The 68,526-nt window shown below is 36.9% G+C and overlaps 6 protein-coding genes and 1 pseudogene across 9 annotated transcripts; 2 read left to right on the top strand and 5 right to left on the bottom strand.

Moving 5' to 3' along the window:
• Positions 1-9,431: 9,431 nt before the first annotated feature.
• LOC148691032 (uncharacterized) lies at positions 9,432-11,170 on the bottom strand (annotated as a pseudogene).
• Positions 11,171-12,080: 910 nt separating this feature from the next.
• LOC137744533 (uncharacterized) lies at positions 12,081-14,478 on the top strand. 4 transcript variants are annotated; one of them, XM_088685279.1, is made up of 2 exons: positions 12,081-12,252; positions 12,901-14,478. In XM_088685279.1, exon 2 carries the CDS (start codon positions 12,907-12,909, stop codon positions 14,263-14,265), a length of 1,359 nt encoding a protein of 452 aa, XP_088541405.1. In that variant the 5' UTR covers positions 12,081-12,252; positions 12,901-12,906; the 3' UTR covers positions 14,266-14,478. The 4 variants fall into 4 exon arrangements, with proteins under 4 accessions (XP_088541405.1, XP_088541404.1, XP_088541403.1 ...); XM_088685278.1 differs by having other exon boundaries at positions 12,081-12,267; XM_088685277.1 differs by having other exon boundaries at positions 12,081-12,371.
• A 3,379-nt stretch (positions 14,479-17,857) lies between these two features.
• LOC137718374 (B-box zinc finger protein 21) lies at positions 17,858-19,811 on the bottom strand. The gene is made up of 3 exons (XM_068457915.2): positions 19,335-19,811; positions 18,759-19,208; positions 17,858-18,503 (listed from the first exon to the last, which is right to left on the bottom strand). The coding sequence occupies exons 1-3, from the start codon at positions 19,518-19,520 to the stop codon at positions 18,231-18,233; spliced, it is 909 nt and encodes a 302-aa protein (XP_068314016.1). The 5' UTR covers positions 19,521-19,811; the 3' UTR covers positions 17,858-18,230.
• Positions 19,812-25,161: 5,350 nt separating this feature from the next.
• Positions 25,162-30,321, bottom strand: LOC137745605 (uncharacterized). Its single transcript, XM_068485584.2, has 7 exons — positions 29,813-30,321; positions 27,319-29,268; positions 27,163-27,217; positions 26,623-26,771; positions 26,262-26,348; positions 25,829-25,957; positions 25,162-25,476 (listed from the first exon to the last, which is right to left on the bottom strand). Exons 1-7 carry the CDS (start codon positions 29,879-29,881, stop codon positions 25,402-25,404), a joined length of 2,514 nt encoding a protein of 837 aa, XP_068341685.1. The 5' UTR covers positions 29,882-30,321; the 3' UTR covers positions 25,162-25,401.
• A 12,567-nt stretch (positions 30,322-42,888) lies between these two features.
• LOC137719611 (protein EXPRESSION OF TERPENOIDS 1-like) lies at positions 42,889-45,441 on the bottom strand. Its single transcript, XM_068458648.2, has 2 exons — positions 44,251-45,441; positions 42,889-43,717 (listed from the first exon to the last, which is right to left on the bottom strand). The coding sequence occupies exons 1-2, from the start codon at positions 44,891-44,893 to the stop codon at positions 43,287-43,289; spliced, it is 1,074 nt and encodes a 357-aa protein (XP_068314749.1). The 5' UTR covers positions 44,894-45,441; the 3' UTR covers positions 42,889-43,286.
• Positions 45,442-50,910: 5,469 nt separating this feature from the next.
• On the bottom strand, positions 50,911-53,258 carry LOC137740326 (putative cysteine protease RD19C). Its single transcript, XM_068480188.2, has 4 exons — positions 52,645-53,258; positions 52,438-52,557; positions 51,493-51,736; positions 50,911-51,402 (listed from the first exon to the last, which is right to left on the bottom strand). Exons 1-4 carry the CDS (start codon positions 53,101-53,103, stop codon positions 51,125-51,127), a joined length of 1,101 nt encoding a protein of 366 aa, XP_068336289.1. The 5' UTR covers positions 53,104-53,258; the 3' UTR covers positions 50,911-51,124.
• A 3,232-nt stretch (positions 53,259-56,490) lies between these two features.
• LOC137749189 (transcription initiation factor IIF subunit beta) lies at positions 56,491-58,983 on the top strand. The gene is made up of 6 exons (XM_068489308.2): positions 56,491-56,954; positions 57,255-57,363; positions 57,852-57,982; positions 58,078-58,152; positions 58,234-58,386; positions 58,524-58,983. The coding sequence occupies exons 1-6, from the start codon at positions 56,724-56,726 to the stop codon at positions 58,638-58,640; spliced, it is 816 nt and encodes a 271-aa protein (XP_068345409.1). The 5' UTR covers positions 56,491-56,723; the 3' UTR covers positions 58,641-58,983.
• Positions 58,984-68,526: the final 9,543 nt, after the last annotated feature.

Here is a 68,526-nt window from a genome sequence, read left to right as displayed (position 1 = left end):
AATTTAGTGGTACATTTTCTTTTAAAGGATAGTTTGTATTGGGTAGGTTCAATTTAGCATTGGTATTCGTTTCAAACCGATATATTGGTATGTTTTAAGGTCGAATGGGTACGTTTCAATTTAGCATCAATATGTTACAAGTTGTTATTGAACGTTTCAAGGTGAAATGGGTACGTTTCAATTTAGCATCGGTGCATTTCAAGTTGTTATTGGTACGTTTCAAATTGATTTCAATTTAAAATTCACATTTATATATCAAATGCCGAATAACACTAATCTCAGTCCAAAGACTCCAACCTCATCCTTTTTATCAACAACTTTTATATTTCAATAATAATTTTATGATGTGAACAAGCCAACAAAAGGGGTATAAACCCTGACGCCAAAAAAAAAAATTTCAAAATTCAAAGTTTATTGATAATATTGGTGATTTGTTGCACCGGACTATCTCGGACTGGATTAGCTTCAAGGACTAAGCTGGACTGGCTTAGACTAGACTAAACTGGACTAACTTAGTGAAGCGTTTGGTGCAGTATTGGACTAAGAAGCTGGATAATAACAAATTCTAATATTATATTATTTAATATATAAATTATTAATATTTTATTATGATCTTATCTTTTTCTCCATCTTTTCCTACCATTTCCGTCCCACTCTTTTCCTCTTCTCTCATCGTCCCACCTTCTCCCTCTTTTTTTCCTCTTAGACCTCTCAATTCATGTCTCTTACTCATTCCTGGTCAAACTCCTTATTGATTCAAGTCTCTATTTCTCTGTCCTCCCTCCCTCTCTAGATATGCGTTGTTCGAACGGAACCTCACGGCTTCAATTTTCCCGACGAGTTGCAGGTTTCCCGATGTGTTTTCCGGCCAACTCTCATTAAATTGGATGAAGTTAGCACCGCCAAAAAATTCATCACCATCCCTGGACCGAGATCTTAGCTTTGAATGCTCGAATCTGTCATGGATTTGAAGAAGCCCAAACAGGCCGAGACTTCCAGGCCATTTTCCGGCCACATTCGACCACATTTTAGCCTCGATTCAGGTAAAATCGTAATCTTGTCACTCCTAGCTTCAATTTGGTATATTTTATATGAAAGTTGGTTGTGAAATGGATCTGAAAGAGAGTCGGAAAGTTAATGATTGATCTAGGTGACCGGAGATGACGAGGAGTCTGTCGGAAGTGGTCGTTGAGCATGACGAGGACGAGAAAGAGAGGATAGTCTTAGCTAGTCCCATGGTTATTGGGAGGTCTCGCTAAGACCTCTTAGTGAAGGGTTTTGTCCATGCTAGTCCCCTTTAGTCTCATTAATGTTAGTCCCAGCATGGAACAAACACAGTAGCGGACTAATAGCTAGTCCAGTCCAGTCCAACTTAGTGAGGGCAAACAAACGCCCCCTAACAGGATAAAGTGGGAAATCAACTTATAGCATTTTTATTTTAAAAAATAAACTAATGACATGTAAATAAAATAAATTTACAAATGATTAGGTGGATATTAGTTAAACATCATAATCAAATTTTTAAAAGAAACAAATGTTTAATAAAAATTATGTAAAAAAAGAGTGGGAATTCTAATTTTCTCAAATATTAAATTTGGTAAATTAAATGATATAGAAGTTGATTGAATAATTACTTGAGTATAAACGTGTTCATTTTTATTGATGATATATAATTTAATTTGTAAATTTTATCTCTAAATTTAGTCTCCATTAACATTACATTTTTTTAAAAGACGAAGTTGCACCGTGGAATGGCTTCGGCCCATTTAGGAGTCTATTTTATTTAGGTTTTATGGCCTCCACGGTTCACATTTTTCAGATGAGGATCCTCTTTGTGGGGATCTTAGAGATTCTCACATCCTAACCGTTCATCGTATATCGTGCGATTAGTTTTTGTTAGGTACTATTTGTGTTAATTTTAAATAAAAAATTTAAAATAATTTCTGATCACATGATGTATAATGAACGACTAAAATGTGAAAATTCTTATAATCCTCACAATTTGAGTTCAAATTAGATCCAAATCCATATTTCTTTACCAACCATAGATACTTTCTCTATTTTATTTTTTCTTTTGTCCTAATATTTTCTATTTATCAAACTTTGCGTAAAAACGAGGCATAGATTTTTTTTATATTTTATATTTTTTAGAAAACGAGGCATAAATTTTTTATTTTTTTTATTTTTTAGAAAACGACGCATAGATGGCATAATCTAAATTTTCTCCATTCCTGTTTTATTATGTGTCTAGAGTTCTTTTGTTTTTTCTCCAATTTATTTCTTTTAATTCACAATTTTTTTCATTAAATTTTGAATGCAATACCTGGTCCAACAAAGGTGTGACACGAGAGTGTCAAAAAAGTTATATCGCCCCTTTTTTTTTTCGTTTTTAGCCTTTACAACAGTAACTGCAACGATATTCATTATCAAACTAACTCCTCTGGAACTACAAAATCCATCTTTTTGTTACTATCTAGAGGACTATTTCACTCAAAAACGATATGTGCGACATTGAAACGACAGTAAATTTGACAGACGTCCTCTGATAAATGCCGTCTATGACCGTAATTGGACTAGATCCAATTTCCAAATGCGTCCAACTTATTATTTCACCAAAAAATGATAAAGTAATGCTACGAAAATTAAGTTTGTAAATTAAATGATACGAAAGTTAGATTATTAATTAAATATTGATAAACGTGCTTATTTTTTATTGGTGACACATCATTTAGTTTGTAAATTTAATCTATAAATTTAGTCTTTCTAGCCTTAGATGTGTGAAATTGAAAAGAGACAGACGTCAATGGAGAATTTGAAACCACGAAGGCTATCATGTTGAAAAGTGACAAGGAGGTTGGAACGGACCCTCAACCATCAAAATCAAATCACAAGGAAGAGGAATACACCCAACCCACGGCAAGAGTGGAAACACCTTTGCCGGAGGCACCTATTGCTCCTACGCCATCTAATTCAAGTTCATATGGCTAAGGAAGCAAAAAGATGCATTTTGGAGCATTTTGGAGCAAAATTGGACTTGGAATGGATAGCTTATGTTTGGTGCAAAAGGAATGGACGAAATTGAAGGATTCCTAATCCATTGCAGCCACATGCACCCATAATCATTCACACCTTGCAGCCACATGCATTCACTCTTCATAAATCAGCCACATGCACTCATCATCATAACCTAGCTGTCATGTTTCCCCTTTCATCATTCCCTCACATTCTTTAAATCAGCCAACACATGCATCCACCTTTCTCCCATCAGATTTCCAACATTGCACATGCATTCCCCTTACAATTTCAGCCATCCTAGCTGTTTTGCACATGCATTCACTTAACCTAGCTGTCATGTTCCCTCTCCCATCCATTCATCTCCCTATAAAAACCATACACACTTCACACAACATTCATTCATTCTCATTCACTCTTCCATATTCCAGAAATTCGTCAAAACCTCTCCACACCTTTGCAGCAGCCACCAAAACACTTTTCTCTTCCCTATTAATCCAAACACCATTCCCCAAACCATTCACACCACCAAACCTCATCTTAGACCTTGTGCTACAACAACGAGGAAGAGAAGAGTGCCTAAACGTTCATACAATTCAAGTTTGAGTTGTTGGAATGTTTAGGTGTTTCTTTGATTTCAATGTTTAAATTCAATTCTCTTTGTTTTGTACGTATGAGGAATGGAAGAGAAGAGTGCCTAAACGTTCATACAATTCAAGTTTGAGTTGTTGGAATGTTTAGGTGTTTCTTTGATTTCAAAGTTATGAGGAACTAAACCCCCCTTGGTTAGGGGGTGATTCGAAATATATGTTTATGCTTGCATTTTGATTTGATTACTTCTAATTGCGTTTCATAAGTTGTGATTTCAATTTGTTTAACCGTTTGATTGATAACTTATTTATGTATGTTTATTGAGAGTGCACGCTTAATTTTCATGCATGAATATGACGCTAGAATATAAGTGAGTTTCACCTAATAGTTACGAACTTATATTCACAAGTAGTGGAGGTTGCTTATAAACAATCGCGTTAAACGAATTCTTGGCATAAGTTTCATGCAATCCATAGTAACGAATGCCTCGTCAACACTTATAATTTTCATAGAGCTTAATGATTCTTGCTTGTATCTCTTCTATGCATTCATGTTGAGGACTTGTGGGGAATGTTTTGAATTGTCGCATGCATCATCCAATTCAATAACGTTAGGAAGATTTGAAGGTTAATTAGTGCATCACGGTTAACTTGGGGTGTTGAGAATTCATGGTTTATTGAAACGCAATTGGAAATCATTTTATTATGCAAGTATAACATGTGTGGAGATGAACCCCTTAGCTAGCTTCCCATCCATTAAATTCCATCAATTTCATATTTACATTCTGTTTTAAATTGCAATCTGTGCATTTAGCTTAATTTCGTCCAAAACTCAATCCCCCTTTACTTTATTGTCCAATTTAGTTAGAAAGTGTCTTAGTTTATGTTTATAAGTGTTTTGAATCAATTTATTACCCAATTTCGTCCAAAGTAGTCAAAGTGCTCAAAACTGCCCAGATTGTGTTTTTAAGGCAGTTTTGAGTGTTTTGGTGCTGTTTTGAGTCTTTTGGTTTGTTTTAGTGTTTTAAGTGTTTAGTTTTACATTCTTTGAGTTTAGTTTAGTGTTTTAAACTTTATTTTACGTTTTTGAGTCAGTTTCCAAGTGATTTGCAATCCCTCCTAATCCCCGGTTAAGAACGATCCCTACTTATACTTATACTACAATTGACAAAAAGAGGGTTTAATTTATGCGCGTATAATTCTCGCATCAAATTGCCGTCTATGACTGTAATTCGACTAGATCCATTTTCGAAATGCATCTTAATAACATCTAATAGTTGTAGGGTTAGACAATGAAATTGAAGAATTTTGCAAAGCTAATTTTGCATTTGAATGAGCCACTTAGCATTATGTTTTAGTGATATTCTTCTTAATTGGTAAGTAAGAGGTCTTAGGTTTGATTATCTTCAAAGACGAATTTTGACCACATTATTATTAGACCACTTTGAGGCTTAGTCCAATACCGTCCTCTACCTCTACAGTATAGATAATATCATTAAAAAAAAACTGTGCATTTGAAGGATATAATCAAATTTAATAGGGTCACATAAATTTACCACCTTGAAATGCAACAGCAACTTGTTCTCGGAACACTTATTCATTCAATTCATGCATTCCAAATCAACCATCACAGTTCCTCTTCAAATAAAAAAAAAAAAAAAAAGGAAAAAACACAAGTCAACCATCACAGTTCAAGCAAAGGCAAGAAAAAATAAAGGCAAAACCATCAAAAGACAGAAACATGAAGCATTCTGAGTTACAAGTCCTTCCGGCACGGAGTTACGTGTCTTTACGGCACTGTAATATAAAGAGCTTCACAATCTACAGTCTTACACTACATTTTTATCCAGGATAGAAATACGAAAGCAAGCAAAAGGTGGTTTTACAAAGAAAAAGAAAGACGTCAGAGCCGGTGGAAATGACACTATAACGCAAAAGGGCAAAGACCCTGCAAAAAAAATATATAAATATTGTTAGAGCTAGCAGCTCGAGTCTTTCTCCTTCCAATTCCTTGCGCTTGAGCTAGAGAACGTGCTCCAAATCTTTGACTTTGACTAACTGAGAAGGGTGCCTTTGTCCTTCCCAAGCTGCATTCCGAACATTGTATCGCATAGCCTCCCCAGTTTCTCAAACAAAAAGGCAACAGGCATGTCTAACGTCAGAGCGTCAGAAATCATGTCTTGCCAACAGAGAATTTTTGGTTCAAAGAGCTCTGTGCAAGGCGTGCCTTTCATATCACAAAGAACAATTTCAAGCTCTTCAAGGACCATGCTTTTCATGTAAGGATATAAACGGGAAAGAAGTCTTATTTCATTTTTTTAAGGACGAAGAATCAAGCTCTTCAAGGACCATGCTTTTCATGTATGGATATAAAGGGGAAAGAACTAAAGGAGTCTTGTTTAAAAAAAAAAAAAAAAAAAAAAAAAAACAACTAAAGGAGTCTTATTTCATTTTTTGAAAGGATTAAAATCAATATTCAATCTAACACAAAATTTTTATTAAATTTTAATCTTCTTCAAGAATTAAAATTCAAAACCCTCAACTATTTATACTATCGCTCTTCAATCAATTAGAATATGCACAGCTTCTTAAGAGAGTGAACTAGCACTATAAATTAGAGAAAGCTATCATGATGATGTTGTCAGTTCACACGCGGGAAACAGAAGTCCCATCGAAAGTCATGTTTTAAGTTTTGGGTTAGGTTTTGATTCTTTGGTCCAATCCAGGTTTTTTAAGATTTATATAATCAAGCGGATTAATGTTTTTGAGCTCAAAAATTTGACTGAGAAGTCCAATTATATTCAGAATGTTCAATTATTATATGTTCATCACAAACTAAGCTTAAATTTATGCATAGAGTGCAAAGCGAGGGATATACAAATTTATGATCATGTCACGCCAATAAAAATATATTTCATACTACAAATGTACGGAAAATCACTCTAAACCCATGTGAAACCACGCATGTTGATTATGCCAAGTTATATCGAAACAAACTTATAATATTAATACATTATCATTTTATTTGAATCACGTTAAGCACCCGACACGCTTAAGGAGACCCAAGAACCATAATTTTGGGGGTTGCCGATTGGGTTGTGATGATCCATGGGGTCTACGTGGAATTAAAATTTGTATAGATTTTGGACTGCTTGGGAGTGCCCAAATTCAAGTCCACAATTCTAATCTTATGTTGGAAGATTGTGAGAAATAATTTCTTACTTTTTTTTCTTTACAAACAAAATGAGGGCAGTTGATACTAGAAGAGAAAGAAACAATTGTATTTCTTTCTTAGTGAATAAAAAACCACAGAACAACATATGTATACTCGTCAAAATAAAGCTCAGTAACTAATGAAACCTAATAAACTCACTGGCCACAGGCCACAAACCCACCTTCTGACACCTTCCAATCCTAATATCTCCAAATATCAGGGTAGGCACGTGCTTGCTGACATCCGAGGATGACGAAGCCATTAAAAACATGCATACCGATAAAATATTTAATTAGAAAGATATAAACCGATGCAAAATCGTGTTCAGAGCATACAACTACTAAGAATAATATGAAATGATTAATAAGAAAAGATATGAACAATGAAATGATACCTATACTGAGAAGACTCGAGGATAACTAAGCCGAAGTACCCTGACACCGGGATCATGTGCCTCGATCCTAACTCCTGAAGGGGACGCAAAACAGAAAAGGTGAGTGGACCAAAGTTTATAATATTAGTACTAGTAACAGGAAAACATTTTCTTTATGAACATACTAATCCCCTGTTTTGAAAACATATATAATACTACATATAGATTTTATAAAAACCCTAGCATGCCATGAAAACATTTATAAAACATCTGTAAATCATAGTCGCGTTGTACTCAACTAGAGGTATCATAGTCGTCCGAAGGCAGTACCTGTCCATCACTCGAAGGTGAAGCTGAATAACCCGTCCATCACTTGAAGTTGAAGCTATATAAAATAGCATCCATCCACACCGACACTAGCCGTGGCTAGTGAAGCTGTCCGACACCTCTTTCGGCAATGAAGATGGGGGTATATAATAAATCATATCTCACTCCTCCATCATCTATGTCATATGGCCATAGACAATAACCGTGGTGTGCAGATGTGCCGTATGATAACCCACTAGGTAAGTACCAAAACATATCTCAAAATCTCGTATCATAAATCCATGGTAAATCATGTTCATAAATCCATAAAATAAATCATATTTGTAAATCCATGATATAAGGCATATTCGAGATCAATAGAAATCCATATATGCAAATCCCATAATTCATAACCGTTCGTAAATGTAATTTCAATATAATCATGAATATTCCGTAAAAGCAATTAAACCATGAAGCCTATATAAACCATAATTATATAAATCCGGAAAACATAATATAAAATGTATTAAATGCATTGTAGGCAAATATTTTTTAAAAATATTTAGGTTATGAAGGGGTCCACTCACTAGTTTTTCCATTGCCCGAAGCCGCTTGAACTATCGAGGATGTAATCCTTTCCCGCTAACGCACCTAAACACAAATAAGGACCTTTTAGTAAAACTATACTAAAACGTTACAATTTGGGAAAATGGATGGCGGATTTGGGTTGAACCTCGGGTTTTCCTCCACGCGCCGCCGTGTGTAACGGTCAGCCGCCCCGACTCACCGGAAAATCCAACAACTCCAAAAATTCTCAAATTTTACAGGAATGAAGATCTCGATGAGAGGAATAACTTTCATACCTGCGACTAAGGCCAATTTAACCGGGAAAAGCCCTAACTTCACTAGAATCCGTCAGAAACCCTATAAAGGGTGTGTCTTAATTCATCCTCAAATCGACTTCGACGCTCCAACTAATGATTGGGCATTGTTCCTAAGCTTAAGGGAAGTACATTGATGGTGGAAATTAAACAGAATCATTGCAAGAATGGCAGATCGCTGCCATGAGACCCTCGGTGCCATCGTGCGTCTTCTTCACAAAACTAGGACCAAAACCCATCAATAAAGGGTGGAAATTGAATAGGGAAGAACCAGTGAAAATTGCCTGAAAAACGATGGAAAATCGCCAGATATAGCTTCGGATCAACTGGGTCGCCCAGGTTGGCTGAGGGGTAACCGGGTCAAGGGTGATCCAGTGCATCCCCTCTTTCTCCTTTCCCCTCATTTATTCTGTCCCCCATTGGTCACTCCCTTCTCTCTATTCTCCTGATTGGCTTTCACCTCTTCCTCATTTCTCTCATTTATCTACCATCTCCACCGCCTAACTTTTCTTTCCTTTAATTTGGGCCACACACGTGGGTTTTCAGATTTTGCTCAAAAAATCTGGAGCATTCCAGAAACTAATAAATTTACAATTTTGTCCTCGACTTCATTCGTTAATAACTCATTCATTATAACTCCAAATTGTGTTCTGTTTGCGCCCACGCGTTCGTAGCAATGAGTACTACAAGGATACGCCAAGAAAATGGATCTTACGTGACTTGATAAGACGGTCAACAAAAATCAATGCATTTACCTTGAAGGGTATTTTTCAAATTTTACATTTTAAAATTATAAAAACTGTAGTTTTTTTGGGACAGGTCGTTACACCTTCAATTTCAAATCGTTGAAAGATTGAGAGGGGCAGAGAATGAGAAATTGTTGAAAGATGAGAGAGGCAGAGAAGAAGAACAATTGGGTGGGGTTTGGTAACTGGTAGTTGGTTTGTTTTTTAATTGGGAATTGCTAGCCAGACTCATTAGCAAAGCAAGTCTAGCAAGACTCGCTGGACAGCAGTGTTAGACACGTTGCACTTCCATCCTATCTTCAAAACAAGTTAGGACCTGCATCATTAAAAATACAAAAATAATAATAAAAGTGGTCATGAAATGACATAACCTTTCAATTGATGATGAGACTCACTTTTTAAAGAAAACAAAATATAAAAATAAAAATTGACTTGGAGAACTCAAAAGATCAAGATTGAAGATGAGAAATACGGATGAGAATCCGGATTTTTTTTTGTGAAAATTCAAGAGATTTATTAATTGTGTGTAGGGCTGGGCACGGGCCGGGCCGGGCCCAATTTTGAAGGGACCGGACTGGACCTAGGTTCAAAGGGAACGGGGCGGGTCGGGCCGGGGATTACATTTTTTAATATAAGAACCGGACATTACCCGGCCCGGTTGAAACGGGCCGGTTCGGGCCGGGTCCACGGGTCCCTTTTTTTTTTTTTTTTTTTTTGGTTGTTTGAAAGAAAAAAAAAATTGTACAGATTCACAGATTGCAAATAATCAATCAAAAAGCTTATGCAATAAGACAGTGGTTCCACATTGAAACATGTTTACGAGAAGCTGTCAACTCCTGATCTAATTTTTCGAAAAATGTTTCATACCTCACTTTCCTCACTGGTTCCGGATGCAAGTGTTTCAAGTACTCTGATTCTTGACTGGTATTTCTCTTCACGAGCCTTGGGGAGCGCTTACCAGAGTTTCATTTTCGACATGAAAGCAAGCAACTTATACTTGCAGACTGTAACAACATATACAACTATTCTGCTATAATTTCTTAGCCCAATTGTAGTGTTCTGATGAAGACCAACAATTCTTCTCTGAAACAACAGTAATAAGAATATCTTGTCAGCCTAATCCAAGAACGGAAACAAACATCTCACAAACAATATATAACGATTCAGAACAAGACACATAACCTTGATTAACTCCACAATCATTACAGTCTTGTTGATGGCTCTTCCCATGGCCTTGAACACAAATTCATCCGATCCTTTTTCCTGCAAGGATGCAGCACAAGCAGATAAAGAAAACCTAAGGTATTGTAATAACTAATATAGGTCTAAAATAACCTAAATTACATCCGAAGTCTCTTGGATAAGCAAAATCTAAGGTGCTGTATCAAGTAATATAGGTTTATCAAAACCTAACATAAATCCGAAATCTCTATTCAATCTTTATTCATTCATCCCTACGCATTCTCAAACTTCCATACGCATTATATACTACCATATAATCGCATACGAGCAGAAAATCAACAGCAGCACGTAAACACACAAGATTAACATCAGGGTTTGAATTTGTTTCATCATAATACACAACAAAATTTCATTATTTTCAATTTTTTTTTTTCAATTCTATGCATCCGAAAGCAGAAATTAAACACAAAAAATGGAAGAAAAAAAATAGAGGAGAGGGAGAGAGAGACCTGAAGCAGGGTCATGGCGTAGGTGATGTTTGCGCATCCTGCCCTGACTGGTAATCCTAATCTCGTTCTCATCGATAGGCGTTTCCACTCTCGGCTTCTCCACTCTCTGGTAACGATCCATCTCTTCCGCCCTACAATTTTTTAAAAGCACAGAATTAATCATCTCCAAAAAAACCAAAAGAAAATTTAAATTAAACAATCACGCTATACAAATTCCAGGACAAACAAAACAAAACCAGGTCCCAAACGCACAGCTCAACACAAACAACAAAATCAAAAAATTTCTCGGGAAAACAGATTCTCGGAAACCAAACAGAAGCTAAGGAGGCGGAACATGCAGAATCGAGAGGGGAGAGAAGGAAACGGAGGGGATGATCTGGACGGAGTGAGGTCTGACTCTGAGACGATCGAGCGAGGTCTGAGACGAGAGAGGAGACGAGATTTGGGGAGTGGGGTGTCAAGTTGAGTCAGTCGACTGTGGGTGTGGGAGTCTGGCAGGCAGAGACAGAGTGATCAGATTAAATCAACGCAACTTTGGAAGGTGGAAACGGTTCGGGTCGGGGACCCGTTTCCTCAGCAATTAGGACCCGTCCCGCCCCGCAAATGACATGGACCCGACCCGCCCCGCCCCGTTTTAAAATTTTAAAAACAGGACCCGTCCCGTACCCGCCCCGAATCGCTTGGACCCGCCCCGAACCGCGGGTCCAGGCCCCGTTTGCCCAGCCCTAATTGTGTGTACGTTCGTTGTAAATTATGTGATTAATTTTTATCAGGTATTATTTAGATTTAATTTTAAATATAAAATATAAAATAATTTATAACCGTACGACGTATAATAAATAGAGTAATTAGACGATCCGAGATCCTTACCAAAAAAAAAAAAAAAAAAAAGGAGAAGAGCCGATTTCGAGAAATACCGAGACATAGCTAAATGAAGGATATTTTTGCTAACGTGGGGCAGCAAAAGGAATTTGCCTAGTCAACTAGGCCTTTGGAGCTGTTATACTCGACGTTGAAACTTTGCAACCGTCACTTTTGCTTCTCACTTTCTCTCTCCAATCCACGTCAGCAAAAGGAATTTGCCTAGTCAACTAGGCTCTTGAGGCTTTTATACTTGACGTTGGAAGTTTGCAACCGTCCCTTTTGCTTCTCACTTTCTCTCTCCAATCCACGTCAGCAAAAGGAATTTGCCTAGTCAGCTAGGCTCTTGGAGCTCTCATACTCGCGTTGTAACCGTCACAGCGTCACTTTTGCTTCTCACTCTCCCTCTCCAATCTCTCCCCTTCCCTCTTTAAGCAAAGAAGACTGTCTCTCTCATCTCTCCCCTTTCCTCTCGGAGAAAAAAGCTATCAACGCTCAGTGAAAAAGCTCTGAACGCTCGGAGAACTGCCTTCCGGTCCTCTGCCCGCCCTCCGATCCTCTACCTGCCCTTCGACTAGGTTTGCTATTTCTTGGTGCGTTTCATTCGGAAATTGCTCTGAACGATCGGAGAAAAAGCTCTCAACGATCAGAGAACCGCCTTGATCCTCTGCGTCTTAGTTTACTTGAAGCGCTTTCTGTAGATTCCGTCTCTCTTTCGATCTTTGCGTTATATATCTGATCTGGATCGTATATCTGTATTTAGTTTGTGAAATTTCATTTGTTCGACTAGGTTTGCTATTTCTTGGTGCGTTTGATTGTGAAATTTGATTTGTTCAGTTCAATTGTTCGACTAGGTTTGCTATTTCTTGGTGCGTTTTATTCTGTAATTTCATTTGTTCGAGTACGTTTGCTATTTCTTGGGACGTTTCATTTGGAAAATTCATTTGTTCGACCAGGTTTGCTATCTCTTGGTGCGTATGATTTGATTCTGAATTTCATTTGCTCGACTAGGATTTCTATTTCTTGGTGGGTTTCATTCTATATTTTATTTGTTCGACTAGGTTTGCTATTTCTTGGTGCGTTTCATTCTGAAATTTCATTTGTTCGACTAGGTTTGCTATCGCTTGGTGCGTTTGATTCTGAATTCCATTTGTTCGACTAGGTTTGCTATTTCTTAGTGCATTTGATTGTGAAATTTGATTTGTTCAATTCAATTGTTCGACTAGGTTGCAATGTCTCTGCAAACTTCCGGTGAAGACATCTCTCTGCAGGGGCAGGATTTACAGAGAAGTGTATTGTTGAAACTACCTCCTCCACAACACAAGGTGTATCCAAATAATTTGTTTCAGGAGATGGAGGAGGTGTATCCAAATAATTTGTTTCAGGAGATGGAGGTTGGGGCTTACCTCAAGAAGCAGAGCAAACTGAAGCTTGAGGAGCCGGAGGAGTCAGAGGAGTCAGAGGACTCGAAGGAGTCGGAGCTTAGGCAATCATTCCAAAAGTTACCTCCCCCGCTGCGCAAGGTGTATCCCAAATTTGCTTTAAATAAGTACATCTCTCTGCAGAGACAGGATTCGGAGAAGAGTGGCAAACAGGAGCTTGACGAAAGGAAGGTGCTGGAGGACTGGGAATATAATTCACCTCTCTCGGTTTTGCATGGGAAGTTGCCGAGGCGATCCTTTGGGAAATTACTACCTCCCCCGCTGCACAAAGTAGGAACAAACCTGAAGGAAGATGTTAAGGTCGACAAGAATTGCGAGACTATTGAGGATGCTGAGTATAGAAATGACAAGTGGGAACTGCTTAATCACTGCCAAGATGATGAGGAGGTCCAGCCGGCATCTGTTCACCAGAATGCCAAGGAAGATGGTAAGGTCGATGATGAGGAGGTCCAGCCGGCATCTGTTCACCAAATGCAGAATGCCAAGGAAGATGTTCAGGTTGATGATGAGGAGGTCCAGCCGGCATCTGTTCACAAGAATGCCAAGGAAGATGTTAAGGTCGATGATGAGGAGGTCCAGCCGGCATCGGTTCACCAAATGCAGAATGCCAAGGAAGATTTTCAGGTTGATGATGAGGAGGTCCAGCCGGCATCTGTTCACCAGAATGCCAAGGAAAATGTTAAGGTCGATGATGAGGAGGTCCAGCCGGCATCTGTTCACCAAATGCAGAATGCCAAGGAAGATGTTCAGGTTGATGATGAGGAGGTCCAGCCGGCATCTGTTCACAAGAATGCCAAGGAAGATGTTAAGGTCGATGATGAGGAGGTCCAGCCGGCATCGGTTCACCAAATGCAGAATGCCAAGGAAGATTTTCAGGTTGATGATGAGGAGGTCCAGCCGGCATCTGTTCACCAGAATGCCAAGGAAAATGTTAAGGTCGATGATGAGGAGGTCCAGCCGGCATCTGTTCACCAAATGCAGAATGCCAAGGAAGATGTTCAGGTTGATGATGAGGAGGTCCAGCCGGCATCTGTTCACCAGAATGCCAAGGAAGATGTTAAGGTGGATGACGAGAATTGCGAAAATATTGATGCTGAGCATAGAAATGACATCGACCATGAGATGATTATCGAGGTGTGGAAGAATTGAAAGATGCAGCTTTTGGTACTGTGCAGACTTACGATCAATCTTGTCCCCACTTGACCCTAGATCTCAAAGAAAACCCTAATTGCAATCCTCTTCATTCCTACAGAAAGTGTGCCTTCTGTCTCACTTTTGTCCCCACCTGTATAGGACAAGTTTTCTGTAACTTTTGACCGTAGAGGCTGGAAATAATTAGGGTAAATGGCAGTTGCTTTTTCATTTGGATACAACTACAATTTGGTTAATTACCGAACTCATCCTAACTACTGTGCTAACCCCCACAACTACAATTTGGTTAATTTTGCATTTTCATTTGGATTCAATTTTATGCATGCTTATTACCTTGCAGTATTTTTTTTTTTAGGAACATTTGATCTTTAGTTTTATACAATATTGTCTTCGAATTAATGGCAGTATGGGTAGATACCCGAGAACCCAATTTACCTTTAGAAATTCTAACACCACGTAGTATTTATGTGGATCCTCCTTGGTCAGGCAGCACAAAACTAAGTCATTATACATGGCCACCACTAGCTTTTCTTTTGTGCCTTCAAACCGCGGGATCAAGTGAAGAGCGACAATGCTTGTTTTCCAAAGCAGAGCATCGAAGATGATATGACGAAAGGTGAAACCGGCGGGGGAAGGTTTGGCGGTAGTGTTCAAGAACAAGAGAGTACGCAGCAGCGTTATGGGTTTGTTCCTATCAATTTGCATGCATAAAAAGCGGGCAGCAAAATAAGAATTAGAGATGAGAGCCAACCACCGCTTGCACACACGTTTATTCGACGAGCGTATTTGTAAGGAAGTCGGCAAAGGATTTCAACCAATACGCCATCAGGCAGATCATTGATGATATTGATGAGGAATTTTGATGACAACTGCTCATCAGATTCAGAAGATCACATGGCCGCAGGAATCGGACGACCAACTGCAATTCTAATATGCAACCCAACACTGAATCTCTCCTACTTATATGCAGCGAATTTGAAACCTAATAGAAATAGGAAATCTATAAAAGTTATAATAAGAATCCAACAGTGAATATGTCCTACTTATTTATATTCGTTTTAGAAAATTTTCATTAAATCTGACCAAAATATATAAAAGATTGGGGGTGTATTCAATTGCGATTTTAAGAGATTTTAATTCAGTTAATGAATCTAGGGTATTCAATCAAGATTTTAAATGATTCTCTGAAATTCAAGGTGTATTGAATTAGAATTTTAAGATAGTTTATTAAAATCCTTAGAAATTCGGATGTATTCAATTAGGATTTTAAAGAAGTTTATAACATTCAGGTGTATTCAATTAGAAATTGATTTTAAAGAATTTGAGAAAGTTGAGGAATTAGAGGGAATTAGAGAGATTTCGTAGTGTATTATAAGAATCCACAAATCTCACCCTTCCCCCATGAGATTTCGAGGGAATTGAATCAAAATTTTATATAAAATCTCTATAAATCAATTAACCTCCATAAAAATTCATAAATTTATAAATTCATTAAAGTCTCTCAACTTCTCAATTGAATACATCCCCAAAATATATATAAGAAAATACATGTGGCAGAAAATGAGACGTCTTCATTGAGGCCCACAGACAACTGTTTGTATAAAATGGTGCCAACAAGGTGAGACACGAGAGCAACGACATTTATTATTAGGGATGTGATATCTACACACCTTATTTTACTTCTTACATATCTTTTTAATTTTCGGCCGTCGAATTGAATGAATTGAAGAAGATCAATGGACAAAAATTATCAAAGGTATGTGAGAAGTAAAATAAAATGTGTGGATAACACATCCTTATTATTAAACTAACTCCAGCGGAATTACAAAATCCCTCTTTCTTCCGCTTTTGTTAATTTATTTCTTGCCAATATTATCCTCGTTTCCAAAGATTTCCTTATGCATCACATCGTATGTTTGTAATTTTTTAACTAATACATAAAATAATGAAAACGAAAAATGTTATTCCGTTCTTCAGAGTCAAATCCAACATCTTGACAACCCAATTAAATTTTTCTTCAACGGATGTAGATGCTTAACAAGAGTGAAAAATGGGAGTTCGTGGATAGTCGAACTTGATATCTTGATTAAAAAGTGGACCACCGGTTCAAAAAGCTGAGCACCGTCAAATAAGCATGTGATGCAAATAGGGCCATAGTTGTATAAATTGACTGGGAATTTGTACACAATTTAAACACGTACGCCCAATTTTTCAAGATGCGACTGTGCTAGTAGGGTTAGGATTTGGGTGGTGGGTAAAGTTTGAGATTACTAGCTTCGCGATATGAAATCCAAATTATCCTACCCAAAAGGATTTTAAATTTTAATACATGCTTAAAATCTCTGAGACAATTAACTGGACCCCACAGCAAAATTACACCATGTGCTAGGGTTTCTTCCCTCATTTCCGCATTCACACTTCACATCGATGTTAACCACACTAGGTAAAAAGAAGAAATTTTTTATTTTTTTTTAAACCATGTGTTGTGCCGTTGTGGGTCCACCAAGAGTTTTATATTTGGACTACCAGTCAAACGGGATCTTCATGCATGGAATCGGATTCAAATGAATTGAGCTCACTAATCAATGTATTCGGATTATTAAAATTTGATCAAACGGTTAAAATATGGGGTATCTCTAAAATTTATAATAATTGTAACCGTTGGATCAAATTTCAATGATCCAGATTCATTAATTAGTAAGTTCAATTCTCTTGGATCCAGAGGAGATCCAATTCCTTCGTGCATGACTGAACTTCTTGTTCTTTCCTTTGTAACTCGCCATGAAAGGTGGCTGAGATATCAGTTCCCTTGGTATAATGTATACCAAGTCCAAAGGTTTTAATTATACCAAGATGAAACCAAACCAATTTTCTAGTTTTGTAAGTGAAAGGGACGCTGCAGTAGCACTTGCTGCTACGACTAAAAACTAGTGCCTCAAGACAAAACATGACCATCATTTTGTGCCCTTCTGTATTTTTTTGTTTTGGGTCAAATCTGTACTTTTTCTTTGTCAATTGCCTCTCTGTACTTATCTTTCCATGCATATCTGACTGTCAACATCTTCACCATCACAACCATCTACTTAAAATTTCTCTACCTTCCATTCCCATGTCACATACTCTTGGGTGAAAGAAATGAGGACATTTTTTGGTTGAATTGTCATGACATGTCGTTCAAAGTTGATTCATGTCATAAGTCTTTCTACCATGCATGGTACATAAATTCATTTTATGTGATGTTACACCATCTTTGTTAGGTCTTCTTGCTATGCATGGTTTTTTAAAGTCATTGCACGTTATGTTACACCGTCTTAATTAGGTCCACTTAACATACATGATTTTATAAATTCATTTGACGTGATGTTACACACCCCTAACTAGATTGATGACATATCAATTATGTCACTCATTCAAATTATATATAACACATGTATCAATAACATTATATGCTGGTATGATCATCACACACTTCAAATTAATTTTTTCTAAAGTACTCTTGTAGTCGCATTGGCCAATCTTTTCTACTATTTTCCGAAAATCTTTTCACTTTTCCCGATTCCATACATATTTTGGAAACTGAAAGCAAATATAAAGAACAAAGCACGCTGCAGTTGATATTTACATGGATGTTTGCATTCCGCAATAAGTACAAAGGGGAGAAAGAGAGAGAGAAGGGAGCTGAAGCACTCCAACTGGGTTTGTCGAGGTCTTCAAAAGCTCCCTTCATACAAAAGGTGGGACGAAGAGATCGAACTAAACCCACCAAAGAAAATAAACAAACGAAATCCCTGCGTTAAAATTAACTTCAAAATGATCTAAGGATCGGTTCATGTTAAATGAGTGATTTCCACACGACATTTTTCTTTCGTCTGCACACCTTTAGACTTAAACGACAAAAATAAACATAAAGTGTAGAACGAGAAAATGTGTGCGTAAATCGCTTCTCCGCTCTAAATGTTCTGTCAGAAAGGTCTGAAACTCTTGGAGCCAACAGATGGAGGACTAATCTGAGGAACTGTGAAGCCGTCATCCATCCACATTCTGTTGCTGGCTTTCATGTTTGTACCCTGCTTTGTCTCTTCGAAGCCAACGAACCCACCGCCCATATGTGAATATTGATACGGAGGAGCTTGTGATGCCTGTCGGACCCACATCCCCATATTTTCCGACGAGAAAGAGTTCAGATTGCTTTCCGGATAGGCTTCCGAAAACGACAGCATCATATCATTGTCGGCCTGCCATAACCAATAAAACAAACTGCAAAATGTCAGATCCACCAGGCTAAATAACTAATTGATGACAGATTATAACAAAACTCAAAGGAGAAGTGATTTCTGCAAACTCATTCTCTCTTATCGTTGTTGGTGTGAAATAAATCAAACGAGAATCAAGAGACTTGAAACAAACAGAAGTGTGCAAAAATCATATTCCGACCCGAATTTGGAAATTTCAAGAAAAAATAGGGAAGAACGAGATAAATCAATGCAAACCTTAGAGAAACCAAACGGGGCATTAGAAAAATCAAGAAAGTCCTCAACGTGCCAGCCCGGAAGCGTCTCTATCAAGTACTCGGATATGGTACTAGTCGCACCCACCAAATTTCCACCGCCTTTGTCGATTGCAGCGGTTGAAGTTGAATTCTTGACAGACATAGGAGGTGGGTTTGGATTTGAAATTGCAGGAGAGGCGGCGGAAACAGATTTCTTGGTTGAAGGTTGATGCTTTTTGAGATCGGTAGCGGCGGTTTCAGAACTAGCAGTTGCTACAGTTGGCCGCGGCGGCGAAGATTTGTAGAGGGCGGAGGTGGCGGAGAGCTTAATACCTGTAAGAAGATATCGGTTGTGCTTCAGGGTGTGCTCGTTGGCGTTGTGAATTGGAAGGTCGCACTCTCTGCACAGAATCGCTCTGTCCTGCTGGCAAAACAAGAAGGCTCTTCTCTCCTGTAGATGAAGATTAAGAAACCCAAATCAGAAAATCGAGCGACCATTGTTTAGAGGGTAGAGCCGTAGAGGGAGGATATATACAGTAGCAATCGAGCGCTGACAAGTCAGTAAGTTAATATATACCTGACAGATATCGCAGACGGGGAACTCCTTAGACGAGGGGTGGACGAGAGAGAAACGGTGGTGCTTGGAAGCGAGCTTATTGGCGTGGTGGACACGGTGGTCGCAAGCGTCGCAGAGCGCGGCCTCGTCGGCAGTGCAGAACACCGAGGCGTCGTCCTTGTTACACACATCACACTGGATCTTCATCAGTTTTGAACTTCCAAAACAGAAAGAGAAGCTAAATCTAAGGGAAATAGGTAAAGAGGAAAAGGAGGCAGTGGGAGTGGAGGTTCTTTGAAGAAAACAGAGGATACTTAAAGAGAACAAATATGAGGACGGTCAAAAGTACCGGCGAGTAATAAAATATCGACAGGGATACTGGGAAATCTTGGGGAACTATTTATGGTCATCTCTCTCTCGCCTCTCCCTTTCTCTCTCTAACTTTAACAGAGCGAGAATGGTGGAGTGAGCTAGTAAAAGGAAGATGCTGAGAGGTCCGAAGGGTTGGGAGGTGGTTGCTTTATTAAATGGTTTTGGTCAGTGAATATTTAACAAATTACAGTTACCCAATTTAGCCATGTAGTGAGAGTGGGATAAAAGCTCCATATAATTTGGGGTTCGTTTGTTTACTACTTTTAGGTTCCGGTTTAATTGTTTTTCATTTCCAGCTTTGGTAATTGGTTCGTCTTTTGGGGAAGCATGCATGTGCGAGGAAGTGAGGAAGTCGGGGTAGCCGGTAGGGTTAGGGTTAGGGTTAGGGTTAGGGCAAAGACCAATGCTAATGTGACTAACGTGATAATGTTTCAAAACTAATATGAGAAAATTAAAATACATAGTAACTTGTGATATTATGCGCCACTATTAAATTGACATTTCTGTTTTGGATCAGTTTTTTTCTACATACACGAGACCATCTTTATACGATTGAGTACGACTAAAACTATAAAATTTCAAATTTTTGTGTAAATCGCTGAATGAATTACGTCATCATGTTGTTGTACTCAGATTTTTTTTCTCCCAACAAAAGTGCATTTTTCTACTTTTACTTCTTTCTCGAATTGCTCTTAATCAATCAATAAATAATTTGTTCATCGTGAATTCCAAGTTGAGTAATCACTTTTTAGTTTTTATTTAGTCTTTTGATTTTAGTAGTTATATGGGACCACCTTATTATACCCATTCTGGCATTGCAACTGATATCATGTGATCTCCAAATCTAGGAGGAGGGCTTTGTTTATCTGAGCAAGACTCGAACCTGCTAACGTTGCTAGCTATTACTTTCCTGCCACTCCAACAACAACAATTAAACCTTATCACATTAAGTGGAGTCGGCTATATGAATCTTAGAATGTTTATGCGCTCAATTTTTCGTCAATTCTGCTATTAGCTCAAGTACTACTACCCTGCCACTCCACACACTAAAAAATTAAACGTGGAAATTCAGTTCAATTCATCAAAGACTGAATATTAACATGAAATACATACATAGATACATTGTGGTGGTGTGACAACACAAGATCGAGAAGATATCATGTGATCTTACGTCGTCTTCTTCTTCTTCTTATGTCTTTTGGTTATTCGAAAAGGAAGAAGGATCTTTCATATATATAGTTCATACCCTTATATAATTGATTGCGAAAGTGACCAAATTGAATGTGATTTTCCTTTGAGGTTGGCATACATGGAATATATATGGACAGAATAAGTTCAGACATGAATATTAAACTACTGACTCTAGCACTCGTCAATAAGATTGTGTTGGGTGTATAAATACTAATATCTAGTTGTATAAGATCACTAAAATCATCACTGAAGTTTCTATTAAAAACACTTTCAGCTATTTTAAAAACGGTTCAAAATGAGCACTTATTGTGATGCTACAATATTATTTTATTGTGAAGCACTAAACAATAGAGGTCCATTCCATTATGAAAGCTAACAACTTTTTAGTAAATAGATTATATTTTTTTAATACATACGATATTATATATATTAAAGGATTGATGAATAAGCTAAAATTCACAATGAACCAAACATAATAATTTAGTTCAAATTCATTTTTTGAAGAAAACCAAATTTAAAACTTCTCACTTACACTTATAAGTGAAAATGAATAAATACCAAACTATAACGGTAAGTAAATAAAAATAAAACATTGCAAACATCCACTCTAAAAGATTTATTATTGTTAAAAAGAGGAGCAGGGTCGGATTACATATTTAAATGAAATACAATAGAATATTAGCCTATTAGGGTTCTGGTAAGTGGAGCATTATACAAAACATATTTTATATTGCCACCAGATCTAGATTATTGTTGAAGTTTCGAGCAATGAGCGAATCTCGAATCCTCTATTTTTTTTTTATCGGGAATTAAGGATCATGGGACCGCTTTGCTCTTTAAAATTGGGGGATGGGGTGGCTTCAACTTTGTGTCTGTGAAATCATGGACGTCTTTATGGTAGGCATGGAAAAGTAGGCCAGACTCTGCCTTGAGTCTCGGCTGTCTCGACGGTTGTATTTTGTGTATATGTACGTAACGAAGACCTCCCCATGCATGTTGCTATCTCCCTTTTCTGGGGGCTAGTACGACTGCTGAAAGCTATTTCTGCACCGCCGACGAACCTTGACCTAACTTTTATCAAGCACCGAACTCGTCCTAATACTGTGCCAGCCCCAATAACTACAATTTGGTTAATTTTGCTTTTTCATTTGGATACAATTCTATGCATCCTTTTCCTTGGAGGTTTTCTTTATAGGAAAATTTGATCTTTAATTTTATACAATATTTTCTTCTAATGGCAGTATGGGCAGATACCTGAGAACCCAGTTTACCCTTTGATATTCTAACACCACGAAGAAAGTTAAAACTTTTAACTCTAAAACTTGGTAATTAGTCAAGGGAGTGACCCAACTTACCCTAACCATAGATTAGCCCCAATACACACATGCAAAATCTCATAGTTTTTCGACATGAAAACAACAATTCACATCCTCACACATTATAGCCTTATAGGTGACAATTTGCCTATAAAAATATGAACATGATTATTGATTAATTACTACTTAATGAATAACTTAGTAGCAAAAGTACATATTCTTTTGGCAAAATTTATATGAAATTCAGCTCGTTAAAGTTTTGATGGGAAGATATGGTACTGATGACGAGAGGGAATCGGTCGCCCAGCAGCATCATACCTATTTGGGACAAGGAACGATATTCTTTATGTATTTTCTGGAAGAATATGAAGCTTTATCGTGCTTGACTGGTCCAGATAATTATTCTACGACTATTAGTTTGATAATTGAAGTATATAGTGTCTATTATATAATAGATTATCTGAAAATATCTATCTAATCAAGTAGACTGGAACCCCTTGACAAAGACCTAGCTACATATTAACGCACACTGGCTAGTGGTGGAATAGAGATTTAAACACAAAACATCGAACGTAGGAATAAATATATTTCACTATTTCAACTCTAGTCTAAAATCCTAGCAAGTAAAAACCAACTTATTAAGAGAGATGGGGCTATACTTTTGAGGGAGTCCTTAGCATTTTTCTATAGAGAATCATTATCCATTTTCTGGATTTCACAGTGATCATTGTGCAGTAATGTCCTTTGTTTGTTTATAATTTTCATGTCGGCCAAATTAAGATGCAATTGAAAGATGATATAATTAGAGGGAGACTTCACTTCTGCTTAAAATACGTAGTGATCTATATATAAAATTTTGTGCTTATAAACGAAATCGTTTATATTATAAATTATTATTATGTAAATATTATCTTTACAAAAAATGAATTAAAATTAAGATTTTTGAGTCATTGAACTATATAAAAAAGTTAAAAACAGATTGACAGATTTGATAAAAGCATTATGAACCGTCTATCTAAAGTATTTGCTACAATTGAATGACAAATCATCTTAGTTTTAGTTGATTTTTTACATAGATGATCTTCACATAGTGATGTATAATATGAACGGTCTAATTATAAGCACGAAATTTTGTATAGATCATAAAGTATTTTGAGGAGGAACTCCTCCTCAACTTTAAAGAGCCAAACTCTTCTCATAGAATTAAAACTGTAGCACTTGTCAAATAAATAACTGGTGCCACGAAACTTATTGCTTGCTTTGTGATATCATTTGCACGCATTAACCTCTGATTATGGTTTATTCACGTTTGTGCTCAAACCCTCATCGGTTATGTGAATGTGGTCATTAAATGCTTGCTTTGTGATATCATTTGCACGCATTAACCTCTGATTAGGGTTTATTCACGTTTGTGCTCAAACCCTCATCGGTTATGTGAATGTGATATCATTTAAATGCTGTTATAACTCAGATCAGAAAGAAAAAAAAAAAAAATTATACCAGAATTAAATAATCTTGAAGGGACAAAGAAGGATCAAAAGATAGGTCTTGTGAATATTTTGTATTAGGGTTTGATTCCAATACGTTTCATTATTTTGAAGAACAGGATGTGCTCAGGCTGGAAATGTATAATTCCCCATGCATTAGATTTATGTCTATATATTATATATGTATACATGTCATATGTATATAAATATCAGGAAGTTTACATATTTATTACAGGTATGTTGCTGCATAAGCTGGACATATGCGCTGTGCACTGTGTGAGGATAAATTTCTTATATGGCTTCAATCTTTAATATTATTGTCTTCATTATTTGTGATTACTATTTTGACAGGACACTGTCCCTCGTTGTTACTAAAACTGAAAAAAGAAGAAAAAAAACTCAAAAACGAAATGAGGGAGAAAAATGAAAAAGAAACAGATGTAGAAATAAAAAACAATAAACAAATAGTATTTACTATGATGCACATAAACAACAATTCACTTGCCAGTTTAACAAAAATTTAAAATTTCTTATAGTGAAGCTCTAATAGTAGTGACGATACCTTAATTGATGATGGTCATCGATAATATAAGTAAAGGACTCGAATAGCTTTGGCTAAGGTTTTCCCTCAATGAAGGGATTTCTCCCGTGGGGACAAGGTTAGCCTGTCTTTTTGTCCCAAATATATAGAAATTTAAATAATAAAAAAAGAATTAAAATGGAGTTTTAATTAAATAAAATTAAAAAAATATTAAAAAAAAAAAAGTAAAAGTAGAGAGTGACAAAAAGAAAGAGGACAAGTATAACTATTGTTACACGTAGATGGATGAAAAAAGCAATATTTATTGGCGAAATTATTTTAATGCCTATAATTTTTTTTAATATTTTTTTTTAATTATGCATAAAACAATAAGAAAAATTAATGAAAATGATTTGAAAATTTTGAATTTTAACGATAAGAACAAAATAAAAGGGTAAAGTGAATAGTACCAGAATTGACTTTTTAATGTAAAAATGTGATTTTTCGATAAAATGAACAATACCAGAGTTTTTCGTTAAAGTTCCCAAAATAATATAACAGTATTTTCATTATTTTTTTTGTTGATACTAAATTTTTTATTAATAGATAGCACAAATATCAGTACATTTTTACTCCTCATATAACAGCTAAATTTGTTATTCCAAGTTCAACTCCTGGCAACGGAAAAATTTGTTTTACATTAAAATTATTTTTATTTTTAGAATTCAGCTACAGGAATCATCTAGTAGTGTAGTTCTATTAAAAAAAATTGAAAACAGGATTCGAGATTTGCCATGATGGACAGGCTCCTTCTCTTTAAAAGCTTTCGGTTTGAAAAACGAGATTGAAAAGCTTTGTCGCGCCTTTTTGAAAGACCCCAATTTTTTTTTTCTTTCTGTTCTTCAATAATTGAGATTTTAAATTTGAATCCTTCGTTTAAATTAGATTAGTATATCCTTAAATCAAAGAAAAACAAACTGTGGTCCTATTGATTTATGAGTTCGAATAGAAAAACAATAAGCAGAAAGTAAATATGTTGTCAAATTACAGACCACCTTCTTCAACGACAATTGTATACAACAGAAGAGAAGTGGCTTCAACTAGTGAACCCCAGAAGCTGCAGGAAAAATTAGCACCTTCTGAATACTGTACCGTTCTTGGCACCACCGCTATCATTCACAATCGGTGCTCTTTGCCTTCAGCTATTGGGGGATGCTTTCCAAATACTGCTTCACGCGTGTTTGGTTCATCTCAAATATGAATGGCATTCCCCGTATCTGTGCAAGATTCATCATTTACAGAATATCGTTTAGTTAAATATGATGCGATCAAGCTGCCCGAAACATGTGTTACGTGAACCAGAGTGTAATTCTAGTGTTTGGCTTGAGATTATTACGGCAGGAAAACCCCAATCTATTTGAAACACCATGGTCTATCAATGACTTAAGATAACGTACACAATGTATTGAGCATTTTGATCACCAACCCAAAAATTTGACTAGTATAAAAACGACTTTTGAGGTATGACAATCAAGACTTATGCACAGCCTCACAGAGACATTGCACAATAAACAGCTAAGAAATTCAAAGAAAAATGAAGTTTTAGCAAACGAAATTGTAAGAACATACCTCAATCAAGCAACTTGAACTGAGGCTTAGACTCTGTCCAGGGGCTACTTCCTTGCTATTTACCGAGATTGAACACTTCCCAAGATTTTTCAGATGGAAGGATCCATCTTTATCCATATTTATCATTGCCTAACAAACACATTAAAATTAAATAAATTTTTGGGGTTAGCAAGAAGACGTAAACAGCATAATCAGAAGACACCGAAGTTCAACCCTGTCATTGCTATCGCGATTTAATTAGCTAAATCCTAAATGTCTTGGGGGATTTCTTTCTACCACATCATTGAGAACACTACTTAGAACAAACTGTCCCCACGCCTTATCCGGCATGTATGTATAATCTTTATTTCCAAACTTTTGGAAGGAAAGAAAAATGCAAGTAATTGCATCACCGGTATGGTGAATATGTTAAGGTGGTCAACAATAATATTACCTGTTTCCGAGAGATCTTATTACCACGACCGTCTCTTCCCAAGTCAATGTCAACAACAGAATCGTCTGTTGCTCTACCCAATACAACCTGCAGATATAGATAGCTATTCATTCACATAATCAATCCATGTCTGACACAGACTTATTGGACCATCAGTTTTCAATTCTTCTTTTCGACTAAATCTGCACATCATAGCAAAACCTAGATGGATCCTTAATATTCCTTATGACAGTGATTAAGTTATACACATAACTCTTGCTCCATAATTACATCACTTCCAAATACAGCTATGGGGTGAAAACCTACCAACCCCAGGTAGCAGGAAAAGACAAAAGAAGGGTCCATATGGCAATCGAAATACCTCGGGCTTCTTAATGTAATGCTTAGAATGACGTCCATACAAAATGGCAAAAGCTCCATGAGATGCAATGGCTCTTTGCAAATATGAATAAGCACACTGCTCCAGCCTTATGATTCTCCTCTTAGCGTCCTCATCCTGATATTTTGAGACTGCACATAGAGAACAGCATAAAATTACAATTTATAAGGCATATTGATGCAGTGAACCTACATCACATATGATGCAATCGGTTTACAGAAAATATTAGTTCCGTGATTAGGAATGTTCTAATGTTCTATTTCAAAACATATCATTTAGTATGAATGCTGTATCATCTGTCGGTTAAGCATGAATGCTGCATAATAAACACACTCATTACATAAATGCACACCATTTATCACAGGATTTGATAGGCAGAAGAAGGGAAGTACTGATAAGATTACGTTAATGCATACCATTTTAGAGGATTTGATTGGCAGAGGAGAAGTACGGATAAGTCTGTATAAAGAAAATAAGTAATGAGCTGGTCATTAGATGCATAATAGTTTGATTGAGTATTACCTTCCTCACTAGAACACAAATCCTGGTCATCTGGGTCCAAATCCATATCAAGTACCTGCAGGTGGAACAAAAGTCAATGAAACTATAAGATCAATTAAGAAATTGATAAGCAAAGCAAATCTATCAACACGATGATTTTCATTTTAGCACACTAACCATTGCCTCTATATCCGAATAGCATGGTATATCATCATCGCTCTCAAAAAGCCCCAGCTGATCCGATGTATCGGGATTTAATTGTGGTTCAGCAATATACGTGGGCATCCCTTCCATATGTAATGATATATCGTCCCCAATTGTAGCTGATGGATCAAGCTCCTTTTTAATGACACCAGAATCTGGGTTCTCCACATGAAACTCAGTTGAGTTATAACTGAGATGCTTTTCCGATATACTCTCTCTAGTGCCTTCCTTCAGGATTCCAGGTTGAACACTTGTACTTGGATTGGCTGAATCAATTTGGCCCAGACCTTCACCAACATGACCTGCATTCTTAGATGCCACCTCACTGGGGAAATCAGACAGCTCAAATTTCACCCCGAAATTACCTAGTGGAGATTTTCGACCCTTTTCTTGTAAGAAATGTGATCCTTTAATCTGAGAGGTACTATGAGGTTCTCCAAGATTTTTTCGCTCTTTATGCATAAAGCACGGCCCTGTGTGATTATTTCTCTTATTAACAGGGAAACCACTAGTGGACAAAGATATTGGCTTATTCCCTTCAGAAGTTGATGAACGATTTGGTAGAAAAATATCACCATTGCATGGGATTTCTGGGTCCTCGGTGTTTAATGTGCAGCAGATAAATCCATCCCTCAATTCAGGATTTTGATAGTTTGAAGCTGTTGAAGATGATAGCATTGGAGTGTCTGAATGGCAGACTATATGTTCATCAGCATTTTGGGATCCTCTATTGTCATCTACCACTCCAGGATACGTACTAGATGGGTTCATGGAGTCCATAACATGAGCTACAGATGTTTCTGGCTCAGTTTTGATGGTTGTTGGTTCACAAAGAACATCATCTTTCGGTGAACTCAACAAAAGGGAGCTCAGGCCATCATAGTAAGATTTATCAATCACATCTTTTCCATCAGCAGTCACGAGCATGAGCTCCTCATTCGTAAAGTTTAAAAGCGAATTGGACAATTCTGCCAAATAACCTTCATTACAAATAGGAGCTGCAGAACTCTGGAAATCACAGCATGGCATTTCAGTGGCCACCTCCATCCCAATATGAGCATCATTCTCTGTTGTTCTTGCCTTGTTATCGATATTTTCATGAAGTTCAAAAGAATCACTGGTGCATATATCATGTTCTCTAAGACCAACATCAACTGGCATAGCTGGAAGTGGAGATGAATACTCCAAGTTGTTAAACAATGCAACAGTGTTTGAAACAGGTGAATTAAAGGCCTTGTTCCCTTCAAACTCTGTGCACATGTTTCCCTCGTTGCCATTAATTTGATCAAGTGTAAACAGAGGTTTCATTCCTATGTCATCGGCATTGAACAGGCTGCAATCTGGCAATCCCTCCGGATGATTGAATTCATCCACCTCAGATTCATTCCATGTCATAATATCTTCATGTATATTACCTTGTTCCATATGAAAATCATTCCCATCTGGGTTCTGGAGCATATGAAAAGTATCATCAGTGCCGACATCCATCAGATTTTGCATTGCATCCATATCTGATGTCTCAAGGCCAAAAGAGGCTGAGGTTGGATCTCCATTCATGCAATTTCCGTAAAGAGGCTCATCTCCATTTCCATCATAGTTGTTATTACTGGGTGCAACAAGAAAGTTAAGGCCCATGGAATGAAACGGCTCATTGCAAATCCTTTTACGCATTGCATAGTAACTACTACGAACACTTTCAGCTTTTCTCTTCCCGGATTCACATTTTTTTCCCTTTGAATTTCCTGTCCTGTCAAATGGAACAGTTGTTGTGGAACTCTCAAACTCAATCATGCGAGCAGAAGCATCTTCAGAAACTACTGGATCATACAGGAGAGAATACCACCGATCTTGCAGTTCACGAACAGTAAATCTTCGAGAAAAATGCACTGCACCTTTAGCAAGTGACTCCAAGGAAGCACCATCCTGCAAACAGAGCAAAAGAGTACCAAGTCCAAATATAACTTTCGAGAATACTAATTCCTGATAAACTTTCCTTGTATGATAAATATAATTACAAAATCAAAACCGGGTAGTTCCCCTCTGACGCAACACACTTAATAGAGGCGAATACTTGTTAATTCGACAAAGATACAGCCTACCTCAGCAGGAAAACCAGCAGTGACAATTGTACTAGCACATAACAACATAATTTCAACTGTATTCACCTTCAATTGTATCTAGCATTTGTCCAATTTATCGAATCTGTTTCAATAATTTCAATCTTAAATACGAGGATAGCTAAACCCATAACATATTCAAGAAACATAAACCCGAAGTCCATTGTTCAAACAATTCGAATTCATAACACACTAAAACCCCAATAATTTGAAAACCCAAAAAAGAAACAAACATCATATGTATAACGAAAACAAATTACCAGAAAAATCCAGGTTAATAATACACTACGAGGATCCATGAACATCAGATTTTCCGAAAAAACGTAGGAAATTTAGAGCCGAATTTGTACCTCAACAGCTTTCTTGAGCAGAATATCATCCGCGGGAATCCACTGAGAGAACGGAGCGAGAGCACCCATGGTCTCCGCCAGCCTTCCTCTCTCCCTCTCTCTCTCTCTCTCTCTCTCTCTCTCTCTCTCTATAGAGCGTGCTTGTTCACGGAAGCATGGAAAAAGCTTGAAGAAAGGGGAAATTACGAAAATAGGCGGAGGGGAAAAGGCCTTCGTGGCGGCTGGAGGGGTTTTTGAGGGAAACACAAAACATACAAGGAAAGGATTTTACAGAGGTTTTGTGAAACGTGGACGGCGGCGAATTGAGCGGTGGGGGCACGGCGCCGGGGTCTCAGGTGACTGAGATTTTAAAGAGGCGGGGTTTTAGGGGTTTAGTTGGGTGGGGCATTAGGGCACGTGCCAACCCACTCAGCCGTTTCTCTCTCTCTCTCTCTCTCTCTCTCTCTCTCTCTCTCTCGCTCTCTCGCTTGTCGTGCAGGTGAGAGAGAGTATCTCAGTGCTTACGGCTTGCTGGCAACTAAGGAAAAGAATATGATTAATTGTAAATTGTGCGGTTAATAATTATTTAAAAATTTAAAATTAAATATGAAAAGTATTTAACGAAAATTGATCATACGATATACGATAAATGGACGAGATCACGGAATTCCTAAAAAATAATCATTTTCCTGTTTAATAGACTTGCATGTTGTCACGGACTTCTATGCCCTTGGTTGACCGTTGACTCAAGAGTCCCTCCTCCTCCAACGCTAAGGCGAGATGTATTCATATGACGGAAAAAATAGTCCGATACACAAGTGTTATAATATAATTTGTTGAATTAGTATTCAACTATCTGTATTATGACATTTAGTGCATCTATCGTGTTCTCAGCAAACTAAGAATTTTTTCAGCACTAAGAAGTGTCCTTTCTTTTATATACAATAAAAAAATATAGGTTTTTTTTTTTTTTTTTTTTTTAATTTGAAAGATTTTGCAATATTCACATGTTTAAAGAAACTTATAGAAGACCACACTGTACCGTTTTCTAATAAATGTTAAATTTATTTGTATTGGTGCGTTTTACTTCTAGTTGAGATATGGTATTATGTAGTGTCTTAGCATAACATTAAATTTGTGCACTAAATTTTAAGTGTTGACACATTGTTGCGTGGACGGGAAACAAATTTGGTGAAGTGACCAAATTTGTCACCAAAAGCTATGATGGAGAAAAACAAAGTTGTGAACTGAAAAAAGAAGTACAGCAAATCCAGTAAGTTTCAATTTTGTTGGGTGTCAACTCCCAAAAAGGGCTTCTGGGGCTTTTCTTATGATTTAAGTTCAATTTTACTTTTTACTTCTTTCTTGAAAATGACAGGGTTGTTAATAGTGTTATTTCGCATTTATTTAAGCTTCAATACCTAAAAAATTAAGATCGGATCAAATACGGCAGCTAGTTAATCTTACACGCTTTCTTTTTTCTCTTTCCCATTATTTCAATACCTAAAACATTAAAAATCAAATCAACTAGGGCTACTCGGTCTAAGTTCAAATTTTCTGCACCGAAAATCCTTTATGGTTTATTTGTGATTTATTTATTTAACTGATACACATTCTTTTGACTTAATTTATCCTTAATGTGGTTTTTTTATTAAGGAGATAAGTGGTGCAGAAGATTTGAACATGGTCTCAATGCCCATTCTTTCTTACATTTTTTATTTATTTATAAATTTCTCAATTAAGTAAGCAAGCATTATTAATCTTAAATTCCTCTCGAAAAGGAAGGGAAAAAGGGAAATTGAATCCAGCAAACATGATTTACGTGGACCGTCATGTTCAGAAGAAGTTCAAGAGGCCCTGTGTTATATTACATGACCCGAATTTCATGACTAATCTGCTAAATATGGAGGTTACATAATGGGCCTCGGCAACGAAGGCAATGGCCCAAGTGGTTCATTGGGCTACGGCCTTGCACTAACTGACCCGGGCTTAACATGCTTTGATGGGTCTGTTGTCGTTTCCCACAACAGAAAATCCCTAAGCGTCAGTCAAAGGAAACAGTAAAAGAATTTCATCTTAAACGAATAAGATCTCGTTTGGGTGTCCTTTTAAAATGACTAAAAGCGTTTTTAGAGAAAATATTTTTTTCTTTCAAAAGGCATTTGAAGTGTTTTCTACAAGAAGCACCAGTTATGTGCTTCTTCCAAGAAGCACTTTAAATGTTTTTCCATAATTTATTTACATTTTTACTAATGATTGATTCAAAAAACATACAAATTTCAAATCCACAAACAAGATTTTAAGATTAACCAAATTTTTTGCAAAATCACTTACAAAACCACTGCAGTTAATGGCCGATTTCCAAACTCCACATGCAATTACTCTCTGTTAACACATTATCTCATATCGTATGAAATTAAATTAATTCGTTGGTAAAAAAAAATTAAAATTATATAAAATCAACGCACCTGAGTGGCGTATATTCGCTGGAACGGGCTATTTTCCGCATTGAGCAGCAAAAACAAAAACAAAAATTCCAAAAAATGTGCAGAAAGTTGAAAATAAAAATTTGAAAAGAGCAAGAGGAAATGCGAGAGCAACGATTACGTCTTTGAATTGAAAGAGGCCAAGATCGCCGACGTAGGACATGGCGTGGCGAGATGACTCGATCGGAATGATGAGTTGCACCAACTGCATTGGCTCTGATGGCATCCAACCAAGGGCGGAGCCAAGTACAAGGTTTCCCCAGGCTATAGCATAGGGAGAGTATAGTTCTTCAAGCTTAAAAATATTAATTTTTAGGTTAGTTTATGATTTTTAATTGTCATATTTCATATAAGAAATGAAATTTTTATTAGTAAGCCTATTTTTAAGAATAATAAGAGCTAATAGATGTTAAATAAACTCATCACTTTAACCAATATTATATTTAATAGTAATAAATTAAAACTTCCATATCACAAATGGTTCCTTATTTTATTCACTTGAAAGCTTTGAAGGCTAGAAACCTAGAAAACATAGCATAAAATTCTTGCTTCAAATTACTACATTCAAGTTTTTACTATTATATAACCTTATGTAGGCAACATAGGATTAAAAACTTGATAATTTTAGCTTAGCCCACCCACCGACTAATTTTTGGTTACGCCATTGCATCCAACGTCCGACAACAACAACATCCTCCTCCCGCCGCTTCCGTCGTCCCCATTTTCCCGGCATATTTTCACAAATATATTTTTCTCTCCGGGTTCATTTGACGTCAAACTTTTTGTTTGGGAAATTTTATTTAAACTCTTTTTGCACCCAATTTAAAATTTTAAATGTTAATTGTCTATTTTACCCTATTGCATAATTACTATTAAATACAAAATGAAATTAATAATAAAACTCAAATTTATTAATAAACCTAAACACTATAATTAAACCCTACGATTATTCTTTGTTTACCCTACATTCATTCCAGCTAAAACTCTAATATCTCTCATAGAGAAAAATAAGTTTTCTATTGATGGATGGTGATTTTAAAGTTTTGAGTCCTCCAACTAAGGTATGACTCAATTTATGATTTTTTTTGTTTGTTTGATTTCAATTTTTTAGAGGTTAGAAGATGACTATTTCGGTTTTAATTATTTTTTTTTCAATCAATCCTGCATAGTTTGTTTATCTTTCTGCAACAGTAAATTGTTGTAGTCAGTCTCCCACTTTCCATCTGCACCCCAAAAAACCAAAAAGACTTGCAGACATTGCAAAGACCTTGGATTCCGTTTGCTTCTTTTGTTTTTATATTTTGTTTTCCTTCTCTGTCGGCGTAGTCTAACTACCCCCAAAAATCATGGCATCAATGTAGTTATTGGTGCAAATAGTATTGCCTAAAAGTCCTAATACAAAGTCTACACCGCAAAAAAACCAAAAAGACTTCTTGATATTGCAAGGATTGCTTATTCTGTTTTTATATTATTATTTTTTTCTTCTATGTCGGTGTAGTCTGACTACACCCCAAAATTATGGCATCAATGTAGCTATTTGTCCATTTGTTGTTAATCATAACTTGAAGTTTTTTTACTGTAACCATAATTTTCTCATTTATTTTTTAGTAATAAGAATTCAATGAAGCTTCTGATCGAGGCAACGAGGTTGGACAAGAATGTGTAGTGGATTATACTAATCAATTTACAACTTATGAGGTAATCATATATTCATAGTATCGTTGACGCGTTAGTTAATTTTAGAATTTTACTTCTGATGAAAAATGTGGATACAGAGTCATATCTATGGCGTTGGGTATTGATAATGGATGGCGTAAAGTACGAAGAGATTTACTACATCAACTACGTCACATGCCTTCTCTTATTCAGGAGTGTTTTGTAGGGAACAACAAGTATGTGGAGATTGAGCGAGTACTTAATTATTTTGAAGATGGTTTTGCAACAGAGTATAGTTGGTTGACCATACTAGATATGGGGCATATAAATGCTACATGTTGTAACATGGTTTTGATACACTTGAGCATGACACAATGCATTACATTTCTTCCATACTCTCTAGAGTCATAATCTCAATCAAGTGATACTGACCTACGTGAGGTTGCCATTGGTTATCTAACTGAATGTCATCATTTTATCCAGGTATAAGATATGTTTTTTCTTTATATATTATCTTATTTGAGAACTCTAATGGGGTGTTTGTTTCCCCTCACTAAAGTTCACTGGACTGGACTAGACTAAAGATTAGACCAGTCCCATGTTTGTTTCCTGGCTGGGCTAGTTCTAATGGGATTAACCAGGACTCGCTTTCACTAACAACCTCACTAGCCGTTCTTAACGTGTCCCGTCGAAAACCATCGGACTAGCTAAGAACTTCATCGTCCTGCTCGAATCACCTCATCGACGTCGATTTCGACAGCGCAAGCTTCAGGCGCAGCTTTATCTCCGATCACGAACTCATCGACTTCTTCATCTCCAACAATGACCTCGTTGACTGGGTCACCTCTGTCATCTTCTTCTCATTCACTGCTTTACTATTGCCATGGTTATGGCTTTGAAGCTACTGATTTTGGCTTTGCCTTCGATTTGCCTCCTTATCGACTGGGTCATCTCCACCATGACTGCTTCGCAATCTCATTAAATCGATTTTTGTTCTGGGTTTTTGAGTTTTTTTTCTTCTGGGTTATGGGTTTTTTTTTTTTTATTTTTTTTTTCCTGGGATTGGCCGGTTTTATTGGTTACTATAAAGCTTGCCCTTCTTTTTGGAATCTCTGAAGGCTTGGCAAATGGTTAACCAACAAATTCTCTTAATTAAACAAGAAATGGAAGAGATTGATGCATAATTTGATAGAGAGAAAACGATGGAGAAGAAAAACGAGGAAGGGTAAAGGGAAGAAGGGGAAAGAAAATTTGCTTGGGACCATTCATTTCCAGACTTCACTGCCCTTAAATTATTAATTTTTGTTTAATTTTTAAGCCAAAAGTGAATTAAAAATGGCAAAAAAAATATAGTCTGTAACTTAGTCTGACACTGCACCAAACACTTCACTAAGCAAATCCAGCTTAGTCTAATCTAAGCCAGTTCAGCTTAATCTCTAAAGCTAGTCCAGTCCAAGACAGTCTAGTGCAACAAACGCACCCTAAGTTGATTGATAACTTTGTAAATTGTAGGTACATTTGTGTGATGGTCACCCTATGCCACCAGTTTCTACCATGTGGCATAAAAAAAAGTCAAACAAGCAGTGATATTAGAGTGAAAAACTTGTACTCAAAATACTAGGGGCGTGTGGATCAATTTAAGCAACTTCGAGGACTAGAGAATGTAGCCACTAATGATATTGTGGATCTTGAAGATGATTAAAACATCAAAGCATTTCTCGACACCTATGGACCTCAATTTGTGTATCATGCAAGAAACTTACTGCTCAAGACCCCTCAAGAATGATTCTCGAGTGGAAGACAAAAATAAGATTCAAGTCTTTAACATGTGCATTCTCTTAAAATTTCATGTACTAAACTAGTGTTTACGATTTCACACTTAATTATAATGCAGTTTGACTCTAATATGATTTACTGTCATTAATAAAGTTTAGTGTTAATTAAGTTCTGTCCAAATTTGGGGTAAATTTTTTTTTTTACATATATCTAGACTTCATGTGTGGGTAGAATTTTTTGCATTCCACCATAACTAGATTTGTCAACCATACAAGTTCGAAGGAAATTACATATAGGTCCAAGTTTTATAATAACTAATGTATCTATTGTGGAGTAAAAAATAATCAAGAAAATTATGGAGGCGACACATGTACTTTTTGGTCAAAAAGGACAATATTACCCTCGAGGCACACCAGAACTTCTACGCGCAAGCAGCAGACAATCATGGCACAATCAAGATCAAAAGTGATCAAAATAGGTATTTATTCAAAACTTATTTCATCTATCTTCATCAAATCCTCCCTACAAGGTAACCTACAATAATTGATTCAAAATAGGATTAATTACCTTAATTAATTAATTAATTAATTTTCTAATTGATTGCAATATATTATTTTGACATAATATCTTGCAATTACACCCAAAAACCACCATAGGTTGCCGGTTCCCATCTCTCCAAAGGGGGCCAGCCACACCCCAATAAATATCATCTCATTTCTCCAAAACCCTAATTCCAACTCTCTTGCAAAATTCTCCAAATTTTTCTAAACACTTTTCCCTCAAATTCTAACTTTGGCATCGGAGATTCTTCGGCCAAAACCCCTCATTCATTGTGGGCGCATGAGGCTCTTGGCCTTGATCTAAGGTGTTAATTATTTTGCATGTGCATTTTCGTCCAAGAAGAAGGAGGCGGAAATTTGCATCCACATCTATATTTATGTATTTGAATTGTGTATATTGAAAAATTTGAATTCAAGTATTGTCTCTCTTACTCTTAATCCACAACCACACAATCCCACTGCCTCTGTGTCCCATCACCACGAACTTTGGCCATTTGTATCCCCATTTCGTTTCTTCACCCTCATCTTTTAAACCTATTCACACACACCCAATTAAAAAAAAAAAAAATCCCCAGTTCCAAAAGTCCAATTCCTCTTGCTTTTTTGTTTCTTGAATTCCAAGTAATTAATTCGATGGAAATGCCGAGACCTTGAGCCAACCAGGGAGAATGTACAGCCAAGACGACAACATTTTCTGTGACTTGATCGAGGTTTGGAACATCAGAGACATGAACAGCCGAGCCATTGATTTGTATCTTGCAAAAATGCAAGCTATGGGAATTCAAGAAAAATGAGGACACTAAGAAAAATTGGCACTCGGTTTTGAAGAACACAAAGGACAGAGCGTAGGGTTTCTGCACACCTGGAGAGCTAATAGAGGATTTAAACGTTACATTTCCAGTACCATGCGTGAAAAATTCCCAACCTGAGGACCTGAGAAATGAAAAATAAGTGAGCAGCTATCGGTGGTATTCCAAGAACAAACGACCTCTGATTTGGCAGTAACTATTCAGCAGTCAAATGCCACAGCCTACCGCAGCAGCTTCTGAGTTAAAAATCAAATAAGTATAAAAATAAATTCACATATCGAATTGGGTTTATGGGGGTATGTTAGATATTAAATTTGGGTTTAAAGAGATATTAATAGTTTAGTTAAAAATCAAATGGGTGCAGAAAGTAAGTTGAATGTAGAAATAGGTTAGATGTATTTAAATACAATTTCCCTTTTTCTTTTTCTTATATTTCCTTTTTTCAAACCTTTTACTTTACGTTGCGGCGTCGTTTTAACTCTGACGTGGCATGGGGGTTTGCTTAGGATCCCAAACGCGCGCAGCTGAAACGCAGCGTTTCATGGAAAATCATTTGAAATGCTTGAACATACTAGTCTATTCCAATGGTCTGTTGGAATTGTCAACGTCGTAATCACGTCGTTTTCCTCCCGCCCTTCGGACCTGCAGAAACGATTTTATTCCGTTTCGTAGGTTGACCTGGACTTTTGGATACGTTGAATTGGGCCATGAATGTAGGGGCGGCCCAAATTCAATTATATGACTTAAAAACTAAAAACCTCTTCGAAATGGGATTTTCGCATTAATTCCATTAGTAGGGTCCAGGCCCACTACAGTTGGTTACACTTATGAATTTTAATTATTTTGTTGCTATTTTGCCGAAGAATGTAGAAAAGATAACCCGTTTCAACACGATTAGATTTGGGCTTAGTCGAATTGACTAAAGTAGTACGTTTTTTCTTTGATACCCGTGTATGAATTTTTTTCTTATTGTTTAGATGAATTTTGTATCGATTATCTTATTCTGAAACTAGGCTTTTACTATCAGTTTTAGAAAAAACCATTCCTCCCCACAAATTTATATAAAAATATGTAGGATAAGAGGCTTTAATTCAACCCATAAGTTGAAAAAGGAATTTCATTAAACGTCTTAACATATATTTATTTGTAATACATTACAAGATATAAAAAACAGAAACTTCGAAATGGTTGATGCAATACATTTCACTGACATTTGTGTCCAGTATTCGTAGTTCTTTAGTAGTGTTCTTGCAATACAATTTTGACAATTATGTGTCGAAAGTTACTATTAGAGTTTGAAGTCCTCCATCCAAACATGTAGATAGGCGTAAAGTAAACAATTTGGCTAGACTAGCAAATCTCCGTTTGCATGAAATTAAGTTTCGTTCTCCATAATTTAGATCAAATTAAGTTATCTCATTTTGTTAGAAAATAAAATGATAAACACACACTTCTTTTGCCATCTCATACACCATTGTTTAATACTATTCGTTGTTTTCAATGACCAGAAACAAAGAGAGATGTGTGATAAGTTAAAATACATGTGTGAAAATTATTAAAAAGCAAAAACTGATCTTTTCATTTGACCCCCTAAAGTAGATTTACAAAAGTAAGTGGTGGATTAGCCCGATGACCTTATTCTTCAATTCACTACACGCCGAAATTAAAACATCATCGCTACTAAATTAACCTAGAATATCATTTATGTTAAAGTAGATCCGTAGAAATAGTAAATAAATGCAAAAACGAAAGTAGCATGCCTTGAAGTCAGGGCCGGCCGGATTGAGGATTATTGCAGACATTATGGCCTTCTTTAAACAAAAACAATCACAAGGATTAGCAGTAGCACCGCAAATACATATGCATATTACAGATATATATATACTCACAGTCACACAGTGACTGCAACAGAAACCCTAGCAGTAGCAGTTATATATACGTAGCAGTAGCAGACGCGGATGATACGTTTTGGACCACCGTTTTAGCTAAACAGTAGTTCGCATACGGCCTGGCCGCAACCTACTCTCTAAACGCTCCGCCTAGCCCTGCACACTCTATATCTATATATATAATCAATAATATATGTATATTAGTATAACGATGCGAACGTAAAAGAATTCTAAATCAGTAAAAAGGTAAATTTCGTAAAAAATTTATAAGAGATTAGCTACTTTTTATACTGCTAATTGGTTTTTTAGAACTTTAACTGAAACGGATGAAATGATAAACCTTAGCCAGCTACATTTATAATACTTGATCTCGTAAATACTGCCAGCCTGCTAGGGTTTTCTCCATCCACCTAGAAGGATATGGAGGAGATGAACTCTACGCGCACACGGCAGAGAGATACAACTCGATATCATGCCCATTTCGTGTCCCCTACAATGTGATCACTCTTGCTTTTATGATTTTTTACAGCCCTTTTCGGGATCCTTGTTTGCTTTAATCCACTGTGCGTTAATCTGTATTTATATAATAACCCACTCAACATTTGCAGTTTATTGGGCTTAAACACAGGTTAACTCTATAATATTCCATTAGGTTTGTTAATTACTTAACTCGATGGGCCGAAAAGTAATTTTGGTAAGATTCCAAAAGTAATGTTCTCACATCTTAATTTGTACTCAAACTAGACGCCCTTTTCTTATGTTCTATATATAATACCCCATATATAGAGTACAATTATCTCTCCTCTTAATTTTTTTTCTTTCCTCTTTTTCTATTAGAATGTATACGATTAAGCTATGTTAAAAGTTTTCTTATTTTTTTTATAGAAAGAAAAAGATAAATAAGTAAATTGTGAGAGAAAATGAGGAAAATAAAAAAGTAGAGAATTTTACTCCCCATGCATCCAGTGGTTACTATTACTAACCGACTCGTGATCTGATAATTCCGAGCACAAAGCCAGAAAATAAGGGTGATTGATTGCATATATAGTAGCAGTAGTGCAGTTTTAGGTCAATAAAGTCATGAAAGAAAGACACCTGGAGAATTCAAATGACAAAGTAATTAGCAGTACGAATAAGTCCTTGATCAAAGTCACTTAGCATTACAGTATAGTGATATTTCTCTTCATTTGTAAATTAAAAGTCTTAGGTTCGATTCTCATCAAAAACGAATTTGAACTACATTATTGCTAGTTTATTATGAGGTTAAACCCACCCCTTTTCCATTAATCCAAATAATATCGTTGGTTAAAACAAAAAAAAATCCCTGATCAAACCTTCATTCAACTTCTGTGGGTCTACACAAATACTGTTTATTTGTTCAATATTCAAGTGTCAATGTTTTCGAGTACAATTATTTTCGGTGATCTTGAAAACGACACAGCACAGCCACAGAGGAAGTTCCAAATACTAGATTAGTTCATTAGTTTAGATAATCTTGATATCAGTTTTGGGGGCAAATTAAGTTTTCTCTAATTGATTTGAGCGTGGGAAAGGTTGACTGTTGTAACAGTAAGACGATTTAGCCCATGTTCAAACTAACTCTTTTGTATAAATCTGAACTTAGCTGAGTTGATTTGAACAATATGATCTTTCTTGAAATCATCATCTTGTAAGTAAGATAAGTTTAATATAGAATGTATCGGTTAAACAAAGATGATCATTGAACCGTTCTTATTCTTCAACGACTAGCTGTTAATGTACGCACAGAGAGAGGGATGTAGGATGATTTTATAAGGCTACCCACCATTTTTTTATAAATTCAGAAATTAAAAATCTTGACGTACGAGAGATTTGGGAGGTCAAATCATAGATATTTCCTTCCACGGTTGTTTGACTACGATAATTTGAATGTGTACATGTGTGTGATATATAAATACATATATATATATATATATTATCATATATAACCTTAGATTTGACATTTTAGGTTATACATGAAAGAACCTTTCTTTCTCCTCATTTTGCTGTGCTAAATTATGACCGGTCAAATGCTAAACAGGAGGGGTCAACAGCTAAGGTTCATCTTTTTCTTGATGCAGAAAGTGAGACACCGCCAGGTTAAACTAGTTCTAGGGTTTACAGAGATGATTTTCAACAAATTTTTAATCATTAAATTATAGTAAAAAATAAATAATTAAAATTTAATGGTTAAAAATCTCGAAAGTATTCATCGTGTAATTTTCAGCATCAATATAAACCTAACTTTTTCTAAGTTGTCATATAGATACAAAGGGGCAACATCCGCAGAACAATCTCACATCATATAAATCCTGCTCGCATAAACCAGACAATTGCAAGGGAACCTTTCCACACCATAATATTGTACTCATAAAAATCCTACTTCCCTTTTTTTAAGTGATCTTCCACTCCCCCTTTGTCCTCATGCACTCCATCAATTGTTTCTATTCGTTGATTTTGTTTTGATTGACTCAATTCCAAGACTAGAAAAAGAGAAAAGTGCATGAAGATAAAAAGAGTGTGAAAATCACTTCCCAATTATTTTGTTATATACAAGCGATATTCATTTCAAAACTCATCTAAGCTGTAAGTGAGAGGATTCCAGGAGAAAGCACATCCTTTTTAGCCAATGCACCTACGCACATCTACTTTTGTACTTTCCCCTTCAATAATTAAGAATATTTGTTTTCTTCATCATGACCTCTAAATGCTACAAATTATATATGCATGCTTAGAGATGACAAATCAACCCATTAAGTTTTTAATGGGTACTCGTTAAGATCTGTTTAATTTGATATCACCATAATATAAAAATGAGATTGATAGTGATGATAATGGTATAATGTGAAATCATAACAAAGTGTACGTATATATAACAAGACTACTGTTTAATCCGACGGTGGAGGATGAAGTTGCACATGTTAGGGTCAGAGAAATTATACAAAACTAAGGAAGTTTGGGAAGCTTTATGTTTCTTTCGTGATTACCAAATGTAGCAGCCTGGGGAAGCGTCATTAAAAGATCGTATTGAATCATGCATGCTATTTTATACCTCAGCCTATACATATGATCCCCATTATATAGTTATATATAGCATGCATACATATACATATATGTGTACATAAACACATCACATGCACACACTTGCAGAGTTTTGAGCTGCACTAAGCATTATGAGCTAATGCCCAGCAATTAAGCTGGCTGGATATTTGGGTCTTTACGATGCATGTCACATCGATCCACGCTTGTCAATTTCAAGTGCCCAAATTTTGCACTTTTGCAGGCAAGTCGTTGGCGTTAATGCCTTTATGAATATCCTTTTACGTAGCTTACTAATTAATGGATTTAGGCTCATCTTACATATACCATCTACACACAGAAACGAGAGAAGAGGATTACGCGTTCACTATCGTTGTGGTGTTACAATTTAACAAAACATTAAATTATGTAAGTTTCTTTCTATATAATATTGTATTATCGGATCAAAACATTATTGTCGAATAAATTTAGGACGCTATCACCTTGAACTTTTGAGTTTAATGGGAGTATTTTTCTAGACCTAGACCTTCCATGCCATTTCATCCTATCTTTTTCCCTTTCTTTTTGTTTTGAAGAAGTTGATGGATTTGGTAGGACCGAAAAGAAAACAGGAACGAATTTAAATTCAGAATATTGTTTGGGTAACCAAACACGAAACCTAGTTATTCATCCGGCAAGGGAACGGATAAGCTGGAAAAAAGCGGCTTCGAGTTCACCACCACTCAGAAAGCGAATTCAACATCAAACCCAGATATCATAACCTAAACATTATCATAAACAAACAATTTATATGCAACGCGCACATATTCAAATGCATGCCGCACAAAACAAGTAATTAATCAAACCACACCCAAAAAAGCACGATAAACAAATGGTTAATTTAGATTAATTATAATTTAATTTAGATTATTAACGAGTCATCGTCATCATCATCGATAAGAGTTATCCTCATCAAAATAATTAACCACGAAAAATCAGAGCTGAAATTCGAACGAAACCAAACATCCCTGTCCATCCAAATATATATTGTCCTCGTCGTTCATCAATCGACGTCTCGATCCAATTCTCCACCCTAGCTAGCTAGGTCTTCTTCTACTTTGAGTGCATGAGGTTAAATTAAAACCATGGTAATCAGAACAATTAACATCATCAGCTAGACTAATTAAGGTAGTTGCTAGCTGACAATAAGAGATTTTGGTTATAAGGAAACAAGCAAATCAAAGACTGCCTTAATTTTTTTTTGGGTTTTTGGTTTCTGGTTTTTAAGACCTGGGAGGCGGAAAGTATTGCGTACCAGCCATGAAAGCATTGAGTGGAGCTGGGAAGAGAGAAGGGTCAAGCAACGTAGTAGACGGATTGCCAGAGGTCCCGCCGGCAGCCGCGACCGTTACAAGATTATGTTGCTGATGATGATGTGGATGACCTCCTCCTCCTCCGCTTCCTCCTCCGTCTTGGTGATGATCGTGACTGGTACCTTGACCTCCCGAGGTGCTCTCACCTCCTCCTCCAGAACTCGGGTAATACTGACCATCGATGCCTTGATCGTACAGAAGTCCCTTGAACACATGCCCTCCGATGTTGACAGCCGTTTGATACGCGAATTGCTCATCTACATCGTCCATTGCACTTACTTTTACGCAGCGGAACACCGCCGGTGAGCTCACTTCTGGCGGAAATGGATTCAACTCCAACCCTAGAATTTGTTCTCCACCACAACAAAGAGAAAAATAAATAACGATTCATTTTTATATAATTATAAAGGTTAACTAAAACGGAAATATATGCAGATTGTGACGAAGAAAGTTCATGGGACTTTTTCTTCGTCAGGTTTACTAACAAACAGTGAAAGAGGAAGAATGGACAGAAAAGCATGGAGAGTGGGTGGCGGTGTGGATACGATGGAGCTCACTATATTTCGCCACGCAAACGATCCATACCGGATTCGATGGCAGAAAAAATTCCTAATGAAATTTTAGATTTAATTTTGTCCCTTAATTCCTCGACCTGGGATTCACACTCGGAGCAAGATCTACGTCTTACTATATACTGTGGTTAATAAGCAACTAAGTTTCTTCAAATTTCTTAATACTGTCAAGCGATTGATTCCGGAATTTCAGTAGATTGCCTACTAAAAAAATTTGTTAATAATTTATAATTAAAGCACAAGTTTTGGTGCAATTTTCGTATATATATATTTGTTTGTATTGAAAGCTACAAGAGTTTTACCTGACGTGTCGGAAGGAATACGAACGCAGGCAAGAGAGTTATCTCTCTGCCTTTTGGGGTTTTCACCTCGAAACTGTATCTGCTGTTGTTGCTGATTTCGGTTTTGTTGTAAGGCCGAGAATTGTTCCTGCCGCTCCCGTCGTTTCGCGGCGGGAACCCAAGTGCTCTTCACGTGTGTTTGACACTGAAACCCTCGGCTCTTGCAACAGGTCCGGCACCTAAGGTGCGGACAGTCTTTCTTCGCTTGGTTCCCGCAGTCTTGACAGTTTATGCCACCGCCGCTGCTTCCTAAGCCTCCTCCCCTCATCACCGTCAGCCTCAACCCTGCCGATAGATCATCCGCCGAAACGCCGTCGTTATTGTTGTCCAAGTGTCTACGGTTGTAGCTAGGATCCACTCCAAACGAGTAGTAGTTCAAGTTTTGGTGTGGATGGTATTGTGACGGCCATATCTCAAACCCCTTGTTGTAGATCTCGGCCTGCGCCTCGCCTGTTGATCTGTACAAAAACAAGTTCCCTCCTCCTCCTCCTGCCGCCGCTTCCGCTGCTACTCCTCCCACTCTTCCGCTCTGATTCTCTCCCTCTTGTTTGCCGCGGCTGTTCGGACTTCGATCTCTCCCTCCTAAGCAAAAAAAGCTAGCCATTTTTCTGATAACCCCAATTTTGGGTACAAATCCATATTAATTAAACCACAACCTGGGTTTCCTTTTTTGACCTTGTGATCTTATCTGTGCGCTAGTACTGTGCGACTGTGTTTTAAATTAATCTCAGCGATCTCCTTACAGGGTTGTTTTTTGCAGTTTTTGAGGGGCAATTCTCGGGAATATTTTAGTGTTAGGGTAGGAATACTAAGAACCACGGAGAATATTAAGGACGGACATTTTTTTTGGGTTTTGTTGGGGTTGGGTAGGGTGAGTAATTGGAATGGTTTAGAAATGAATTCTGGGGGTGTTGTCGTGGAGTTCGCAGCAATAACAATAAAGGCACGGAATTAGAGCCCTGCAAACGCCGCCATGGAAACTGCACCCACTCTGCTCTGCTCCTACTACTGCTCCTTCCCTTCCCTCCTCATTAAGACAACAGCCCCAACTTGCCTCTCTTTTTCTCTCTCCTCCCTTACTTTCTCTCTCTGAACCTGTCCACGGTATGCGAGTTTTAGTGAGAAAGTGAGACACTGAGCGACTGGCTGATCGACTAAACCATCTGCGAGTCCTCCTTCCAGTTCAATGAACCTTCACACGGCTCGATCCCAGTCACGTATCCTCACTGGACGGTCCTCGTTCATCCACATGTCGCTGTATCAGCTTTTGCTTACTCGTCATTGCACCGGAAAACCCGCTTACTACTTTTTCTGACCAATCCCCGTAATTAATTTTTTTACCCATTTCATTTCTCAATCTACCCCCAAAAAAGAACATTATATATCAGTAGGAATTTGGTTTATCCAAACATAACATTGTTACTTGACGTTACTAGTATACTCAAATTATAATTTATTTGTCTCGTGATTTCCTGATTCAATATCATTGTCATTATTAAATCATGACGTCATAATAGTTATGAACTTGTTTTGTGTACGTTTCTCTCCTAAAACACAAACGCATCTACTTTTTCATCTATGATTATTATAAGATGTAGAATAATGCAATTCGTAGTTTGTGTTTTCTAACAATTTCTAATATCACATCCGCATACAGCCTCACACTATAGGACAGACCTATTTCTAAACACCACGTGCACTTCAAAAGCCCATGACATTATCCAACTGAGTTTCTCACAAACCCTAGAAAACATTTTATTTTTTGGGTAACGAAGTTTAGATTCGAGATTTACGAAATTCTAGGGGGGGTAATTTTTTTCGACCTCGTTGGATGCCTCGTATTTCACTAAAAATTCTTCGGGTAATCATTTTATGATTGACAAATTTATACAAATTTTGGTGTTTTGTGACTTATTTTAGGAGGTTGTAATAAAAGGTCAACATCTCTGATGGCAATAGTTAACAGAGTTAGGCTTGAAGGACTGTTCCTATGTACTGTGCATATGCCCCCCAGCTCCATGTTGGTTTATTGCCAGCAGGCACCGAATTCATATATTTTTTTTTTCTTCGAGTGAAAATGAGATTCGGACTTAGTTTTAAAGAGATATTGTAGTTACTACTATAGTCAATGTGATTGTGTTCAAGTCCAACTTTTTTTTAAATAAAAAGGTGACATGTTGATGCTTTCGTCACTATAATTCTTTATTTTGAGCAGTTAAAAAGATTTATAAAGACATTTCAGGCTTCCCTAATCACCAATCATATAATTCACTAGTACTAAAAATTGTATTAAGAACACGTCATGTCCGACGTTGTAGCTAGACACAATATTGTATGTATTAGCAAACGCTTGCAATTGAGTCAACATATATATATGGGGGATTAGATCATAGTATAAATGCTTGAGTTTTAATTTTGTTTTTAATATGTTGTTGTCCCTTGTCTTTCAATCCTACTGTTTTGGTGCATGAACTTTTTGGGTAGTGGCGCAAAGGGGTCTGTATTTGAATAGTACTTTTTTGCACAAAAATATATGGACAGATGAGACACAAAGGTGATACCAAAAAACCAATGAGACACAAAGGTTATATAAAGATTTAAATTTTAAAATGTACAGATCCATGAGTGATAAAAAATCTATATGTTACTACCTCACTAGCAAATACAATAAAACAATTAATCACTGTCATATTACGTTATATTCTCTATGGTTCCTCGATTGAAGGGTATCTTTTTTTCTTTTTTCTTTTTTTCTTTTATTAATCCTAAAGTTAACATCAAAATGTCATAGCTAATGGTACATTTCATGGTAACTCATACAGTTCATTCAATTAGTCGGTGATTATTAGCATTAGGTTAGGTTAAGAAAACGGAAAAGTTTTGAAGTCATAATGCCGTGGAATGATGAAGAAGTTCTATCTACCAAGACAATCAACCATTTATAAATCTAGTTATTTAATTATTGTCGGTGATTAGCTGTGTTTTCCGGAGAAAGTTGAGGGTCATCAAAAAATTAATTAGTAATATGGGAAGTAGCTCAATATCTTAGAAGCAAATCAAGTGACGTGGATCACGTGTGGCTATTGAGCTTCACACATAGGACAACTTGCTTTGATACTATGAATAAAGTTGAAGTTCCACCGTAAAACCAATTGTCAATATGGGAGTAACCCAATCTTTTTATAAGTATACACAAAGTCCCTCATTTTCTCGATATAGGATTTACTCTCAACACTTTTAAGTTTTAGCTAAGCAATATATTAAAGTGATTAATTACGTAATAGATGAATCAAGTACGTGAATGATTTATTGTCACCTTTAGGTCAAATTAAGTTTTCTCCGAGCCTTCATGTTAGTAGAGTATGCCCCACCCACACCGGGCAGATGGTAAAACACCATGTAAAACTACAACCTTTAAAAGTGTTCTTGTAGTAGGAGTTTTGTACAAGAAATCATGGGTTACCAATAAATAACCATGAGTGGAAAGTATACATTACCAAGTAATTACCATGAGTGGAAGCAACAGAAAGCATTGGATCAAACGCGGGGTTGATAAAGATTAAAATGCCTTTTCATCAAAGACGATCACGTGAACCCTCCCAAATTAGTGCCCCCTAATTATTGGATTTCAATTATTTGATATAAAAAAGTACGGACTCCGGCCGCCTTAGCCGCAGTCGCGCCGTACGCTGACCTTGACTCTGGCAAGTGAGGCCCGTTTAAACAAAGAAAAGCTCCAAATATCCATCAATGTTTATTAGCTCTACTCTGAATACATTTAGATCAAATTAATTAAGCTGCATTTTAGTCAAAGAAATACCCCAAAAAATAGGGTAGAAAAAGCAGACTAGGGGCCCGAGGCAATTGGGGTCTTTGACAAGAAACTAAGGTTTGTTTGAAATCGCTTATAAGAACGTTGAAGATGCTTTTAGACAATCCGAAGTGATTCCGGTAACATTCGGTATAAAATGGTAAAAGTGTTTATGGTTACTGAATAATTTGTGTGTTCATAAGTTATCCATCGACATTTTTTCGCGGAAAGTACTTTAAAATGCATTTGCATAAAGCAATTAATTACTTCTTCAAATTTTGTTATGCTTGTATAACGCTTTTAGCAAAAGTGCTTTTGAATACAAGTACATTTAAAAAAAAAACTATTTTCAAATAATCTTAAGTCGAGCTGAATTACATCATTTGATCATCATATGAGTAACGTTATATACACACCTTTTTATTATCAAGTTTTGTTCACCAGAATATTGTGTCAGTGTCGTTTATTCAAATTTGAATCCGCTCTAAACTTGTGTTAAGTATAAATTATGATGTAAAAAGGGGACAATATTCAATGTGAAAGGGTTGAGACTGATTCCCGGAAAAAGAAACAAAGAAAATAATTGGAAATGATGAATTTATGTATGTGGAAGTCCCAATTATTGTGTCTCAATGAGTCTTTCTTTCACTCTCGAGCCCAGTGCTTTATCCTTCAAGTTGACTCTTTCCTTTTCTTCTTTTTCTCTCTCTCTCTCTCCTTCCGCCGGATGTCAAAAGCTCAGTTTTTACCAAAGAAGGGCCATGCTCTCTTAGCTTCCCCCCTCAACCTCAAATATTCTTGCTTAACCTATACCCACGTGGAAAGATGATTCCCCGTCTTATTTTCTTATCAAGAAATTTTTTTTTATTTTTTTTATTTTTTATGAACGGTGCTATTTACATACTTATTCATACACTTCATGTTAATTTTTATTCTTTGATTTTTTTTTCTTTAATTCATTCACACCTGTGGTTGAAAATTGAAAAGTGTGTGTGAAACCTTAAAAGATATATATGGGCATCACCCTTTTCTATAATGCTCGCTACTCCATCACAATTGTTATTGACTCGTCAAAATAATTATTTGACATTATTCTATAATGAAAAAGAAAACAGAGAATGAGAAATGCATGATTATTATTCTAGAATTCTAATAACAATTCTTCATTAAATTTGCATCATGCAATCAAAATTATTCTCAATATTACACCAAACATACGTGAATAAGATGCGCAAATATAGCTAGTTAGTACTACAGTCCAATGATATTTCTCCTCATTTATAAGTGTGAGGTTTTAGGTTCGGTTCTTGCGCAAAGGCAAATTTGAACCACATTATTATGGTTAGCCTAGTATAAAGCTTAATCAACTCCTTCACTTCCTTACGGTAGATAATATCGTTTGTTAAAAAAAAAACGCAATTATAAATTGCATGTGTGACTATGGATGGGTTAAATTTACCATTTCACTCATTTCTTCTTGTTGCTATTGAAAAATTTAGCAATTTTCCATAATTATACACACAATTTAATTTGGCCCTCTAAATTTTCAATTTAGTTATGAATCTATCTTCAATTTTTCATGTTAGTCGTATCAATTATTATGTGATATCACTTATTACGATAGATAATATCGTTTGTTAAAAAAAAAAAAAAAAACCCAATTATAAATTGCATGTGTGACTATGAATGGGTTAAATTATACCGTTTCACTCATTTCTTCTTATTGTTATTGGAAAATTTAGCAATTTTCAATTTAGTTATGAATCTATCTTCAATTTTCCATGTTAGTCATATCAATTATTATGTCAAATATAGACTTATTTCAGTCCATGTTATACATACCATGAATAAAGTTGAAATTTCACTATAAAATTAATTTGTTTTATGGTGAACCTCAACTTTCTTCTGGTATCAGAGCAGATTGTCCGACGTGTGAAGTCTAATGACCACATGAGCTACATGCCACCCTTATGTTGTTTACGTGTTAAGCTTGAAAATTCGTCACGCGTAAGGATTCGTGTTGACAGTTGACTGACATCGGGGAAAGAATGAAATTAACTAAAAATTTAGAGGGCTAAAAACGTTTGAAAGTTGAGAGAACGTTAGATTTTCTTAATTACCTGCATAAAACGTAATTACGTATGCAAATGTGGGCCAGCGCCAAAGGCCCATGGATATTGGTGGTCCCCGCACTACATTTGTAGGGTGGATCCAGCTTGAAGTTGGGGGTGGGGTCTTAGTGGCACTGCATGTGGCCACTGCCCGACATGATGAGAAATTAGATTTAGAGTGAACATTTAGAGGGTAGGTTCCCCTTTAAAAAGCAGATTATTGAACATTAGCCGATAATTAAATGTCATCTTGTCTCCCTGAAAAGGTTTACAAATCCATGAATCCTCCTTTGCCAAAGGCCTTCAGCCTAGAGCAAACACAAAGGGTTTTATGCAAAAGACATCTAGATATAAAAATGGAAATGAAATGAACCATGGATGCCACTTGGCTTGTAATAAAAACGCATATTCGGTCGCTCGATGAAGAAAAATATGTTTTTAGCTAACTGAGTTGCATGCCGCATTTTTCAAATCCAAGACAATGGGTTAGAGTAATCTTCATCAATGGTCATTGGGCCTAAAAAGGATGCTTTATGAAGGAACTAGGCCTGTCTAAAAATTAGTTAAGTAGGCCCAAAAATTCAAGCAGTGGCGTTTAGATGCCTAGAGCGACCGCTGTTTTGTGCTCAAGTTCATATATTTTTTGAAAGATGTCAAATAATTATAAATTGATCATGACATAAACTCAAAAACACAAAATTACCGACACATAATATATATAAGTAATTAATTCCATAATATCTATATAAATACATAAAATTATACAACTTCAACATGAGTCAACCATGACAAGAACATAAACTTATTGCCCCAATTGATCTAAATTACCTAGGAGATCAGATCACAGTGTATTTACATTCTACAAACCCCCAAATGCCTAACAAGGTACATTAATATTACGGTACCGTCTTAACTACTTGTTGGATGCATGCAGAGCAGCAACAGTTGAGACCAAGGAATCCACCCCACAAGAATTATAACCCCTACAGATCTTGTAATATCCCTGCTCTCCCCAGCTCTGTCCCCATGAATTCTTCAAGATCCAGTAAGGTTTTTCCTTGAATCGGATCGGAGCGAAACCCGAAGAACCATAACCCACCAGAAGCACTCCGTGATCAATTCGCTTTCCGCAGATGTAAGGGCACGAAACTCCGCCTACGTATGTTTGCATGAACACCGCATTGATCCCAACTGCACCATGCAAGCAGACCAAATTAAAGATCAGTAAACTTGGAACAAAAATGTGAGAATTAATTTGAATGAATGCCATAAGCTAAGTACCTGCAAGAGGGCCATGGTTAACCAAATTTGCAGCGATTTGATCTTCGTCGGTAGAAATAACGCTGAAGTTAGACACGGAAGAAACAATTTTGCTCCTGTCGAATTTGCAGGTGTCATCAGTCCCGGTGTAAGGATAATCTTCCTCTCGTTCTAGCCCACCAGCCTTGAGTGCGTACTCAAAGGCATTGTTCATCAGCCCGCCACTGCAACCCGAGTCACACGAGCCGTATTCTTCCGGATCACACTGCAAAATGTTCAGGCTTGATATAAGAGAATGCAATGAGGACAGTCGAATCCATTCAGGACTTAAAAAGCAACCCAACTTCCCAAATTAACACACATCGCCACCACCCTCTACGACAAGAGAAACTTACCTATACTTGTTATACCATCAAAGTGACATCACATGTGTAGGAAAGTTCCTCTCCTCTACCACAAGTACTAGTTTACTGCGAAAGAAACTTACCTACACTTGGGATACCACCGCAGTAGCATCCCAAGCGTAGAAAAGTTCTTCTCGTCTACCGACTGGTACAAGTCTAAGTTCACATCTTTTTTTCACTATGAATGTATTATCAAATAGCAAACCGTCTCAAATAACAAATATTTCTCTTTGTTTACCATTCCCTCATTAAAAAAACAAAATTTCAAATGCACTGAATTGTTCTCAGATAGAAAATGATAGCTTAAAACAATAGAAATTAGTGAAACAATTACCTTAAATCTTTCAAGTTTTAATCTTCTCAATGAGCAAAAAGTTCAAAACTTAAAGCACAGCAAAGATCAAATAATCATTCATTCTCTTAACTCTTAAGCAATATAAAGAAAACAATATATATATATATATATATATATATATATATATATATATATATATGCGCGCGCGCACGCGCACACACACATATATGCATATATACAAGGAAAGTAAAGTAATCAGATTAGAACCTCATGGTCACAGTCAACAAGCTGCTGCTCACTCAGACTGACGAGCTCCCCTGTTTCCAAATAATGAGCTCCTTCCAAAGCTCCCGTCGCACTAAACGCCCAGCACGACCCGCAAGAACCCTAATTTTGCACAATCAAACAAAATTAATAATCCATAAAAATTCCAATATTTTCAAATTAATAAATAAAAATCAGAAATTTATGTACCTGGTCCTTCACCGGCGTGACAGCACCTTTGTCGCGCCAATCAAAGTCGGCGGGAAGATCACCAGTGGGAAGTATCGGAGCCTTGTTAGCGTCGGCCGGAAGCCGGAGGCGACGTTTGAGTCCAAGAAAGTTCCGGCGAAACTCCTTGGGAGTGAGATCGGAGAACTTGGTGACGCCGTGGACCGCGGTGGGGTCGAGCGCCTGGTGCCGCTTGGCGCGGCGGAGGTTGGCCTTGAAGACGCCGAATCTGTAGTCGTGCTCCTCCTGAGTCGCGTAGGTCTTTCCGAAGGTGGCTTTGAAGCTGGAGAAATGGCGCTCAACGTGAAGGAGCTGATCATCGTCGGATTCCGAAACGACTTGTTGGATGAGAGTGTCCACGTCGTTGGGAACTGCGGCGGAGGCGAGGGCGTAGGATAGGAGAGAGAGGAGGAGGAGGAGGAAGGAGGCGAGATGATTCATTGTTAGTGGTGAGTTTGAGGAAGTGAATGGAAGGGAGTTTAGCTGGAGTGGGAGATAAGCAGATATTTCTGGTTTGGTTGGTGTTTTGTGTAGGTGTGCTTCCGAGAAGATGGTGAATTTGGAGCCACGTGGATTGTTTTGGTTCGTACGATTTGTCAGCAAGTTGGGCTAGAAATCAAATGCAAGAAGGAGATGGGTTGGCTTCCTTTGCTACGTACGACTCTTTGATGGCTACTGCTACATGAGCTTTTCTCTGCTGCGCCCAACACATGTGCGCGTGGTGTCTTGAAATCAAATCCTAGCCTTCCACTTCTAAGGCCCTAAAACGAACGGACGTGATACATGTTAAACCCAGGCGCCGGGATTCTGACCGCTTCGTTATTGTTGCTTGTCTTCTATCAGTTATATCTCCTCCTAATACTGTCACCCCTCTTTATTTATTTTTTGTAGACCAACCTGCGTTCAATCTGTGATGCTCATGAAAATTAGGTCCCACAAATCCTCATCTTACACGAAATATTTAATGGACTCAGGCCAAAATCACATTTGCCAAAATCACATTTTAAAAATTTAGCCGAAGATACAATGTAAATTGAGATGTGAAGATATAATTTAGGCTATGTTTATTTCACTTTCTTAAGTGTAAACTAATTAGGATTACCATCACATGTGTAATATAAATAAGGACTAACTTCACTGAGATTAAACGAGATTCGGGTGGAGTAAGAGGCCTCCTTACGTCATCTAACGAGACCTGAGCTGAAGCACGAGATTGCTAAGGCCCCTCCCCATTTCTTTCCATATTTCCTTTCTCACTCTCGCTGCTTGAAGCTTTAGCCTGCTCAAAGCTTATGTGCTCCACATCGTGAACAACTGTCTTGAAACAAAAGACGAAATGAAGTCGGATGAGTGAGATGTGATGTAGGCTTCGACAGTAGATTTTGATTGAAACGTTGCTCTCAAAAGTATACGTATCATTTGGAGCAAAGTTTCATGGGGGGTGGTTTTCTTGGCATTGGTGCTCAGAGATGGTGACCTTTCGTCATATCTACAATCGATTGGATTTATTCAGTGGCGGTTGGAATCTCCTTATCGAAATGAATTCTATTAAATCAGATTATCGCCTTCTTAGCCAAAGAGAATTGATTTGCGGAAACTGATTTGAGATCAAGAGGCAAAATTGGCTATGCGATTGGAATAAGCTTAAAATCAACAACGGGGATTGAATGTGGAGGGCAATGAGACTCAATGGACGGCTACGATATTAAGTTCCCCTTTCCGTCTTAAACCAAATTCAAATTCATCTTCCGATAACGAGTATTCGGTGGCACCTTAGAGCACTTCCACCGGGGGTGGGATAGGCCGACACACAGTCAAAAAAATGGCCCGTCACCTAGGGAAGTCTCTCCAGCCCACGAGATTGCCTGGCACCCAGCCCAAGCTGGTCACCAAGCCAGCCCAAAATTGACAGACCTTGGGACCGGCCCATATGATGTCGTGGTGATGTCAGCGATGGATGGAGCGACGGAGGGAGAAGGCAAATGGCCTGAAAATGATGGCCCGAGTTCGACGGAAAATTTGAAAAAAAAATGCACTGACAGCAAGTTTGCATCAACACAAAGGTTTCCAACACGATTTATATGTTAGAAACCATAAGAATAGGATTGAGAACTTACCCAGGTGAAATGCAAGAGATTTCACCGAGATTGGACCTTGAACTCGTCAGAGTTGTCCGTTTTCCCTTGTCGGAATCACATGCAGAGAATTAAGCCCTCAAATTAACCGCAAAAATTGCAACACAACAGGATTTAAAGCTCAATAACACAATACAGTGATAGAAACATCACCTGGGTTAAAGATTGAGAGCTCAAGCTCTCGGCTTCAATGGTGGGATCTCGCACCATGCACTGATGCCGCATGCAAGGCCATGGTTGGGTTCCTTGAGCTCCAGGGATTACAAAAATAGTATTTTGTGTTTGATTTGTTGAAGGTTTGAAGAGGAATGTGAATGAGAGCTCACGGGAGTGAGCTGGAAAAGAGAGAGAGGGAGAGAAAATAGAGAGAGAGAGAGAGAGAAAACCGGTTGGGGATTATAGGAAGAGTACAGAGGGTTAGTGGAAAGATGACTTTATCTTTTTTTTTTTATAATACAATTATTATTTTATTATTTTATAATAAATAATAATAATATTTTAATAAAATTGACTAGGCTATTTTTTTTTAGGGATGGAGATGCTCTTGGCCTATTACTGTTCATTGGAGTATATCACTGTTCACTGAGTGGATAAATGCGCTGGGTGCTGGCGCAAAATCTTTATGGGTGAAATTGCTCTTATGAATTGAAATGTAAATTAGGCAAATTTGGGCTTACTTGACTTATAGGCCTGGTTTTTCAAAATTTATTTTGGGCTTTCCAAGGTTGGCCTAGTGGGCTAACCGAATCTTTCCTTCATGCTTTCACGGGAAGGATTCCCCGCGCACAAGCCTACACTACGCTAAAATACCGACAATACCCTTACTCCATCCAGCAAATGCTTAGAGCATCTCTAAAGGAGATGTCAAATTCAAAACATCAAATTTCAATTTGATAGCTGACTTAGCAATCTAATATATTGTCAATATTTTCTTTCACCCAATATGCTAAATTTTATTGCTTCAGTTATGTTTTTTAAAACAAAAATAATAAAAGTTGAGTTGTTGTTGGTGTAAAATTAATAAAATAATACTTAAATATGTTAACATTCAAGATAAGGCAAGAAGAATGTCTTTCGAAATAACAAAAACCATATTTGAAGGTAGTTTCAAGTTTAACATAACTTTATCTATGTCAATTTAGCCTTCTTTTTTCATATTGACTTTGATATATCGGTTAGAGTAAATGGTATGTTATTTGTCACCGTTATATGTATAGTCATTTTTGACATCTTCTTTGGAGCACCATTTGACATGGACAAAAGGTTGCTCCATATAAAAGCTGCAGGGCAGCTGATTAGGCCATCTCCAATTGAATGAAGGCCAGAGGGCTCCCTTTAGCCCTATAATCCTCTGAGAAATTATATTTTAATGAATAGTGTCATACCATATTTTATACCATCTCCAACTGAGGAGGCCAAAGGGCCATATGCTAAACATAGCCATTTGACAAAAAATCATATCCAACCGGGGGGCTAAAGGGCCATAGGCCAAATATAATTTATTATTTTAATTAAATTAATATAGTTAATTAAAATTCAAATTCCAACCGTCCTAGCCGTTTCTAGCTGGCGTCATGCTAACGTCAGGTAGCCGTTGACATTCAAATGGGCTAAGTGGGATGACAAAATGTCAAGCTTGACATTTTGGCGTTGGAGGGCTGAGCTCGAAACGGCCGGTCCACTGACCTGATTTGGGAGTTTTGACCTGATGAGGCCCACAAACCCTTTAACCTAGTTGTCGGTTGAAATAATTTTCATGTCATTCTAAACAATTTTTATCCCAATAACTTTTGGCCGGATCGGTTGGCGATGCGCTTACAACCCAAAAGCCAAGACAGCGTCTCCGTCTCGTACAAAATTCGACTCTGCGGTGAAGCTTGAAGTCTCTCTGGTCAGTCAGAAACCGAAACAAAATTCCCAAAGATTATGGGCGTCGAGAAGAGAGAGAGAGATTCGACGGACGAGGAGCGCGAGAACAGTAGCAGCAGCACCCGGAACTTGGACACAGGGAGGGCGGAGGCTCCGGTGTGGCTGATGAAGTGCCCGGTGGTCGTCGCCAAGTCGTGGAGCTCCCACAACCCCTCCGATCCCCACCCGATCGCCAAAGTCGTCCTCTCCTTCGATCCCCTACGCGCCGACGACCCCACTGCCATGGAGGTTCTTATTGCTTTCTATCAATTCGATCGCTTTTCTTCATACACTTGTGTGCACTTTCGGACTTCTTGATAATTAAATTTGTGAATTAGGGCTAGTATTTTTGAAGGGTTTAAGCGCCAGTATGGTAATTTCGGTTTCCTTGTAGCTTAATTGAGCTTATTCCTACTTATTTATAGAAAAACCCTAATTGATGTTGTGCTCTGCCACTGATTGATTGGGAGTTTTGTACCTGACATGGGTTTGCGAATGCTCAATTTGCATTCTGCATTGGTTGATTATGATTCTTGATTTTGCAATCAGTTCAAGATGGAGATGCCTGACTCTGCTGCTGCCAATTTGCCGAAAAGTTATTCATTGAATATGTTTAAAGACTTTGTTCCCATGTGCGTTTTCTCCGAAACAAATCAAGGTGAGCTTTAGAAATTCAATTTGCTGACACTCGTTGTATTCGTAGATTTTATTTCGTAAATATCTAATAGAGTTGAGATTCTTCTTTTTGTTTAATGCACATTTAAACTAATGTCTCAACTGTTTTTAAGTTTTCTTCACTTTCAGGATGGTATTTAGGGTTTAGACGACTACGAAGCCAGCTTTATGCTGGGCTTAGACTACTGCATATCAGAAAAATGGAGAAAATTGAGTCTTGGCGTGTAGAAATTGATTGGTTCTAATACATGTGATGCATCTATGTTATAGATAATATGCAGGGTGACCTGCAGAAACTTGTTCATTAATAAGCATAGCTCTATGGATGGCCAATTTGTTCATCAAGTCATATGTTATACGTTCTGCTTTTGCATTCCTGGTTACCATTTTACTACCCTTTCTCTCTTCCGCTGTAGAACGTTTAGTTTTGAGGTCTTTACAAATAATCAAAAGCTTTTGCGGTCACTGTAGGCAAAGTTTCTGTGGAAGGTAAAGTGGATCACAAGTTTGATATGAAGCCCCACGGTACTAACATCGAGGAGTATGGGAAGCTGTGTCGTGAAAGGACAAACAAGTCCATGATCAAGAATAGACAAATACAGGTATCCATTTTCTTCCATATGTTTCTGATATAGCAGTTCCCATGGTATATGAATCACAGATTTTGATCATCTCGTTGCTTTAATTTATTCCAAAGATGATCGATAATGACCGAGGAGTACTTATGAGGCCCATGCCTGGGATGATTGGCTTGGTTTCATCCACTTCAAAGGTATCAGTTTCCTTCCTATTCATTCTTTTGAACAAACTTATACCAAAAGAGGGAATAACTTTTTTGAATTATCTATTTTAGGATAAGAAGAAAACTGCACCGGTTAAACAATCAGACATGAAAAGAACTAGAAGAGATCGTGGGGAGCTGGAGGATATAGTGTTCAAGTTATTTGAACAAAAACAACCAAACTGGACCTTGAAGCAGCTGGTGCAAGAAACCAATCAACCTGCGGTTCGTATTTCAGTCATTTTGCTTATGCTTAAGCTAAACTCCAAATTTTCAACAACTGTGGAATTAGTTTGATAAATGCTACAAATAAGGGTTTAACCGAGTAATGCTACAATTTTGTTTTGTTTCTTCATCGGCAGCAATTCTTGAAAGAGATACTGAATGAGCTGTGTGTGTACAACAAAAGGGGAACCAACCAGGGTACTTATGAGCTTAAGCCGGAATACAAGAAATCTGTCGAGGATACTGAAGAATAAGCTTTTCACTCCGCCTAATCGAGCATCATCCATTGTTCTTTCGAAAACAGGAAGTCGAAAATGAATTAGCTAGAAGAATAGGCAGCTGGTTGTGTGGGGTAGCAGAGTAACAACATCAAGGAGGACTTTAACCCACGAAAGATGGAGGCGATGATCTAATTTTCTTCGTACTTTCTTTTTCCCAGATGAAATGTGCAATTTTAATTCGATTGATCTGACGAGAGAGAGAAATGCTTCGATAAGCAAATGAACTTATGGAGCAAAGCATGTATAATTCTGTATCAGCTTGTACAAAAATACTTTCACTACAGTTTTAAGCGGAATAGTTTCATCAGTTTTGATACTTTGCTGTACAAGTGAACCACGGATACATTGTTTTAGAGAATGATGCACTTCAATGCCTTATTCCCGCTAAACCGAATCCGTCCTGTGTGTCATTGTCTTTGGGCCTCAGATTTTGGCCCAAACTTTGATTCACTATTCTCCCGATGATAAGTCGGACTACTTAAGGGCCCAACCATCCAATCGATAGTGATGTGGGCTATACCTATACGTACATGCAAACTGGGCCACGGAAGGCCCAATCATCCCCATTGCGATTGGCCGAGAGAGACTCTCATCAGAACGGAGATGTGATCATGTGAAGTTGTCATTCTCTATCACGCGTGTCATGTGTTTTAATCAAGGCAAATGAACACTTTGCATGTCTTTGACACCTTTTTCAAAATATGTATAATGAACTTGCATGAAGATGGTATACGAAAACCCAACTGGTTGAAATTTTTTTAGTAGCGGCCGCCACTAGACCAACATGTAGAATATTATGGGTATGTATATTTTAATTTTCTCGAAAATCATCATTGCCAGCATTATTTCTATGCAAAAATGCATAGATATTATTATTCGTGCCAAATAAAACAAATTATTAGAATCTTGTCACATTTGCAGATACATCGCGCATGTCAATTTCTTAATTAATGCCGAATTGTTTAGTGCCGTTACGTAACCAGCTAAATTGTTTAGTGCAGTTCCGTAACCATTTTGTTTTTACCCTTTTCAAAATACCGTAACCATTTTGTTTTTACGTTTTTCAAAAACTCACAAAAGTATTCAAATTTGATTTTCAGTTTAATAATAAAAAAATAATTACCGAATAAATTTTCAATTTTTCAAACATTTTTTTTTTGAAATGAAATGTTATCAAATATATCCATATGGTGTGCTGAAACAAACCCAAATCAATTAATTTTTTTAATCGAACCCAAATCAGTTATTAATTTCCTGGATTGTGGCGTAATTAGACTAGTGACTACGGGAGTCTAACAACTCGGAGTTTCAAGGCAATAGATGTCCACTGAGCTCAGTGTGTGAGTGGATCGATGTTTCAATAAAAATGCATGAAGTACATGATGCCTAGCTAAAACAAGGCCGATCACGATCGAGGCAGGCCTTGTCACTTGTCAAGCACCAAAGGCCACTGATTGTTTCAAAGTGTATATGATAGGATGGATAGAATCGCGCAACTAGGAATCTTTTTTGTCAGCTTTGGAATATTTTGCAAAATATTCCAATACTATCTTCTCAAAGAACATGATCGATCATGAGGGAGAGCAAAGGTTAGTAGGTATCAACTTGTTCATGCAAATGCGGTAGTGCATGGTGGGTTAGGGTTTGGGACCCTTCTTTTTTCACGTTAATGGTGCGATTGGAAACCAAGGGTAATGGGAACTGTGTCACTCCCTTGAACGCGGATGCCAAAAATGGCAAACAAATTAATGGGGAGAGAGAGAGGGAGAGAGAGAGAGAGAGATGGTTTATTTTCAATGGGGGATGGTAGGAGTGGTCTGCCACTGTATGTTATTTGTTCTGGTTTGGGGGATCAAAACAACTACTTCTACTACGTGCATTACTTGCTTAGGCTTTTATGCTCAAGTTAAATCTCATGGTTATTAGCCTATCACAACCCTAGAAGCTGAGAAACTTGTAGAATTATCAGAGAGACGGGTCAAATGTCTACTTCCAACAACACTGATGTTGTCCCCAACTTGATAATTATCATTTGCATAATTCGTCAGGTATGAGGTTTTATCACAAAAGGCCTCGGTGTTAGTTGGAGCGGGGTTAAAATTTTTAAACTCTTTTTTTCTCATTGATACGGTTGATATGGGACATTTCAACAAAACTGACATCAGAATTGACAGATTATAGGATGGTAATACCAAACCCTTCAATAGGAGTGAACCATATTTGCATGTGGAATTTGGTGATGTTCTTCTTCAATTTTTCTTGCCGATGCACATTTGACCGTTAAAGATGAGATTGACATAACTCCTCACTTTAGTTCCTGAGATTTGAAATATATAGAAGTGGTATCTGAGTTTGTCTACCAAAATGGTCATTGAGATTGATATAACTCCTCACTTTAGTCTCTAACATTTGAAATTGATAGAAGTGGTCTCTGAGTTTGTCCACCATCAATCATTTTGATAATTCCGTGAAAAATATCCATAAAGTAAGAATGAAATGACAAAAATACCCTCAATTTTTGTGAAATCATTTTGGCGCATTGTTTATTAAATTGAGGGTATTTTTTTCATTTTGGTCCTTATGTAACAGAGATTTTTCACGGAATGACCAACATTATTGATGGTGGACAAACTTAGAGACCACTTCTATTGATTTCAAATATCAGTGACCAAAGTGAGAAGTTTTGTTAATCTTAAGGACCATTTTAAGGCAAAAAGCCTTTAGTTTAAGTTGTTGAATCAAGTCCAACGTTCAAATCTGTATCAGCACACAGTGCCATCAGGTACTGCATGTCATCTATTATAGGACGTGTTTCATGTTGTATATGGGTATGAAAGAAAAAGATCAGAAAAAATATATGTAAAACAAATGAAGCCGACACTTGAATTCAAACAAATTAATTAGAGAAGTGTGCTCTTTTATCTACACCAAATTTCGAATCCCCTTGAGTCCTTGACATCACAAATGAGGGTTATCTACTATGCTAAAGCTAAAGAGAGCCAATTACTTAAATACATATGCCCTAATCGAAACTTATAGTCAAAAGAAGAAAACTAATTGACTTTGATGGGTACCTTAATCTTTGAAAATCAACATGAGCCTATCCAATAATCATGCAGTTTCCTTTAAGAAAAGCAAGTGATGCGATATATGCAGATATGCACTCAAAATATCCGTCCTAGCTTAGCCCTTTTACAATGTTTACACTGTGTTCGGCGGTGGGTGGAATCACTTTTGTGCCAAAAGATCCAAACAAAAGCAATAAAGAGTTGCTAGCGGGTTTTATCTGGTAGCTAGGAGTTTAGTTGAGCGGCGTTCATATATATAATATCAGTGTGACAATTTAGATGGCAAACATTTGTTCGTGCACATTTTTAAACTAACAAGTTTGAGACAATAGCATAAGACTTAAAGAGAAAGAACAAGAAACGTCCAACCATGATAGGGGTAGGCCACATTACCTAATGACTATGACCCAAAGGCTATAAGATTGGTTTAACCCAATCAGTTTTTCATTTATTTTAGATATTGGTTAGTAGAGCACTTTTAAATAGCCATCATACACTTTAATCGATGATTGTTTAATTTGGAAGACAAATTACAACGCTCTTATTTTATCTCTAAAACTTGTTGACTTTCAGAGGTTGGAGGGCGATCTTGACCTCAATCTAGGGGTTAAAATATTTTGCATGTGCATGTAAATAATTGGGCTACATCTTATATTGCTAATTAGTTTTACAATGAAACTTCAATTTCTTTGTGATATCAAAATAGGTTACCCATGTGCATGTTGAGCTTAATGACCTATCTACTCCCGCGTCGCTTATGGATTGTCCTCATGTTAGGCTAAAATAAGTTGAGAGTGTGAGCTTGCTAACACTGAGTGTGACTTAACATTCTGATGGGTGTAGCTTTGTCCATGCTTATCAACTAGAGGGAAACATACAAACTGGTGCAAAAATAAAGAAGACATTAATGGTGATATTGTCTCGAAATTGCTAAACATTTGTGTTCAATTGTGTAAAGGCACGAGTAAGACGACTCCTGTGCATTCAACCAGTTGATTATTGCTGCCTCCCAAGTTTTCTAATCATGGGTTTTTCCTTGATTTATGCGAATGTGCTAATTAACGTTAACCATCATTAGTAGTAGTAATTATGTGTGTTAATTCAAATCTTCTTCGGTGCATTCATATGGATATAGTTGTTTAGGAGAGTTATTTTAGTGTGCCTGGAACACTAGCACATATACTATTTGTTATTATACAAATGGAGAGACATTTGAAAAAAAAAAAAAAAAAAACTTTATTCCAATTGTCTAATAACATATGACATATCATCCCGTATTCCAGACACATTAAAAAAATCTCTCGTTTCTAGAAGGTGAACGATATACAGGCCACCCTAGCTGTCAACATGCCACGTATTCTAAATGCACATGTAATGTTGATGTCACCATGTGTGCAAATTCATAAAGTGTATGCTAAAACCTAAAAGTCGAATTAATCATATGTTATTAGCTTAGTTATATACAGAAAATAAATTCAGAAAGCTTCCCTACCCAAAAGTAAAAGATACTAAACACACAGCCTTAGCGGCAAAAATGATAAAACGAAAGTCCACTACAGTTATCTACTACTTGGCCACCCAAAAATTTCGGGATCTCTCTTTTTTATGTGCAACATCCAAAACAGAACGTGCGGTTCTCACTTTTCCTTATTTTGTATTCCAAACATTTACCAAAATAAAATAAAACAAAAGTCACGTACATAAATTATTGTATACAAGCTCAGGCAAATGGTAATGACATATGCTAGCGGGTAGGGTTTGGCTATGGAACGAGATGCTTTTGGTTTTAAGAGCCTCCTAATTTTATTGTAGATTTTTTAGGATAGGATGTTGGGTCTATAATAATTCTTTGAGGTTGGACTAAAACGAAATCAATGATAAAATATTAACGAGGTCACAATTTGTAAAAAATGTTCTTTTTGTATATACAACGAGTGTATGTTTCAAATTATAATTTACAGTATAAGAAATGACTCATTGGAAGAAAAAAAAAATCCAAATTTTCCTCATTATATATTACATGTATTTTTATGTACAAGGTCATATATAATGCAAGTTCGTAATTTATAATATTGTTAATCCTATTCCCTACACCGCTTAGAGAAAAATTCTATATAGAAGACCTTGGATACTATCCGCCGTAGAGGTATCACACCTTTATTCACACTGGGGAAGTAATTAAGGATATTCTTGATGTGATGATGATTTCAAGTTGTATTGGCCATCTCCAACCGAAGGGTTCAAAGGGTTAGAAGACCGAAAATAGCCCGAAAACCGTCTCCAACTGAGGGTTAGGTCAGAGGGCTTGTGGGCCCACGAAATCTAAAAGGGCCAAACGGCCAATGGGTTGGCTACATGAGTTGTATTAGGCCATCTCCAATCGAAGGGTCTAGAGGGCCAGAGGGCCGAAAATAGCTCGAAAGCCGTCTCCAACCGAGGGTTAGGCCAGAGGGCTCGTGGGCCCCACGGAATCTGAAAGGGCCAAAGGGCTGCCTGCATGCAGCTAGCCAGCCCGAGGCTGGCCAGAAATTCAAAAAATCATGTCGGATATAACCGACAGGAATGCTTAAACAAAAATTTGAATCCAACGGCTAGTCAGCTAGCTGTTGGATTAAAAAATTTTTGGTTTTTTGGGCCCTTTTTTTTTTTTTTTTTTGTAAATTCTTAAAAATTCTATTTTTTTTCCCCTATAAATTCCTAAACCTTTCATTAAATTTAAATTCTAATTTTTTTTTTTTGTTTTTTGGGCCAGTTACCATTGTAATTTTTAAATTTAAGTTGTTGGATTTGAATTTAAGTTGTTGTAGCTTTTAAATTTAAATAATAAATTATGTTTGGCCCTATGGCCTTTTGGTCCTCAGTTGGAGACCGTTTTTTGTGACAGGGCTAAAATGAGCCCCATGGCCCTCGGTTGGAGACGGAGGCAAATATGGCCCTATTTTGTTCATTAAAATATTAATATTTTAGAGGGCCATAGGGCTAAAATGAGCCATCTGGCCAGCCCTCGGTTGGAGATGACCTTATGTACCTTGCCCGCAAGGTTTCAAAAGAATATATTGTTTATTTACCTTGTCTACCTTCAAAGACGGATCCATACATGGACCTGAGTGATCCCGGAACCACTCGAAAGTCCTGCGCTTGTAAGGACTTCTAAGGCCATCTCCAACCAAATGTTGGCCAGAGGGTTTGTTTTAGCCCTCTGGCCATCCAAGAAATTAATATTTTAATGAATAGTACATGGTCATATTTCTTACCATCTCCAACTGAGTGTCATAGGGCTAGTTTTAGCCATATCACTAAAAACCATCTCCAACCGAGGGCCAAACATAACAACTTAAATTTAACAACTACAACTAAAATTTTAAAAAATACAACTTATATATTTCAAGTCAAATGTGAGAGGTTTTATTTAGAGTATTAAAAAAAAAAAAAAAAAAAAAAAAAAAAAGGAAGTCAGTGGGAGAGGAAGTAGGGAAAAAAAAGAAGAAGTGGGAGTCCCACATCGGCTGTGGGAAAGGGAGTGTAAAAAAAGAAGAAGAAGGAAGCGGGTGGGAGTCCCATATCGGCAGTGGGAGGAACATGACCAAGCGCCAAAAACACCCAAACCTTTAGTTAAACATACTTTGTGGGTCTATAATTAAATATTTTTTAAAACATTTTGGTCCAAAACCTTTAGTTAAACATTTCTGTAAAAGGAATAAAAAAATAAAAAATAATGGCTAACTGACGTCGGCAAGTAGCCTTTGGATATTCGAATTTCAGCTTGGCCCAGGGCCGACTGGCTGGCTGGTTTGGGCCAGCTGGTTGGCCCTATGACCCCTTTTTGTCCAGTGGGGCCCACGAGTCCTCTGGCTTGGCCCTTGGTTGGAGATCGTTTTCGGGCTATTTTTGGCCCTCTGGACCCTTTGGTTGGAGATAGCCGAAGGACCACTCAAAGGTTTGGGTAAGTGGTGGAAGAGAAAAGATCACCATAGCTATGTAAATGTTTTGCAACAAAAGTTTTGAAACTAGAAGAACTATCTAATTTCAAAAGAAGAGGAACACAAAGAAGACCACTATGACTCTGCTATTCTTGAACCTTGGTTCTAACGATTAAGAAAGACTATCTCCATTTCTCACGTGAGCAACTTCCCATTTTTCTTTTTCTTTTTTAATTATTGTCCAATCAGGTAAGCTACCTTATTAATATCCTAATTACACAAAACAAAAACAATGTACTAATTTACCTAACAAGTATGTATAACAGAAAGAAAAACTCAATGGTCGTGAAGATTTTAATATCATAGGATCGATTAAAACACTCTTTGGATGAGGGTCCACCATTGGTCGAGATCGATAAGAAAGGCAAGAAAAAGTGTACGCCACTTTGATAGATGATCGATCAGGATCATCAGTATATTTTTCAAAAAGAAAAAAGTAGCAGCCAACAGGAAGAATCCATCTTTTCGGGCGTTTATTTTGGAATAAACCTCAAGAAAATTAAATTTTTAGACGGAACAATAGCAGAGCAGTTGTTATTTGGTGGTATTTCTCTCCACTTAAAAATGAGAGGTCTTAAGTTCAAATCTCATAGATGACAAATTCGATACCAAATTAAGCTATCTATTGTAAGGTTTTACCGAACTCTTCCTTATTTCGATATAAAAATATCGATGTACTCAAAAAATAAAAAAAATAGCAAAGTAGTTTTCCTGTAAATTTTAAAGAGGACAGATATCTTCTTGAATTAAATCTGAAAGAAAGGTCTGCAAACCAATTAATGACTCGAAGTCAACAAAGAAGGTAACTTGGCCAATATAATGCTTCCATCTAGGTGGATATGCGAGCGATTAGAGTTAATATTGTCTTTTCTTTTAGTTTTAGACGTTCAAATTTAATCTTGGATGCCATTTTTAAAGTTTGGAACTTTTTCGTTAAATATTAGGTAACATCTCTTAATTAACGATCAAATTAGAATTAAAGCGTCTTTAATTTGTTTTTATAAGATGTTTGATGATCCATTGATCCTCCTCCTAAGGAAACCTAATGAAGTGTTTCCACTAAGTGAGACTAAATATATTCTCCCACTGGTTACTGGCCACTCAGAAAAATAAAGTTTGCTCGATCGATTGTGCAGGTTGTGTTTCGATATCGTGATATGAATCCTCTTCACTTTAATTGACATGCTGCCTCCCCTCGATTGAGACCGCCATCATACTATACTTGAAAAAGAACCAATGGCTTGCCCAGGAACAATATATTTATTAATTTTAATTAATTAGGGTTTTTTTTATCGTTAAAAGGTGTTTCTATCTGACAGCAAGGAAGGGGGCTTTGTAATAAGTATTGTTTATTGTAAAAGCTAGGGTTTTGGAATAGAAGGACGGGGTGGTCTGACCCGGCCTGCATGAACCGGTCGGACACCACCCTGACCAAGCCAGTTGTGATGTTAATTGCATTTGCTCTATTCCATTCTCTTTTTCAGTTGCATAAGTACATGAGTGACAGCTACAATTAGATTTTCTTTGCACGAGAGAATCTTCCAATGCAGTGTTTGGTCGACTCACCATCTCCATCTTTGACTAGTTAAAAGATTGATCACTATAGTTGATTTCCACACCAATATATGTTTTATATTCTGATTCTCATATATACATTTCTGCATCAAAATTTACGTACTATTGAAAAAAAAATTTGTAAACGGTAATATATTTTTCCTTTACAATAAATTCTTTTTTGAATGAGTACTATATTTATTAGAAGCAAGAATGTATAAATTACTGAATAATAATTGCATTTTATTTTTTTGATGAACTCATTCTTCTACTTGCAGATAACATATTTTCATTTTAGAAATTTCATAATCATAACCGTCCAATTTCTTAAGCTTCATTTAAAATTATCCTATAAAAAATCATTCGAATCAAATATTGTTTAATAAGTCAAGTGCATCAAACAAATCAGCACTATAGGTATAAAGTAACATATTAATGATAAACCAGTTCATTTGTTCTATACATCTTAAAGACCAAACAATATCTAATTCGAATGATCTTTTTATAAGAATGGCCTTCAAATGAAAAAAAAAAAAAAAATTGAACTGTTCCGGTTATGAAGGTTTCGCAGTGAAAATATGTTATTTACAAGCGGAGGAATGAGCCCATCCTCCCATGAGGGGAATGTAAGTATTATACTAAATTACATTTTGATTGAGTACTATATTCATTTGGAGCAAGAATAGAGAACTAGAGCTTTGGTTTCTGAACTTGTCACAACATAGGAGCAATGTTTATTTTGGTAACTCTGTTGGAATTTTCATCTTTTATTTTTTTTTCTTCTTTAAATCCTGTATTAATTTGAACAAGAGTTCTAACGGAATTGTCCGAAAGAACTATTGCTTCACGTTATGACAAGTTTACTAAAGCTCTAATAAATATAGAGTAAAAAATAATTCATACAAGGAGGTATTAGCATGTCTAGAAATGCCTACTTCTAAAAGAATGAGTCCAAGTATTCTTCCCATTTCAAAACCATATGAGTGCACATGTACAGGTACAATACAAGAAATGATGAGAATTGTACAGGAGGAAAGTGGGATACTTCAAATAGGGGTGTGCTATCCACACACCATTTATTAATTTATGTTCATTGATTTTCTTTAATTCATTCGATCCGATGATCGAAAACTAAAAAAGTGTGGAAGAGTAAAAAACGGTTTGTGTACATCACACCCCTTTCAAATATTTGATTAAGGGACGGTGGGGAATGGTAAAGGTGGTGGTGGTGGTGGTGGGGTGCTAGGGTTTCATGGG

This window comes from Pyrus communis, chromosome 15 (genome assembly GCF_041283825.1).
Source record: "Pyrus communis isolate YQ-2024b chromosome 15, ASM4128382v1, whole genome shotgun sequence".
Lineage (NCBI taxonomy): Eukaryota > Viridiplantae > Streptophyta > Magnoliopsida > Rosales > Rosaceae > Pyrus > Pyrus communis.
The sequence above is the reverse complement of the archived record's forward strand: the minus strand, read 5'-3'. Positions and strand labels throughout refer to the sequence as shown.

Coding starts and splice junctions, on each gene's coding strand:
- LOC137719611 (XM_068458648.2), bottom strand. CDS start 44,893: ATGGCTAGCTTTTTTTGCTTAGGAGGGAGAGATCGAAGTCCGAACAGC. Junction 43,718..44,250: donor TATTCCTTCCGACACGTCAG/GTAAAACTCTTG, acceptor AACAAATTCTAG/GGTTGGAGTTGAATCCATTT.
- LOC137718374 (XM_068457915.2), bottom strand. CDS start 19,520: ATGAAGATCCAGTGTGATGTGTGTAACAAGGACGACGCCTCGGTGTTC. Junction 19,209..19,334: donor CCGTCTGCGATATCTGTCAG/GTATATATTAAC, acceptor CTTCATCTACAG/GAGAGAAGAGCCTTCTTGTT. Junction 18,504..18,758: donor CCCCGTTTGGTTTCTCTAAG/GTTTGCATTGAT, acceptor TGGTTATGGCAG/GCCGACAATGATATGATGCT.
- LOC137744533 (XM_088685279.1), top strand. CDS start 12,907: ATGTCTCTGCAAACTTCCGGTGAAGACATCTCTCTGCAGGGGCAGGAT.
- LOC137740326 (XM_068480188.2), bottom strand. CDS start 53,103: ATGAATCATCTCGCCTCCTTCCTCCTCCTCCTCCTCTCTCTCCTATCC. Junction 52,558..52,644: donor TCACGCCGGTGAAGGACCAG/GTACATAAATTT, acceptor GTGCAAAATTAG/GGTTCTTGCGGGTCGTGCTG. Junction 51,737..52,437: donor TTGTTGACTGTGACCATGAG/GTTCTAATCTGA, acceptor AACATTTTGCAG/TGTGATCCGGAAGAATACGG.
- LOC137749189 (XM_068489308.2), top strand. CDS start 56,724: ATGGGCGTCGAGAAGAGAGAGAGAGATTCGACGGACGAGGAGCGCGAG. Junction 56,955..57,254: donor ACGACCCCACTGCCATGGAG/GTTCTTATTGCT, acceptor TTTTGCAATCAG/TTCAAGATGGAGATGCCTGA. Junction 57,364..57,851: donor TTTCTCCGAAACAAATCAAG/GTGAGCTTTAGA, acceptor CGGTCACTGTAG/GCAAAGTTTCTGTGGAAGGT.
- LOC137745605 (XM_068485584.2), bottom strand. CDS start 29,881: ATGGGTGCTCTCGCTCCGTTCTCTCAGTGGATTCCCGCGGATGATATT. Junction 29,269..29,812: donor TGCTCAAGAAAGCTGTTGAG/GTACAAATTCGG, acceptor CTCTGTTTGCAG/GATGGTGCTTCCTTGGAGTC. Junction 25,958..26,261: donor ATAAGATCTCTCGGAAACAG/GTAATATTATTG, acceptor TGTGTTTGTTAG/GCAATGATAAATATGGATAA.